Genomic DNA, 72,089 nt, shown 5'->3' with positions numbered 1-72,089 from the left:
TTTGAGTGTTCCATCGTCATTAGGAGGCCCTGAATGTTACAATTCACTATCAGTTTTTCGTCCGATTCGAAACTCTTTGACTCACAGCAGAACGGCCATAAGGTGCCCGAGGCAGCAATAGACCCATGGAGACAAGTCTGGTGGAGGGCGATGTATTGAATCGGGACGCAATTTGAGTGTTCCATCGTCATTAGGAGGCCCTGAACGTTACAATTCACTATCAGTTTTTCGTCCGATTCGAAAATCTTTGACTCACAGCAGAACGGCCATAAGGTGCCCGAGGCAGCAATAGACCCATGGAGACAAGTCTGCTGGAGGACGATGTATTGAATCGGGACGCAATTTGAGTGTTCCATCGTCATTAGGAGGCCCTGAACATTACAATTCACTATCAGTTTTTCGTCCGATTCGAAAATCTTTGACTCACAGCAGAACGGCCGTAAGGTGCCCGAGGCAGCAATAGACCCATGGAGACAAGTCGGCTGGAGGACGATGTATTGAATAGGGACGCAATTTGAGTGATCCATCGTCATTACGTGGCCCTGAATGTTACAATTCACTATCAGTTTTTCGTCAGATTCAAAAATCTTTGACTCACAGCAGAACGGCCATAAGGTGACCGAGGCAGCAATAGACCCATGGAGACAAGTCTGCTGGAGGACGATGTATTGAATCGGGACGCAATTTGAGTGATCCATCGTCATTAGGAGGCCCTGAACGTTACAATTCACTATCAGTTTTTCGTCCGATTCGAAAATCTTTGACTCACAGCAGAACGGACATAAGGTGCCCGAGGCAGCAATAGACCCATGGAGACAAGTCTGCTGGAGGACGATGTATTGAATCGGGACGCAATTTGAGTGTTCCATCGTCATTAGGAGGCCCTGAACGTTACAATTCACTATCAGTTTTTCGTCCGATTCGAAAATCTTTGACTCACAGCAGAACGGCCATAAGGTGCCCGAGGCAGCAATAGATCCATGGGGACAAGTCGGCTGGAAGACGATGTATTGAATCGGGACGCAATTTGAGTGATCCATCGTCATTAGGTGGCCCTGAAAGTTACAATTCACTATCAGTTTTTCGTCCGATATGGAAATCATTGACTCACAGCAGAACGGCCATAAGGTGCTCGAGGCAGCAATAGACCCACGGAGACAAGTCTGCTGGAGGTCGATGTATTGAATCGGGACGCAATTTGAGTGATCCATCGTCATTAGGTGGCCATGAACGTCACAATTCACTATCAGTTTTTCGTCCGATTCGAAAATCTTTGACTCACAACAGAACGGCCATAAGGTGCCCGAGGCAGCAATAGACCCATGGAGACAAGTCTGCCGGAGGACGATGTATTGAATCGGGACGCAATTTGAGTGTTCCATCGTCATTAGGAGGCCCTGAATGTTACAATTCACTATCAGTTTATCGTTCGATTCGAAAATCCTTGACTCACAGCAGAACGGCCATAAGGTGCCCGAGGCAGCAATAGACCCATGGAGACAAGTCGGCTGCAGGACGATGTATTGAATAGGGACGCAATTTGAGTGATCCATCGTCATCACGTGGCTCTGAATGTTACAATTCACTATCAGTTTTTCGTCAGATTCGAAAATCTTTGACTCACAGCAGAACGGCCATAAGGTGCCCGAGGCAGCAATAGACCCATGGAGACAAGTCTGCTGGAGGACGATGTATTGAATCGAGACGCAATTTGAGTGTTCCATCGTCATTAGGAGGCCCTGAACGTTACAATTCACTATCAGTTTTTCGTCCGATTCGAAAATCTTTGACTCACAGCAGAACGGACATAAGGTGCCCGAGGCAGCAATAGACCCATGGAGACAAGTCTGCTGGAGGACGATGTATTGAATCGGGACGCAATTTGAGTGTTCCATCGTCATTGGGACTCCCTGAACGTTACAATTCACTATCAGTTTTTCGTCCGATTCGAAAATCTTTGACTCACAGCAGAACGGCCATAAGCCGTCCGAGGTAGCAATAGACCCATGGAGACAAGTTGGCTGGAGGACGATGTAATGAATCGGGACGCAATTTGAGTGATCCATCGTCATTAGGTGGCCCTGAACGTTACAATTCACTATCAGTTTTTCGTCCCATTCGATAATCTAGACTCACAGCAGAACGGCCATAAGGTGCCCGAGGCAGCAATAGACCCATGGAGTCAAGTCTGCTGGAGGACGATGTATTGAATCGGGACGCAATTTGAGTGTTCCATCGTCATTAGGAGGCCCTGAACGTTACAATTCACTATCAGTTTTTCGTCCGATTCGAAAATCTTTGACCCACAGCAGAATGGCCATAAGGTGCCCGAGGCAGCAATAGACCCATGGAGACAAGTCGGCTGCAGAACGATGTATTGAATCGGGACGCAATTTGAGTGATCCATCGTCATTACGTGGCCCTGAATGTTACAATTCACTATCAGTTTTTCGTCAGATTCGAAAATCTTTGACTCACAGCAGAACGGCCATAAGGTGCTGAGGCAGCAATAAACCCATGGAGACAAGTCGGCTGGAAGACGATGTATTGAATCGGGACGCAATTTGAGTGATCCATCGTCATTAGGTGGCCCTGAAAGTTACAATTCACTGTCAGTTTTTCGTCCGATTCGAAAATCTTTGACTCTCAGCAGAACGGCAATAAGGTGCCCGAGGCAGCAATAGACCGAAGAAGACGAGTCTGCTGGAGGACGATGTATTGAATCGGGACGCAATTTGAGTGATCCATCGTCATTAGGTGGCCATGAACGTTACAATTCACTATCAGTTTTTCGTCCCATTCGATAATTTACACTCACAGCTTAACTGACATGGAGACAAGTCGGCTGGAGGACGATGAATTGAATCGGGACGCAATTTGAGTGTTCCATCGTCATTAGGAGGCCCTGAACGTTACAATTCACTATCAGTTTTTCGTCCGATTCGAAAATCTTTGAGTCACAGCAGAACGGCCAGAAGGTGCCCGAGGCAGCAATAGACCCATGGAGACAAGTCTGCTGGAGGACGATGTATTGAATCGGGACGCAATTTGAGTGATCCATCGTCAGTAGGTGGCCCTGAACGTTACAATTCACTATCAGTTTTTCGTCCGATTCGAAAATCTTTGACTCACAGCAGAACGGCCATGAGGTGCCCGAGGCAGCAATAGACCCATGAAGCCAAGTCTGCTGGAGGACGATGTATTGAATCGGGACGCAATTTGAGTGATCCATCGTCATTAGGAGGGCCTGAACGTTACAAATCACTACCAGTTTTTCGTCCGATTGGAAAATCTTGGACTCACAGCAGAACGGCCATAAGGTGCTCGAGGCAGCAATAGACCCATGGAGACAAGTCGGCTGGAGGAGGATGTATTGAATCGGGACGCAATTTGAGTGATCCATCGTCATTACGTGGCCCTGAATGTTACAATTCACTATCAGTTTTTCGTCAGATTCGAAAATCTTTGACTCACAGCAGAACGGCCATAAGGTGCCCGAGGCAGCAATAGACCCATGGAGACAAGTCTGCTGGAGGACGATGTATTGAATCGGGACGCAATTTGAGTGATCCATCGTCATTACGTGGCCCTGAACGTTACAATTCACTATCAGTTTTTCGTCCGATTCGAAAATCTTTGACTCACAGCAGAACGGCCATAAGCCGTCGGAGGCAGCAATAGACCCATGGAGACAAGTTGGCTGGAGGACGATGTATTGAATCGGGACGCAATTTGAGTGATCCATCGTCATTAGGTGGCCCTGAATGTTACAATTCGCTATCAGTTTTTCGTCCGATTCGAAAATCTATGACTCACAGCAGAACGGCCATAAGGTGCCCGAGGCAGCAATAGACCCTTGGAGACAAGTCTGCTGGAGGACGATGTATTGAATCGGGACGTAATTTGAGTGATCCATCGTCATTAGGAGGCCCTGCACGTTACAATTCACTTTCAGTTTTTCGTCCGATTCGAAAATCTTTGACTCACAGCAGAACGGCCATAAGGTGCCCGAGGCGGCAATAGACCCATGGAGACAAGTCTGCTGGAAGACGATGTTTTGAATCGGGACGCAATTTGAGTGTTCCATCGTCATTAGGAGGCCCAGAACGTTACAATTCACTATCAGTTTTTCGTCCATTCGAAAATCTTTGACTCACAGCAGAACGGCCATAAGGTGTCCGAGGCAGCTATAGACCCATGGAGACAAGTCTGCTGGAGGACGATGTATTGAATCGGGACGCAATTTGAGTGATCCATCGTCATTAGGAGGCCCTGAACGTTACAATTCACTATCAGTATTTCGTCCCATTCGATAATTTAGACTCACAGCGTAACGGACATGGAGACAAGTCGGCCGGAGGACGATGTATTGAATCGGGACGCAATTTGAGTGTTCCATCGTCATTAGGTGGCCCTGAATGTTACAATTCACTATCAGTTTTTCGTCCGATTCGAAAATCTTTGACTCACAGCAGAACGGCAATAAGGTGCCCGAGGCAGCAATAGACCCATGGAAACAAGTCTGCTGGAGGACGATGTATTGAATCGGGACGCAATTTGAGTGATCCATCGTCATTAGATGGCCCTGAACGTTACAATTCACTATCAGTTTTTCGTCCGATTCGAAAATCTTTGACTCACAGCAGAAGGGCAATAAGGTGCCCGAGGCAGCAATAGACCGATGGAGACGAGTCTGCTGGAGGACGATGTATTGAATCGGGACGCAATTTGAGTGATCCATCGTCATTAGGTGGCCATGAACGTTACAATTCACTATCAGTTTTTCGTCCCATTCGATAATTTACACTCGCAGCATAACGGACATGGAGACAAGTCGGCTGGAGGACGATGTATTGAATCGGGACGCAATTTGAGTGTTCCATCGTCATTAGGAGGCCCTGAACGTTACAATTCACTATCAGTTTTTCGTCCGATTCGAAAATCTTTGAGTCACAGCAGAACGGCCAGAAGGTGCCCGAGGCAGCAATAGACCCATGGGGACAAGTCTGCTGGAGGACGATGTATTGAATCGGGACGCAATTTGAGTGATCCATCGTCATTAGGTGGCCCTGAACGTTACAATTCACTATCAGTTTTTCGTCCGATTCGAAAATCTTTGACTCACAGCAGAACGGCCATAAGGTGCCCGAGGCAGCAATAGACCCATGAAGACAAGTCTGCTGGAGGACGATGTATTGAATCGGGACGCAATTTGAGTGATCCATCGTCATTAGGAGGCCCTGAACGTTACAAATCACTACCAGTTTTTCGTCCGATTCGAAAATCTTGGACTCACAGCAGAACGGCCATAAGGTGCTCGAGGCAGCAATAGACCCATGGAGACAAGTCGGCTGGAGGAGGACGTATTGAATCGGGACGCAATTTGAGTGATCCATCGTCATTACGTGTCCCTGAATGTTACAATTCACTATCAGTTTTTCGTCAGATTCGAATATCGTTGACTCACAGCAGAACGGCCATAAGGTGCCCGAGGCGGCAAAAGACCCATGGAGACAAGTCTGCTGGAGGACGATGGATTGAATCGGGACGCAATTTGAGTGTTCCATCGTCATTAGGAGGCCCAGAACGTTACAATTCACTATCAGTTTTTCGTCCGATTCGAAAATCTTTGACTCACAGCAGAACGGCCATAAGGTGTCCGAGGCAGCAATAGACCCATGGAGACAAGTCTGCTGGAGGACGATGTATTGAATCGGGACGCAATTTGAGTGATCCATCGTCATTAGGTGGCCCTGAACGTTACAATTCACTATCAGTATTTCGTCCCATTCGATAATTTAGACTCACAGCATAACGGACATGGAGACAAGTCGGCCGGAGGACGATGTATTGAATCGGGACCCAATTTGAGTGTTCCATCGTCATTAGGTGGCCCTGAATGTTACAATTCACTATCAGTTTTTCGTCCGATTCGAAAATCTTTGACTCACAGCAGAACGGCCATAAGGTGCCCGAGGCAGTAATAGACCCATGGAGACAAGTCTGCTGGAGGACGATGTATTGAATCGGGACGCAATTTGAGTGATCCATCGTCATTAGATGGCCCTGAACGTTACAATTCACTATCAGTTTTTCGTCCGATTCGAAAATCTTTGACTCACAGCAGAACGGCCATAAGGTGCCCGAGCAGGCAATAGACCCATGGAGACAAGTCTGCTGGAGGACGATGTATTGAATCGGGACGCAATTTGAGTGTTCCATCGTCATTAGGTGGCCCTGAAAGTTACAATTCACTATCAGTTTTTCGTCCGATTCGAAAATCTTTGACTCACAGCAGAACGGCCATAAGGTGTCCGAGGCAGCTATAGACCCATGGAGACAAACCTGCTGGAGGACGATGTATTGAATCGGGACGCAATTTGAGTGATCCATCGTCATTAGGTGGCCCTGAACGTTACAATTCACTATCAGTTTTTCGTCCCATTCGATAATTTAGACTCACAGCATAACGGACATGGAGACAAGTCGGCTGGAGGACGATGTATTCAATCGGGACGCAATTTGAGTGTTCCATCGTCATTAGGTGGCCCTGAATGTTACAATTCACTATCAGTTTTTCGTCAGATTCGAAAATCTTTGACTCACAGCAGAACGGCCATAAGGTGCCCGAGGCAGCAATAGACCCATGGAGACAAGTCTGCTGGAGGACGATGTATTGAATCGGGACGCAATTTGAGTGATCCATCGTCATTAGGTGGCCCTGAACGTTACAATTCACTATCAGTTTTTCGTCCGATTCGAAAATCTTTGACTCACAGCAGAACGGCCATAAGGTGCCCCAGCAGGCAATAGACCCATGGAGACAAGTCTGCTGGAGGACGATGTATTGAATCGGGACGCAATTTGAGTGTTCCATCGTCATTAGGAGGCCCTGAACGTTACAATTCACTATCAGTTTTTCGTCCGATTCGAAAATCTTTGACTCACAGCAGAACGGCCATAAGGTGCCAGAGGCAGCAATAGACCCATGAAGACAAGTCTGCTGGAGGACGATGTATTGAATCGGGACGCAATTAGAGTGATCCATCGTCATTAGGAGGCCCTGAACGTTACAAATCACTACCAGTTATTCGTCCTATTCGAAAATCTTTGACTCACAGCAGAACGGCCATAAGGTGCACGACGCAGCAATAGACCCATGGAGGCAAGTCTGCTGGAGGACGAAGTATTGAATCGGGACGCAATTTGAGTGATCCATCGTCAGTAGGTGACCCTGAACGTTACAATTCACTATCAGTTTTTCGTCCGATTCGAAAATTTTTTAATCACAGCAGAACGGCCAAAAGGTGCCCGAGGCAGCAATAGACCCATGGAGACAAGTCTGCTGAAGGACGATGTATTGGATCGGAACGCAATTTGAGTGTTCCATCGTCATTAGGAGGCCCTGAACGTTACAATTCACTATCAGTTTTTCGTCCGATTCGAAAATCTTTGACACAGCAGAACGGCCATAAGGTGCCCCATTTAGCAATAGACCCATGGAGACAAGTCGGCTGGAGGACGATGTACTGAATCGGGACGCAATTTGAGTGATACATCGTCATTAGGTGGCCCTGAACGTTACAATTCACTATCAGTTTTTCGTCCGATTCGAAAGTCTTTGACTCGCAGCAGAACGGCCATAAGGTGCCCGAGGCCGCATCAGACCCATGGAGACAAGTCGGCTGGAAGACGATGTATTGAATCGGGACGCAATTTGAGTGATCCATCGTCATTAGGTGGCCCTGAATGTTACAATTCACTATCAGTTTTTCGTCCGATTCGAAAATCTTTGACTCACAGCAGAACGGCCATAAGGTGCCCGAGGCAGCCATAGACCCATGGAGACAAGTCTGCTGGAGGACGATGTATTGAATCGGGACGCAATTTGAGTGATCCATCGTCATTAGGTGGCCCTGAACGTTACAATTCACTATCAGTTTTTCGTCCCATTCGATAATTTAGACTCACAGCATAACGGACATGGAGACGAGTCGGCTGGAGGACGATGTATTCAATCGGGACGCAATTTGAGTGTTCCATCGTCATTAGGTGGCCCTGAATGTTACAATTCACTATCAGTTTTTCGTCAGATTCGAAAATCTTTGACTCACAGCAGAACGGCCATAAGGTGCCCGAGGCAGCAATAGTCCCATGGAGACAAGTCTGCTGGAGGACGATGTATTGAATCGGGACGCAATTTGAGTGATCCATCGTCTTTAGGTGGCCCTGAACGTTACAATTCACTATCAGTTTTTCGTCCGATTCGAAAATCTTTGACTCACAGCAGAACGGCCATAAGGTGCCCCAGCAGGCAATAGACCCATGGAGACAAGTCTGCTGGAGGACGATGTATTGAATCGGGACGCAATTTGAGTGATCCATCGTCATTAGGTGGCCCTGAACGTTACAATTCACTATCAGTTTTTCGTCCGATTCGAAAATCTTTGACTCACAGCAGAACGGCCATAAGGTGCCCGAGGCAGCAATAGACCCATGAAGACAAGTCTGCTGGAGGACGATGTATTGAATCGGGACGCAATTTGAGTGATCCATCGTCATTAGGAGGCCCTGAACGTTACAAATCACTACCAGTTTTTCGTCCGATTCGAAAATCTTGGACTCACAGCAGAACGGCCATAAGGTGCTCGAGGCAGCAATAGACCCATGGAGACAAGTCGGCTGGAGGAGGACGTATTGAATCGGGACGCAATTTGAGTGATCCATCGTCATTACGTGGCCCTGAATGTTACAATTCACTATCAGTTTTTCGTCAGATTCGAAAATCGTTGACTCACAGCAGAACGGCCATAAGGTGCCCGAGGCAGCAATAGACCCATGGAGACAAGTCTGCTGGAGGACGATGTATTGAATCGGGACGCAATTTGAGTGATCCATCGTCATTAGGTGGCCCTGAACGTTACAATTCACTATCAGTTTTTCGTCCGGTTCGAAAATCTTTGACTCACAGCAGAACGGCCATAAGCCGTCCGAGGCAGCAATAGACCCTTGGAGACAAGTCTGCTGGAGGACGATGTATTGAATCGGGCCGCAATTTGAGTGATCCATCGTCATTAGGAGGCCCTCAACGTTACAATTCACTTTCAGTTTTTCGTCCGATTCGAAAATCTGTGACTCACAGCAGAACGGCCATAAGGTGCCCGAGGCGGCAATAGACCCATGGAGACAAATCTGCTGGAGGACGATGGATTGAATCGGGACGCAATTTGAGTGTTCCATCGTCATTAGGAGGCCCAGAACGTTACAATTCACTATCAGTTTTTCGTCCGATTCGAAAATCTTTGACTCACAGCAGAACGGCCATAAGGTGTCCGAGGCAGCTATAGACCCATGGAGACAAGTCTGCTGGAGGACGATGTATTGAATCGGGACGCAATTTGAGTGATCCATCGTCATTAGGTGGCCCTGAACGTTACAATTCACTATCAGTATTTCGTCCCATTCGATAATTTAGACTCACAGCATAACGGACATGGAGACAAGTCGGCCGGAGGACGATGTATTGAATCGGGACCCAATTTGAGTGTTCCATCGTCATTAGGTGGCCCTGAATGTTACAATTCACTATCAGTTTTTCGTCAGATTCGAAAATCTTTGACTCACAGCAGAACGGCCATAAGGTGCCCGAGGCAGCAATAGACCCATGGAGACAAGTCTGCTGGAGGACGATGTATTGAATCGGGACGCAATTTGAGTGATCCATCGTCATTAGATGGCCCTGAACGTTACAATTCACTATCAGTTTTTCGTCCGATTCGAAAATCTTTGACTCACAGCTGAACGGCCATAAGGTGCCCGAGCAGGCAATAGACCCATGGAGACAAGTCTGCTGGAGGACGATGTATTGAATCGGGACGCAATTTGAGTGTTCATCGTCATTAGGTGGCCCTGAAAGTTACAATTCACTATCAGTTTTTCGTCCGATTCGAAAATCTTTGACTCACAGCAGAACGGCCATTAGGTGTCCGAGGCAGCTATAGACCCATGGAGACAAACCTGCTGGAGGACGATGTATTGAATCGGGACGCAATTTGAGTGATCCATCGTCATTAGGTGGCCCTGAACGTTACAATTCACTATCAGTTTTTCGTCCCATTCGATAATTTAGACTCACAGCGTAACGGACATGGAGACAAGTCGGCTGGAGGACGATGTATTCAATCGGGACGCAATTTGAGTGTTCCATCGTCATTAGGTGGCCCTGAATGTTACAATTCACTATCAGTTTTTCGTCAGATTCGAAAATCTTTGACTCACAGCAGAACGGCCATAAGGTGCCCGAGGCAGCAATAGACCCATGGAGACAAGTCTGCTGGAGGACGATGTATTGAATCGGGACGCAATTAGAGTGATCCATCGTCATTAGGAGGCCCTGAACGTTACAAATCACTACCAGTTATTCGTCCTATTCGAAAATCTTTGACTCACAGCAGAACGGCCATAAGGTGCACGACGCAGCAATAGACCCATGGAGGCAAGTATGCTGGAGGACGAAGTATTGAATCGGGACGCAATTTGAGTGATCCATCGTCAGTAGGTGACCCTGAACGTTACAATTCACTATCAGTTTTTCGTCCGATTCGAAAATTTTTTAATCACAGCAGAACGGCCAAAAGGTGCCCGAGGCAGCAATAGACCCATGGAGACAAGTCTGCTGAAGGACGATGTATTGAATCGGAACGCAATTTGAGTGTTCCATCGTCATTAGGAGGCCCTGAACGTTACAATTCACTATCAGTTTTTCGTCCGATTCGAAAATCTTTGACACAGCAGAACGGCCATAAGGTGCCCCATTTTGCAATAGACCCATGGAGACAAGTCGGCTGGAGGACGATGTACTGAATCGGGACGCAATTTGAGTGATACATCGTCATTAGGTGGCCCTGAACGTTACAATTCACTATCAGTTTTTCGTCCGATTCGAAAGTCTTTGACTCGCAGCAGAACGGCCATAAGGTGCCCGAGGCCGCATCAGACCCATGGAGACAAGTCGGCTGGAAGACGATGTATTGAATCGGGACGCAATTTGAGTGATCCATCGTCATTAGGTGGCCCTGAATGTTACAATTCACTATCAGTTTTTCGTCCGATTCGAAAATCTTTGACTCACAGCAGAACGGCCATAAGGTGCCCGAGGCAGCCATAGACCCATGGAGACAAGTCTGCTGGAGGACGATGTATTGAATCGGGACGCAATTTGAGTGATCCATCGTCATTAGGTGGCCCTGAACGTTACAATTCACTATCAGTTTTTCGTCCCATTCGATAATTTAGACTCACAGCATAACGGACATGGAGACGAGTCGGCTGGAGGACGATGTATTCAATCGGGACGCAATTTGAGTGTTCCATCGTCATTAGGTGGCCCTGAATGTTACAATTCACTATCAGTTTTTCGTCAGATTCGAAAATCTTTGACTCACAGCAGAACGGCCATAAGGTGCCCGAGGCAGCAATAGTCCCATGGAGACAAGTCTGCTGGAGGACGATGTATTGAATCGGGACGCAATTTGAGTGATCCATCGTCTTTAGGTGGCCCTGAACGTTACAATTCACTATCAGTTTTTCGTCCGATTCGAAAATCTTTGACTCACAGCAGAACGGCCATAAGGTGCCCCAGCAGGCAATAGACCCATGGAGACAAGTCTGCTGGAGGACGATGTATTGAATCGGGACGCAATTTGAGTGATCCATCGTCATTAGGTGGCCCTGAACGTTACAATTCACTATCAGTTTTTCGTCCGATTCGAAAATCTTTGACTCACAGCAGAACGGCCATAAGGTGCCCGAGGCAGCAATAGACCCATGAAGACAAGTCTGCTGGAGGACGATGTATTGAATCGGGACGCAATTTGAGTGATCCATCGTCATTAGGAGGCCCTGAACGTTACAAATCACTACCAGTTTTTCGTCCGATTCGAAAATCTTGGACTCACAGCAGAACGGCCATAAGGTGCTCGAGGCAGCAATAGACCCATGGAGACAAGTCGGCTGGAGGAGGACGTATTGAATCGGGACGCAATTTGAGTGATCCATCGTCATTACGTGGCCCTGAATGTTACAATTCACTATCAGTTTTTCGTCAGATTCGAAAATCGTTGACTCACAGCAGAACGGCCATAAGGTGCCCGAGGCAGCAATAGACCCATGGAGACAAGTCTGCTGGAGGACGATGTATTGAATCGGGACGCAATTTGAGTGATCCATCGTCATTAGGTGGCCCTGAACGTTACAATTCACTATCAGTTTTTCGTCCGATTCGAAAATCTTTGACTCACAGCAGAACGGCCATAAGCCGTCCGAGGCAGCAATAGACCCTTGGAGACAAGTCTGCTGGAGGACGATGTATTGAATCGGGACGCAATTTGAGTGATCCATCGTCATTAGGAGGCCCTCAACGTTACAATTCACTTTCAGTTTTTCGTCCGATTCGAAAATCTGTGACTCACAGCAGAACGGCCATAAGGTGCCCGAGGCGGCAATAGACCCATGGAGACAAATCTGCTGGAGGACGATGGATTGAATCGGGACGCAATTTGAGTGTTCCATCGTCATTAGGAGGCCCAGAACGTTACAATTCACTATCAGTTTTTCGTCCGATTCGAAAATCTTTGACTCACAGCAGAACGGCCATAAGGTGTCCGAGGCAGCTATAGACCCATGGAGACAAGTCTGCTGGAGGACGATGTATTGAATCGGGACGCAATTTGAGTGATCCATCGTCATTAGGTAGCCCTGAACGTTACAATTCACTATCAGTATTTCGTCCCATTCGATAATTTAGACTCACAGCATAACGGACATGGAGACAAGTCGGCCGGAGGACGATGTATTGAATCGGGACCCAATTTGAGTGTTCCATCGTCATTAGGTGGCCCTGAATGTTACAATTCACTATCAGTTTTTCGTCAGATTCGAAAATCTTTGACTCACAGCAGAACGGCCATAAGGTGCCCGAGGCAGCAATAGACCCATGGAGACAAGTCTGCTGGAGGACGATGTATTGAATCGGGACGCAATTTGAGTGTTCCATCGTCATTAGGTGGCCCTGAAAGTTACAATTCACTATCAGTTTTTCGTCCGATTCGAAAATCTTTGACTCACAGCAGAACGGCCATTAGGTGTCCGAGGCAGCTATAGACCCATGGAGACAAACCTGCTGGAGGACGATGTATTGAATCGGGACGCAATTTGAGTGATCCATCGTCATTAGGTGGCCCTGAACGTTACAATTCACTATCAGTTTTTCGTCCCATTCGATAATTTAGACTCACAGCATAACGGACATGGAGACAAGTCGGCTGGAGGACGATGTATTCAATCGGGACGCAATTTGAGTGTTCCATCGTCATTAGGTGGCCCTGAATGTTACAATTCACTATCAGTTTTTCGTCAGATTCGAAAATCTTTGACTCACAGCAGAACGGCCATAAGGTGCCCGAGGCAGCAATAGACCCATGGAGACAAGTCTGCTGGAGGACGATGTATTGAATCGGGACGCAATTTGAGTGTTCCATCGTCATTAGGTGGCCCTGAACGTTACAATTCACTATCAGTTTTTCGTCCGATTCGAAAATCTTTGACTCACAGCAGAACGGCCATAAGGTGCCCCAGCAGGCAATAGACCCATGGAGACAAGTCTGCTGGAGGACGATGTATTGAATCGGGACGCAATTTGAGTGTTCCATCGTCATTAGGAGGCCCTGAACGTTACAATTCACTATCAGTTTTTCGTCCGATTCGAAAATCTTTGACTCACAGCAGAACGGCCATAAGGTGCCAGAGGCAGCATTAGACCCATGAAGACAAGTCTGCTGGAGGACGATGTATTGAATCGGGACGCAATTAGAGTGATCCATCGTCATTAGGAGGCCCTGAACGTTACAAATCACTACCAGTTATTCGTCCTATTCGAAAATCTTTGACTCACAGCAGAACGGCCATAAGGTGCACGACGCAGCAATAGACCCATGGAGGCAAGTCTGCTGGAGGACGAAGTATTGAATCGGGACGCAATTTGAGTGATCCATCGTCAGTAGGTGGCCCTGAACGTTACAATTCACTATCAGTTTTTCGTCCGATTCGAAAATTTTTTAATCACAGCAGAACGGCCAAAAGGTGCCCGAGGCAGCAATAGACCCATGGAGACAAGTCTGCTGAAGGACGATGTATTGAATCGGAACGCAATTTGAGTGTTCCATCGTCATTAGGAGGCCCTGAACGTTACAATTCACTATCAGTTTTTCGTCCGATTCGAAAATCTTTGACACAGCAGAACGGCCATAAGGTGCCCCATTTAGCAATAGACCCATGGAGACAAGTCGGCTGGAGGACGATGTACTGAATCGGGACGCAATTTGAGTGATACATCGTCATTAGGTGGCCCTGAACGTTACAATTCACTATCAGTTTTTCGTCCGATTCGAAAGTCTTTGACTCGCAGCAGAACGGCCATAAGGTGCCCGAGGCCGCATCAGACCCATGGAGACAAGTCGGCTGGAAGACGATGTATTGAATCGGGACGCAATTTGAGTGATCCATCGTCATTAGGTGGCCCTGAATGTTACAATTCACTATCAGTTTTTCGTCCGATTCGAAAATCTTTGACTCACAGCAGAACGGCCATAAGGTGCCCGAGGCAGCCATAGACCCATGGAGACAAGTCTGCTGGAGGACGATGTATTGAATCGGGACGCAATTTGAGTGATCCATCGTCATTAGGTGGCCCTGAACGTTACAAATCACTATCAGTTTTTCGTCCCATTCGATAATTTAGACTCACAGCATAACGGACATGGAGACAAGTCGGCTGGAGGACGATGTATTCAATCGGGACGCAATTTGAGTGTTCCATCGTCATTAGGTGGCCCTGAATGTTACAATTCACTATCAGTTTTTCGTCAGATTCGAAAATCTTTGACTCACAGCAGAACGGCCATAAGGTGCCCGAGGCAGCAATAGACCCATGGAGACAAGTCTGCTGGAGGACGATGTATTGAATCGGGACGCAATTTGAGTGATCCATCGTCATTAGATGGCCCTGAACGTTAGAATTCACTATCCGTTTTTCGTCCGATTCGAAAATCTTTGACTCACAGCAGAACGGCCATAAGGTGCCCGAGCAGGCAATAGACCCATGGAGACAAGTCTGCTGGAGGACGATGTATTGAATCGGGACGCAATTTGAGTGTTCCATCGTCATTAGGTGGCCCTGAAAGTTACAATTCACTATCAGTTTTTCGTCCGATTCGAAAATCTTTGACTCACAGCAGAACGGCCATTAGGTGTCCGAGGCAGCTATAGACCCATGGAGACAAACCTGCTGGAGGACGATGTATTGAATCGGGACGCAATTTGAGTGATCCATCGTCATTAGGTGGCCCTGAACGTTACAATTCACTATCAGTTTTTCGTCCCATTCGATAATTTAGACTCACAGCATAACGGACATGGAGACAAGTCGGCTGGAGGACGATGTATTCAATCGGGACGCAATTTGAGTGTTCCATCGTCATTAGGTGGCCCTGAATGTTACAATTCACTATCAGTTTTTCGTCAGATTCGAAAATCTTTGACTCACAGCAGAACGGCCATAAGGTGCCCGAGGCAGCAATAGACCCATGGAGTCAAGTCTGCTGGAGGTCGATGTATTGAATCGGGACGCAATTTGAGTGATCCATCGTCATTAGGTGGCCCTGAACGTTACAATTCACTATCAGTTTTTCGTCCGATTCGAAAATCTTTGACTCACAGCAGAACGGCCATAAGGTGCCCCAGCAGGCAATAGACCCATGGAGACAAGTCTGCTGGAGGACGATGTATTGAATCGGGACGCAATTTGAGTGTTCCATCGTCATTAGGAGGCCCTGAACGTTACAATTCACTATCAGTTTTTCGTCCGATTCGAAAATCTTTGACTCACAGCAGAACGGCCATAAGGTGCCAGAGGCAGCAATAGACCCATGAAGACAAGTCTGCTGGAGGACGATGTATTGAATCGGGACGCAATTAGAGTGATCCATCGTCATTAGGAGGCCCTGAACGTTACAAATCACTACCAGTTATTCGTCCTATTCGAAAATCTTTGACTCACAGCAGAACGGCCATAAGGTGCACGACGCAGCAATAGACCCATGGAGGCAAGTCTGCTGGAGGACGAAGTATTGAATCGGGACGCAATTTGAGTGATCCATCGTCAGTAGGTGGCCCTGAACGTTACAATTCACTATCAGTTTTTCGTCCGATTCGAAAATTTTTTAATCACAGCAGAACGGCCAAAAGGTGCCCGAGGCAGCAATAGACCCATGGAGACAAGTCTGCTGAAGGACGATGTATTGAATCGGAACGCAATTTGAGTGTTCCATCGTCATTAGGAGGCCCTGAACGTTACAATTCACTATCAGTTTTTCGTCCGATTCGAAAATCTTTGACACAGCAGAACGGCCATAAGGTGCCCCATTTAGCAATAGACCCATGGAGACAAGTCGGCTGGAGGACGATGTACTGAATCGGGACGCAATTTGAGTGATACATCGTCATTAGGTGGCCCTGAACGTTACAATTCACTATCAGTTTTTCGTCCGATTCGAAAGTCTTTGACTCGCAGCAGAACGGCCATAAGGTGCCCGAGGCCGCATCAGACCCATGGAGACAAGTCGGCTGGAAGACGATGTATTGAATCGGGACGCAATTTGAGTGATCCATCGTCATTAGGTGGCCCTGAATGTTACAATTCACTATCAGTTTTTCGTCCGATTCGAAAATCTTTGACTCACAGCAGAACGGCCATAAGGTGCCCGAGGCAGCCATAGACCCATGGAGACAAGTCTGCTGGAGGACGATGTATTGAATCGGGACGCAATTTGAGTGATCCATCGTCATTAGGTGGCCCTGAACGTTACAAATCACTATCAGTTTTTCGTCCCATTCGATAATTTAGACTCACAGCATAACGGACATGGAGACAAGTCGGCTGGAGGACGATGTATTCAATCGGGACGCAATTTGAGTGTTCCATCGTCATTAGGTGGCCCTGAATGTTACAATTCACTATCAGTTTTTCGTCAGATTCGAAAATCTTTGACTCACAGCAGAACGGCCATAAGGTGCCCGAGGCAGCAATAGTCCCATGGAGACAAGTCTGCTGGAGGACGATGTATTGAATCGGGACGCAATTTGAGTGATCCATCGTCATTAGGTGGCCCTGAACGTTACAATTCACTATCAGTTTTTCGTCCGATTCGAAAATCTTTGACTCACAGCAGAACGGCCATAAGGAGCCCCAGCAGGCAATAGACCCATGGAGACAAGTCTGCTGGAGGACGATGTATTGAATCGGGACGCAATTTGAGTGATCCATCGTCATTAGGTGGCCCTGAACGTTACAATTCACTATCAGTTTTTCGTCCGATTCGAAAATCTTTGACTCACAGCAGAACGGCCATAAGGTGCCCGAGGCAGCAATAGAACCATGGAGACAAGTCTGCTGCAGGACGATGTATTGAATCGGGACGCAATTTGAGTGTTCCATCGTCATTAGGAGGCCCTGAACGTTACAATTCACTATCAGTTTTTCGTCCGATTCGAAAATTTTTGATTCACAGCAGAACGGCCATAAGGTGCCCGAGCAGGCAATAGACCCATGGAGACAAGTCTGCTGAAGGACGATGTATTGAATCGGGACGCAATTTGAGTGATCCATCGACATTAGGTGGCCCTGAATGTTACAATTCACTATCAGTTTTTCGTCCGATTCGAAAATCTTTGACTCACAGCAGAACGGCCATAAGGTGCCCGAGGCAGCCATAGACCCATGGAGACAAGTCTGCTGGAGGACGATGTATTGAATCGGGACGCAATTTGAGTGATCCATCGTCATTAGGTGGCCCTGAACGTTACAATTCACTATCAGTTTTTCGTCCCATTCGATAATTTAGACTCACAGCATAACGGCCATGGAAACAAGTGGGCTGGAGGACGATGTATTGAATCGGGACGCAATTTGTGTGTTACATCGTCATTAGGTGGCCCTGAATGTTAGAATTCACTATCAGTTTTTCGTCAGCTTCGAAAATCTTTGACTCACAGCAGAACGGCCATAAGGTGCCCGAGGCAGCAATAGACCCATGGAGACAAGTCTGCTGGAGGACGATGTATTAAATCGGGACGCAATTTGAGTGATCCATCGTCATTAGGAGGCCCTGAATGTTACAATTCACTATCAGTTTTTCGTCCGATTCGAAAATCTTTGACTCACAGCAGAACGGCCATAAGGTGTCCGAGGCAGCTATAGACCCATGGAGACAAACCTGCTGGAGGACGATGTATTGAATCGGGACGCAATTTGAGTGATCCATCGTCATTAGGTGGCCCTGAACGTTACAATTCACTATCAGTTTTTCGTCCCATTCGATAATTTAGACTCACAGCATAACGGACATGGAGACAAGTCGGCTGGAGGACGATGTATTCAATCGGGACGCAATTTGAGTGTTCCATCGTCATTAGGTGGCCCTGAATGTTTCAATTCACTATCAGTTTTTCGTCAGATTCGAAAATCTTTGACTCACAGCAGAACGGCCATAAGGTGCCCGAGGCAGCAATAGACCCATGGAGACAAGTCTGCTGGAGGACGATGTATTGAATCGGGACGCAATTTGAGTGATCCATCGTCATTAGGTGGCCCTGAACGTTACAATTCACTATCAGTTTTTCGTCCGATTCGAAAATCTTTGACTCACAGCAGAACGGCCATAAGGTGCCCCAGCAGGCAATAGACCCATGGAGACAAGTCTGCTGGAGGACGATGTATTGAATCGGGACGCAATTTGAGTGTTCCATCGTCATTAGGAGGCCCTGAACGTTACAATTCACTATCAGTTTTTCGTCCGATTCGAAAATCTTTGACTCACAGCAGAACGGCCATAAGGTGCCAGAGGCAGCAATAGACCCATGAAGACAAGTCTGCTGGAGGACGATGTATTGAATCGGGACGCAATTAGAGTGATCCATCGTCATTAGGAGGCTCTGAACGTTACAAATCACTACCAGTTATTCGTCCTATTCGAAAATCTTTGACTCACAGCAGAACGGCCATAAGGTGCACGACGCAGCAATAGACCCATGGAGACAAGTCTGCTGGAGGACGAAGTATTGAATCGGGACGCAATTTGAGTGATCCATCGTCAGTAGGTGGCCCTGAACGTTACAATTCACTATCAGTTTTTCGTCCGATTCGAAAATTTTTTAATCACAGCAGAACGGCCAAAAGGTGCCCGAGGCAGCAATAGACCCATGGAGACAAGTCTGCTGAAGGACGATGTATTGAATCGGAACGCGATTTGAGTGTTCCATCGTCATTAGGAGGCCCTGAACGTTACAATTCACTATCAGTTTTTCGTCCGATTCGAAAATCTTTGACACAGCAGAACGGCCATAAGGTGCCCCATTTAGCAATAGACCCATGGAGACAAGTCGGCTGGAGGACGATGTACTGAATCGGGACGCAATTTGAGTGATACATCGTCATTAGGTGGCCCTGAACGTTACAATTCACTATCAGTTTTTCGTCCGATTCGAAAGTCTTTGACTCGCAGCAGAACGGCCATAAGGTGCCCGAGGCCGCATCAGACCCATGGAGACAAGTCGGCTGGAAGACGATGTATTGAATCGGGACGCAATTTGAGTGATCCATCGTCATTAGGTGGCCCTGAATGTTACAATTCACTATCAGTTTTTCGTCCGATTCGAAAATCTTTGACTCACAGCAGAACGGCCATAAGGTGCCCGAGGCAGCCATAGACCCATGGAGACAAGTCTGCTGGAGGACGATGTATTGAATCGGGACGCAATTTGAGTGATCCATCGTCATTAGGTGGCCCTGAACGTTACAATTCACTATCAGTTTTTCGTCCCATTCGATAATTTAGACTCACAGCATAACGGACATGGAGACAAGTCGGCTGGAGGACGATGTATTCAATCGGGACGCAATTTGAGTGTTCCATCGTCATTAGGTGGCCCTGAATGTTACAATTCACTATCAGTTTTTCGTCAGATTCAAAAATCTTTGACTCACAGCAGAACGGCCATAAGGTGCCCGAGGCAGCAGTAGTCCCATGGAGACAAGTCTGCTGGAGGACGATGTATTGAATCGGGACGCAATTTGAGTGATCCATCGTCATTAGGTGGCCCTGAACGTTACAATTCACTATCAGTTTTTCGTCCGATTCGAAAATCTTTGACTCACAGCAGAACGGCCATAAGGTGCCCCAGCAGGCAATAGACCCATGGAGACATGTCTGCTGGAGGACGATGTATTGAATCGGGACGCAATTTGAGTGATCCATCGTCATTAGGTGGCCCTGAACGTTACAATTCACTATCAGTTTTTCGTCCGATTCGAAAATCTTTGACTCACAGCAGAACGGCCATAAGGTGCCCGAGGCAGCAATAGAACCATGGAGAAAAGTCTGCTGCAGGACGATGTATTGAATCGGGACGCAATTTGAGTGTTCCATCGTCATTAGGAGGCCCTGAACGTTACAATTCACTATCAGTTTTTCGTCCGATTCGAAAATTTTTGATTCACAGCAGAACGGCCATAAGGTGCCCGAGCAGGCAATAGACCCATGGAGACAAGTCTGCTGAAGGACGATGTATTGAATCGGAACGCAATTTGAGTGTTCCATCGTCATTAGGAGGCCCTGAACGTTAAATTCACTATCAGTTTTTCGTCCGATTCGAAAATCTTTGACACAGCAGAACGGCCATAAGGTGCCCCAGGCAGCAATAGACCCATGGAGACAAGTCGGCTGGAGGACGATGTACTGAATCGGGACGCAATTTGAGTGATACATCGTCATTAGGTGGCCCTGAACGTTACAATTCACTATCAGTTTTTCGTCCCATTCGATAATTTAGACTCACAGCATAACGGCCATGGAAACAAGTGGGCTGGAGGACGATGTATTGAATCGGGACGCAATTTGTGTGTTACATCGTCATTAGGTGGCCCTGAATGTTAGAATTCACTATCAGTTTTTCGTCAGATTCGAAAATCTTTGACTCACAGCAGAACGGCCATAAGGTGCCCGAGGCAGCAATAGACCCATGGAGACAAGTCTGCTGGAGGACGATGTATTAAATCGGGACGCAATTTGAGTGATCCATCGTCATTAGGAGGCCCTGAATGTTACAATTCACTATCAGTTTTTCGTCCGATTCGAAAATCTTTGACTCACAGCAGAACGGCCATAAGGTGCCCGAGGCAGCAATAGACCCATGGAGCCAAGTCTGCTGGAAGACGATGTATTGATTCGGGACGCAATTTGAGTGATCCATAGTCATTAGGAGGCCCTGAACGTTACAATTCTCTATCAGTTTTTCGTCCGATTCGAAAATCTTTGACTCACAGCAGAATGCCATAAGGTGCCCGAGGCAGCAATAGACCCATGGAGACAAGTCTGCTGGAGGACGATGTATTGAATCGGGACGCTATTTGAGTGATCCATCGTCATTAGGTGGCCCTGAACGTTACAATTCACTATCAGTTTTTCGTCTCATTCGATAATTTAGACTCACAGCATAACGGCCATGGAGGCAAGTCGGCTGGAGGACGATGTATTGAATCGGGACGCAATTTGAGTGTTCCATCGTCATTAGGTGGCCCTGAATGTTACAATTCACTATCAGTTTATCGTCAGATTCAAAAATCTTTGACTCACAGCAGAACGGCCATAAGGTGCCCGAGGCAGCAATAGAGCCATGGAGACAAGTCGGCTGGAGGACGTTGTATTGAATCGGGACGCAATTTGAGTGATCCATCGTCATTAGGTGGCCCTGAACGTTACAATTCACTATCAGTTTTTCGTCCGATTCGAAAATCTTTGAGTCACAGCTGAACGACCAGAAGGTGCCCGAGGCAGCAATAGACCCATGGAGACAAGTCTGCTGGAGGACGATGTATTGAATCGGGACGCAATTTGAGTGATCCATCGTCATTAGGTGGCCCTGAACGTTACACTTCACTATCAGTTTTTCGTCCCATTCGATAATTTAGACTCACAGCATAACGGCCATGGAGACAAGTCGGCTCTAGGACGATGCATTGAATCGGGACGCAATTTGAGTGATCCATCGTCATTAGGAGGCCCTGAACGTTACAATTCACTATCAGTTTTTCGTCCGATTCGAAAATCTTTGACCCACAGCAGAACGGCCATAAGGTGCCCCAGGCAGCAATAGACCCATGGAGACAAGTCGGCTTTAGGACGATGTACTGAATCGGGACGCAATTTGAGTGATACATCGTCATTAGGTGGCCCTGAACGTTACAATTCACTATCAGTTTTTCGTCCGATTCGAAAGTCTTTGACTCACAGCAGAACGGCCATAAGGTGCCCGAGGCAGCAATAGACCCATGGAGACAAGTCTGCTGGAAGACGATGTATTGATTCGGGACGCAATTTGAGTGATCCATAGTCATTAGGAGGCCCTGAACGTTACAATTCTCTATCAGTTTTTCGTCCGATTCGAAAATCTTTGACTCACAGCAGAACGGCCATAAGGTGCCCGGGGCAGCAATAGACCCATGGAGACAAGTCTGCTGGAGGACGATGTATTGAATCGGGACGCAATTTGAGTGATCCATCGTCATTAGGTGGCCCTGAACGTTACAATTCACTATCAGTTTTTCGTCCCATTCGATAATTTAGACTCACAGCATAACGGCCATGGAAACAAGTGGGCTGGAGGACGATGTATTGAATCGGGACGCAATTTGAGTGTTCCATCGTCATTAGGTGGCCCTGAATGTTACAATTCACTATCAGTTTTTCGTCAGATTCGAAAATCTTTGACTCAGATCAGAACGGCCATAAGGTGCCCGAGGCAACAATAGACCCATGGAGACAAGTCTGCTGGAGGACGATGTATTGATTCGGGTCGCAATTTGAGTGATCCATAGTCATTAGGAGGCCCTGAACGTTACAATTCTCTATCAGTTTTTCGTCCGATTCGAAAATCTTTGACTCACAGCAGAACGGCCATAAGGTGCCCGAGGCAGCAATAGACCCATGGAGACAAGTCTGCTGGAGGACGATGTATTGAATCGGGACGCTATTTGAGTGTTCCATCGTCATTAGGAGGCCCTGAACGTTACAATTCACTATCAGTATTTCGTCCGATTCGAAAATCTTTGAGTCACAGCAGAACGGCCAGAAGGTGCCCGAGGCAGCAATAGACCCATGGAGACAAATCTGCTGGAGGACGATGTATTGAATCGGGACGTAATTTGAGTGTTCCATCGTCATTAGGTGGCCCTGAACGTTACAATTCACTATCAGTTTTTCGTCCGATTCGAAAATCTTTGACCCACAGCAGAACGGCCATAAGATGCCCGAGGCAGCAATAGACCCATGGAGACAAGTCGTCTGGAGGACGATGTATTGAATCGGGACGCAATTTGAGTGATCCATCGTTATTAGGTGGCCCTGAATGTTACAATTCACTATCAGTTTTCGTCCGATTCGAAAATCTTTGACTCACAGCAGAACTGCCATAAGGTGCCCGCGGCAGCAATAGACCCATGGAGACAAGTCTGCTGGAGAACGATGTATTGAATCGGGACGCAATTTGAGTGATCCATCGTCATTAGGTGGCCCTGAACGTTACAATTCACTATCAGTTTTTCGTCTCATTCGATAATTTAGACTCACAGCATAACGGCCATGGAGGCAAGTCGGCTGGAGGACGATGTATTGAATCGGGACACAATTTGAGTGTTCCATCGTCATTAGGTGGCCCTGAATGTTGCAATTCACTATCAGTTTTTCGTCAGATTCAAAAATCTTTGACTCACAGCAGAACGGCCATAAGGTGCCCGAGGCAGCAATAGACCCATGGAGACAAGTCGGCTGGAGGACGTTGTATTGAATCGGGACGCAATTTGAGTGATCCATCGTCATTAGGTGGCCCTGAACGTTACAATTCACTATCAGTTTTTCGTCCGATTCGAAAATCTTTGAGTCACAGCTGAACGACCAGAAGGTGCCCGAGGCAGCAATAGACCCATGGAGACAAGTCTGCTGGAGGACGATGTATTGAATCGGCACGCAATTTGAGTGATCCATCGTCATTAGGTGGCCCTGAACGTTACAATTCACTATCAGTTTTTCGTCCGATTCGAAAATCTTTGACCCACAGCAGAACGGCCATAAGATGCCCGAGGCAGCAATAGACCCATGGAGACAAGTCGTCTGGAGGACGATGTATTGAATCGGGACGCAATTTGAGTGATCCATCGTCATTAGGTGGCCCTGAATGTTACAATTCACTATCAGTTTTCGTCCGATTCGAAAATCTTTGACTCACAGCAGAACTGCCATAAGGTGCCCGCGGCAGCAATAGACCCATGGAGCCAAGTCTGCTGGAAGACGATGTATTGATTCGGGACGCAATTTGAGTGATCCATAGTCATTAGGAGGCCCTGAACGTTACAATTCTCTATCAGTTTTTCGTCCGATTCGAAAATCTTTGACTCACAGCAGAATGCCATAAGGTGCCCGAGGCAGCAATAGACCCATGGAGACAAGTCTGCTGGAGGACGATGTATTGAATCGGGACGCTATTTGAGTGATCCATCGTCATTAGGTGGCCCTGAACGTTACAATTCACTATCAGTTTTTCGTCTCATTCGATAATTTAGACTCACAGCATAACGGCCATGGAGGCAAGTCGGCTGGAGGACGATGTATTGAATCGGGACGCAATTTGAGTGTTCCATCGTCATTAGGTGGCCCTGAATGTTACAATTCACTATCAGTTTATCGTCAGATTCAAAAATCTTTGACTCACAGCAGAACGGCCATAAGGTGCCCGAGGCAGCAATAGAGCCATGGAGACAAGTCGGCTGGAGGACGTTGTATTGAATCGGGACGCAATTTGAGTGATCCATCGTCATTAGGTGGCCCTGAACGTTACAATTCACTATCAGTTTTTCGTCCGATTCGAAAATCTTTGAGTCACAGCTGAACGACCAGAAGGTGCCCGAGGCAGCAATAGACCCATGGAGACAAGTCTGCTGGAGGACGATGTATTGAATCGGGACGCAATTTGAGTGATCCATCGTCATTAGGTGGCCCTGAACGTTACACTTCACTATCAGTTTTTCGTCCCATTCGATAATTTAGACTCACAGCATAACGGCCATGGAGACAAGTCGGCTCTAGGACGATGCATTGAATCGGGACGCAATTTGAGTGATCCATCGTCATTAGGAGGCCCTGAACGTTACAATTCACTATCAGTTTTTCGTCCGATTCGAAAATCTTTGACCCACAGCAGAACGGCCATAAGGTGCCCCAGGCAGCAATAGACCCATGGAGACAAGTCGGCTTTAGGACGATGTACTGAATCGGGACGCAATTTGAGTGATACATCGTCATTAGGTGGCCCTGAACGTTACAATTCACTATCAGTTTTTCGTCCGATTCGAAAGTCTTTGACTCACAGCAGAACGGCCATAAGGTGCCCGAGGCAGCAATAGACCCATGGAGACAAGTCTGCTGGAAGACGATGTATTGATTCGGGACGCAATTTGAGTGATCCATAGTCATTAGGAGGCCCTGAACGTTACAATTCTCTATCAGTTTTTCGTCCGATTCGAAAATCTTTGACTCACAGCAGAACGGCCATAAGGTGCCCGGGGCAGCAATAGACCCATGGAGACAAGTCTGCTGGAGGACGATGTATTGAATCGGGACGCAATTTGAGTGATCCATCGTCATTAGGTGGCCCTGAACGTTACAATTCACTATCAGTTTTTCGTCCCATTCGATAATTTAGACTCACAGCATAACGGCCATGGAAACAAGTGGGCTGGAGGACGATGTATTGAATCGGGACGCAATTTGAGTGTTCCATCGTCATTAGGTGGCACTGAATGTTACAATTCACTATCAGTTTTTCGTCAGATTCGAAAATCTTTGACTCAGATCAGAACGGCCATAAGGTGCCCGAGGCAACAATAGACCCATGGAGACAAGTCTGCTGGAGGACGATGTATTGATTCGGGTCGCAATTTGAGTGATCCATAGTCATTAGGAGGCCCTGAACGTTACAATTCTCTATCAGTTTTTCGTCCGATTCGAAAATCTTTGACTCACAGCAGAACGGCCATAAGGTGCCCGAGGCAGCAATAGACCCATGGAGACAAGTCTGCTGGAGGACGATGTATTGAATCGGGACGCTATTTGAGTGTTCCATCGTCATTAGGAGGCCCTGAACGTTACAATTCACTATCAGTATTTCGTCCGATTCGAAAATCTTTGAGTCACAGCAGAACGGCCAGAAGGTGCCCGAGGCAGCAATAGACCCATGGAGACAAATCTGCTGGAGGACGATGTATTGAATCGGGACGTAATTTGAGTGTTCCATCGTCATTAGGTGGCCCTGAACGTTACAATTCACTATCAGTTTTTCGTCCGATTCGAAAATCTTTGACCCACAGCAGAACGGCCATAAGATGCCCGAGGCAGCAATAGACCCATGGAGACAAGTCGTCTGGAGGACGATGTATTGAATCGGGACGCAATTTGAGTGATCCATCGTCATTAGGTGGCCCTGAATGTTACAATTCACTATCAGTTTTCGTCCGATTCGAAAATCTTTGACTCACAGCAGAACTGCCATAAGGTGCCCGCGGCAGCAATAGACCCATGGAGACAAGTCTGCTGGAGAACGATGTATTGAATCGGGACGCAATTTGAGTGATCCATCGTCATTAGGTGGCCCTGAACGTTACAATTCACTATCAGTTTTTCGTCTCATTCGATAATTTAGACTCACAGCATAACGGCCATGGAGGCAAGTCGGCTGGAGGACGATGTATTGAATCGGGACACAATTTGAGTGTTCCATCGTCATTAGGTGGCCCTGAATGTTGCAATTCACTATCAGTTTTTCGTCAGATTCAAAAATCTTTGACTCACAGCAGAACGGCCATAAGGTGCCCGAGGCAGCAATAGACCCATGGAGACAAGTCTGCTGGAGGACGATGTATTGAATCGGGACGCAATTTGAGTGATCCATCGTCATTAGGAGGCCCTGAACGTTACAATTCACTATCAGTTTTTCGTCCGATTCGAAAATCTTTGACTCACAGCAGAACGGCCATAAGGTGCCCGAGGCAGCAATAGAGCCATGGAGACAAGTCGGCTGGAGGACGTTGTATTGAATCGGGACGCAATTTGAGTGATCCATCGTCATTAGGTGGCCCTGAACGTTACAATTCACTATCAGTTTTTCGTCCGATTCGAAAATCTTTGAGTCACAGCTGAACGACCAGAAGGTGCCCGAGGCAGCAATAGACCCATGGAGACAAGTCTGCTGGAGGACGATGTATTGAATCGGCACGCAATTTGAGTGATCCATCGTCATTAGGTGGCCCTGAACGTTACAATTCACTATCAGTTTTTCGTCCGATTCGAAAATCTTAGACCCACAGCAGAACGGCCATAAGATGCCCGAGGCAGCAATAGACCCATGGAGACAAGTCGTCTGGAGGACGATGTATTGAATCGGGACGCAATTTGAGTGATCCATCGTCATTAGGTGGCCCTGAATGTTACAATTCACTATCAGTTTTCGTCCGATTCGAAAATCTTTGACTCACAGCAGAACTGCCATAAGGTGCCCGCGGCAGCAATAGACCCATGGAGACAAGTCTGCTGGAGAACGATGTATTGAATCGGGACGCAATTTGAGTGATCCATCGTCATTAGGTGGCCCTGAACGTTACAATTCACTATCAGTTTTTCGTCTCATTCGATAATTTAGACTCACAGCATAACGGCCATGGAGGCAAGTCGGCTGGAGGACGATGTATTGAATCGGGACACAATTTGAGTGTTCCATCGTCATTAGGTGGCCCTGAATGTTGCAATTCACTATCAGTTTTTCGTCAGATTCAAAAATCTTTGACTCACAGCAGAACGGCCATAAGGTGCCCGAGGCAGCAATAGACCCATGGAGACAAGTCTGCTGGAGGACGATGTATTGAATCGGGACGCAATTTGAGTGATCCATCGTCATTAGGAGGCCCTGAACGTTACAATTCACTATCAGTTTTTCGTCCGATTCGAAAATCTTTGACTCACAGCAGAACGGCCATAAGGTGCCCGAGGCAGCAATAGAGCCATGGAGACAAGTCGGCTGGAGGACGTTGTATTGAATCGGGACGCAATTTGAGTGATCCATCGTCATTAGGTGGCCCTGAACGTTACAATTCACTATCAGTTTTTCGTCCGATACGAAAATCTTTGAGTCACAGCTGAACGACCAGAAGGTGCCCGAGGCAGCAATAGACCCATGGAGACAAGTCTGCTGGAGGACGATGTATTGAATCGGCACGCAATTTGAGTGATCCATCGTCATTAGGTGGCCCTGAACGTTACACTTCACTATCAGTTTTTCGTCCCATTCGATAATTTAGACTCACAGCATAACGGCCATGGAGACAAGTCGGCTCTAGGACGATGTATTGAATCGGGACGCAATTTGAGTGATCCATCGTCATTAGGAGGCCCTGAACGTTACAATTCACTATCAGTTTTTCGTCCGATTCGAAAATCTTTGACCCACAGCAGAACGGCCATAAGGTGCCCCAGGCAGCAATAGACCCATGGAGACAAGTCGGCTTTAGGACGATGTACTGAATCGGGACGCAATTTGAGTGATACATCGTCATTAGGTGGCCCTGAATGTTACAATTCACTATCAGTTTTTCGTCCCATTCGATAATTTAGACTCACAGCATAACGGCCATGGAGACAAGTCGGCTTTAGGACGATGTATTGAATCGGGACGCTATTTGAGTGATCCATCGTCATTAGGTGGCCCTGAACGTTACAATTCACTATCAGTTTTTCGTCCCATTCGATAATTTAGACTCACAGCATAACGGCCATGGAGACAAGTCGGCTGGAGGACGATGTATTGAATCGGGACGCAATTTGAGTGTTCCATCGTCATTAGGTGGCCCTGAATGTTACAATTCACTATCAGTTTTTCGTCAGATTCGAAAATCTTTGACTCAGATCAGAACGGCCATAAGGTGCCCGAGGCAACAATAGACCCATGGAGACAAGTCTGCTGGAGAACGATGTATTGATTCGGGACGCAATTTGAGCGATCCATAGTCATTAGGAGGCCCTGAACGTTACAAATCTCTATCAGTTTTTCGTCCGATTCGAAAATCTTTGACTCACAGCAGAACGGCCATAAGGTGCCCGAGGCAGCAATAGACCCATGGAGACAAGTCTGCTGGAGGACGATGTATTGAATCGGGACGCTATTTGAGTGTTCCATCGTCATTAGGAGGCCCTGAACGTTACAATTCACTATCAGTTTTTCGTCCGATTCGAAAATCTTTGAGTCACAGCAGAACGGCCATAAGGTGCCCGAGGCAGCAATAGACCCATGGAGACAAGTCTGCTGGAGGACGATGTATTGAATCGGGACGTAATTTGAGTGTTCCATCGTCATTAGGTGGCCCTGAACGTAACAATTCACTATCAGTTTTTCGTCCGATTCGAAAATCTTTGACCCACAGCAGAACGGATATAAGGTGCCCGAGGCAGCAATAGACCCATGGAGACAAGTCGTCTGGAGGACGATGTATTGAATCGGGACGCAATTTGAGTGATCCATCGTCATTAGGTGGCCCTGAATGTTACAATTCACTATCAGTTTTCGTCCGATTCGAAAATCTTTGACTCACAGCAGAACTGCCATAAGGTGCCCGCGGCAGCAATAGACCCATGGAGGCAAGTCGGCTGGAGGACGATGTATTGAATCGGGACGCAATTTGAGTGTTCCATCGTCATTAGGTGGCCCTGAATGTTACAATTCACTATCAGTTTTTCGTCAGATTCAAAAATCTTTGACTCACAGCAGAACGGCCATAAGGTGCCCGAGGCAGCAATAGACCCATGGAGACAAGTCTGCTGGAGGACGATGTATTGAATCGGGACGCAATTTGAGTGATCCATCGTCATTAGGAGGCCCTGAACGTTACAATTCACTATCAGTTTTTCGTCCGATTCGAAAATCTTTGACTCACAGCAGAACGGCCATAAGGTGCCCGAGGCAGCAATAGAGCCATGGAGACAAGTCGGCTGGAGGACGATGTATTGAATCGGGACGCAATTTGAGTGATCCATCGTCATTAGGTGGCCCTGAACGTTACAATTCACTATCAGTTTTTCGTCCGATTCGAAAATCTTTGAGTCACAGCTGAACGACCAGAAGGTGCCCGAGGCAGCAATAGACCCATGGAGACAAGTCTGCTGGAGGACGATGTATTGAATCGGGACGCAATTTGAGTGATCCATCGTCATTAGGTGGCCCTGAACGTTACACTTCACTATCAGTTTTTCGTCCCATTCGATAATTTAGACTCACAGCATAACGGCCATGGAGACAAGTCGGCTCTAGGACGATGTATTGAATCGGGACGCAATATGAGTGATCCATCGTCGTTAGGAGGCCCTGAACGTTACAATTCACTATCAGTTTTTCGTCCGATTCGAAAATCTTTGACCCACAGCAGAACGGCCATAAGGTGCCCGAGGCAGCAGTAGACCCATGGAGACAAGTTTGCTGGAGGACGATGTATTGAATCGGGACGCAATTTGAGTGATCCATCGTCATTAGGTGGCCCTGAACGTTACAATTCACTATCAGTTTTTCGTCCGATTCGAAAATCTTTGAGTCACAGCTGAACGACCAGAAGGTGCCCGAGGCAGCAATAGGCCCATGGAGACAAGTCAGCTGGAGGATGATGTATTGAATCGGGACGCAATTTGAGTGATCCATCGTCATTAGGTGGCCCTGAACGTTACAATTCACTATCAGTTTATCGTCCGATTCGAAAATCTTTGACTCACAGCAGAACGGCCATAAGGTGCCCGAGGCAGCAATAGACCCATGAAGACGAGTCTGCTGGAGGACGATGTATTGAATCGGGACGCAATTTGAGTGATCCATCGTCATTCGGAGGCCCTGAACGTTACAAATCACTACCAGTTTTTCGTCCGATTCGAAAATATTTGACTCACAGCAGAACGGCCATAAGGTGCTCGAGGCAGCAATACACCCATGGAGACAAGTCTGCTGGAGGAGGATGTATTGAATCGGGACGCAATTTGAGTGATCCATCGTCACTAGGTGGCCCTGAACGTTACAATTCACTATCAGTTTTTCGTCAGATTCGAAAATCTTTGACTCACAGCAGAACGGCCATAAGGTGCCCGAGGCAGCAATAGACCCATGGAGACAAGTCTGCTGGAGGACGATGTATTGAATCGGGACGCAATTTGAGTGTTCCATCGTCATTAGGAGGCCCTGAACGTTGCAATTCACTATCAGTTTTTCGTCCGATTCGAAAATCTTTGACTCACAGCAGAACGGCCATAAGGTGCCCGAGGCAGCAATAGACCCATGAAGACGAGTCTGCTGGAGGACGATGTATTGAATCGGGACGCAATTTGAGTGATCCATCGTCATTCGGAGGCCCTGAACGTTACAAATCACTACCAGTTTTTCGTCCGATTCGAAAATATTTGACTCACAGCAGAACGGCCATAAGGTGCTCGAGGCAGCAATACACCCATGGAGACAAGTCTGCTGGAGGAGGATGTATTGAATCGGGACGCAATTTGAGTGATCCATCGTCACTAGGTGGCCCTGAACGTTACAATTCACTATCAGTTTTTCGTCCGATTCGAAAATCTTTGACTCACAGCAGAACGGCCATAAGGTGCCCGAGGCAGCAATAGACCCATGGAGACAAGTCTGCTGGAGGACGATGTATTGAAATGGGACGCAATTTGAGTGTTCCATCGTCATTAGGAGGCCCTGAACGTTGCAATTCACTATCAGTTTTTCGTCCGATTCGAAAATCTTTGACTCACAGCAGAACGGCCATAAGGTGCCCGAGGCAGCAATAGACCCATGGAGACAAGTCGGCTGGAGGACGATGTATTGAATCGGGACGCAATTTGAGTGATCCATCGTCATTACGTGGCACTGAATGTACAATTCACTATCAGTTTTTCGTCAGATTCGAAAAACTTTGACTCACAGCAGAACAGCCATAAGGTGCCCGAGGCAGCAATAGACCCATGGAGACAAGTCTGCTGCAGGACGATGTATTGAATCGGGACGCAATTTGAGTGATCCATCGTCATTAGGTGGCCCTGAACGTTACAATTCACTATCAGTTTTTCGTCCGATTCGAAAATCTTTGACTCACAGCAGAACGGCCATAAGGTGCCCGAGGCAGCAATAGACCCAAGGAGACAAGTCTGCTGGAGGACGATGTATTGAATCGGGCCGCAATTTGAGTGTTCCATCGTCATTAGGAGGCCCTGAACGTTACAATTCACTATCAGTTTTTCGTCCGATTAGATAATCTTTGACTCACAGCAGAACGGCCATAAGGTGCCCGAGGCAGCAATAGACGCATGGAGACAAGTCGGCTGGAAGACGATGTATTCAATCGGGACGCAATTTGAGTTATCCATCGTCATTAAGTGGCCCTGAAAGTTACAATTCACTATCAGTTTTTCGTCCGATTCGAAAATCTTTGACTCACAGCAGAACGGCCATAAGGTGCCCGAGGCTGCAATAGACCCATGGAGACAAGTCGGCTGCAGGACGATGTATTGAATCGGGACGCAATTTGAGTGATCCATCGTCATTACGTGGCCCTGAATGTACAATTCACTATCAGTTTTTCGTCAGATTCGAAAAACTTTGACTCACAGCAGAACAGCCATAAGGTGCCCGAGGCAGCAATAGACCCATGGGGACAAGTCTGCTGGAGGACGATGTATTGAATCGGGACGCAATTTGAGTGATCCATCGTCATTAGGTGGCCCTGAAAATTACAATTCACTATCAGTTTTTCGTCCGATTCGAAAATCTTTGACTCACAGCAGAACGGCCATAAGGTGCCCGAGGCAGCAATAGACCCATGGAGTTAAGTCTGCTGGAGGACGATGTATTGAATCGGGACGCAATTTGAGTGATCCATCGTCATTAGGTGGCCCTGAACGTTACAATTCACTATCAGTTTTTCGTCCGATTCGAAAATCTTTGACACAGCAGAACGGCCATAAGGTGCCCGAGGCAGCAATAGACCCATGGAGACAAGTCGGCTGGAGGACGATGTACTGAATCGAGACGCAATTTGAGAGATCCATCGTCATTAGGTGGCCCTGAATGTTACATTTCACTATCAGTTTTTCGTCAGATTCGAAAAACTTTGACTCACAGCAGAACGGCCATAAGGTGCCCGAGGCAGCAATAGACCAATTGAGACAAGTCTGCTGGAGGACGATGTATTGAATCGGGACGCAATTTGAGTGATCCATCGTCATTAGGTGGCCCTGAACGTTTTCACTATCAGTTTTTCGCCCGATTCGAAAATCTTTGACTCACTGCAGAACGGCCATAAGGTGCCCGAGGCAGCAATAGACCCATGGAGACAAGTCTGCTGGAGGAGGATGTATTGAATCGGGACGCAATTTGAGTGATCCATCGTCATTAGGTGGCCCTGAACGTTACAATTCACTATCAGTTTTTCGTCCGATTCGAAAATCTTTGACTCACAGCAGAACGGCCATAAGGTGCCCGAGGCAGCAATAGACCCATGGAGACGAGTCTGCTGGAGGACGATGTATTGAATCGGGACGCAATTTGAGTGTTCCATCGTCATTAGGAGGCCCTGAACGTTTTTCGTCCGATTCGAAAATCTTTGACTCACAGCAGAACGGCCATAAGGTGCCCGAGGCAGCAATAGACCCATGGAGACAAGTCGGCTGGAGGACGATGTATTGAATCGGGACGCAATTTGAGTGATCCATCGTCATTACGTGGCCCTGAATGTACAATTCACTATCAGTTTTTCGTCCGATTCGAAAAACTTTGACTCACAGCAGAACGGCCATAAGGTGCCCGAGGCAGCAATAGACCCATGGAGACAAGTCTGCTGGAGGACGATGTATTGAATCGGGACGCAATTTGAGTGTTCCATCGTCATTAGGAGGCCCTGAACGTTACAATTCACTATCAATTTTTCGTCCGATTCGAAAATCTTTGACTCACAGCAGAACGGCCATAAGGTGCCCGAGGCAGCAATAGACTCATGGAGACAAGTCGGCTGGAAGACGATGTATTCAATCGGGACGCAATTTGAGTTATCCATCGTCATTGGGTGGCCCTGAAAATTTCAATTCACTATCAGTTTTTCGTCCGATTCGAAAATCTTTGACTCACAGCAGAACGGCCATAAGGTGCCCGAGGCAGCAATAGACCCATTAAGACAAGTCTGCTGGAGGACGATGTATTGAATCGGGACGCAATTTGAGTGATCCATCGTCATTAGGTGGCCCTGAACGTTACAATTCACAAACAGTTTTTCGTCCCATTCGATAATTTAGACTCACAGCATAACGGACATGGAGACAAGTCGGCTGGAGGACGATGTATTGAATCGGGACGCAATTTGAGTGTTCCATCGTCATTAGGAGGCCCTGAACGTTACAATTCACTATCAGTTTTTCGTCCGATTCGAAAATCTTTGACACAGCAGAACGGCCATAAGGTGCCCGAGGCAGCAATAGACCCATGGAGACAAGTCGGCTGGAGGACGATGTACTGAATCGAGACGCAATTTGAGAGATCCATCGTCATTAGGTGGCCCTGAATGTTACAATTCACTATCAGATTTTCGTCAGATTCGAAAATCTATAACTCACAGCAGAATGGCCATAAGGTGCCCGAGGCAGCAATAGACCCATGGAGCCAAGTCTGCAGGAGGAGGATGTATTGAATCGGGACAAAATTTGAGTGATCCATCGTCATTAGGTGGCCCTGAACGTTACAATTCACTATCAGTTTTTCGTCCGATTCGAAAATCTTTGACTCCCAGCAGAACGGCCATAAGGTGCCCGAGGCAGGAATAGACCCATGGAGACAAGTCGGCTGGAGGACGATGTATTGAATCGGGACGCAATTTGAGTGATCCATCGTCATTACGTGGCCCTGAATGTTACAATTCACTATCAGTTTTTCGTGAGATTCGAAAAACTTTGACTCACAGCAGAACGGCCATAAGGTGCCCGAGGCAGCAATAGACCCATGGAGACAAGTCTGCTGGAGGACGATGTATTGAATCGGGACGCAATTTGAGTGATCCATCGTTATTGGGTGGCCCTGAACGTTACAATTCACTATCAGTTTTTCGTCCGATTCGAAAATCTTTGACTCACAGCAGAACGGCCATAAGGTGCCCGAGGCAGCAATAGACCAATGGAGACAAGTCGGATGGAGGACGATGTATTGAATCGGGACGCAATTTGAGTGATCCATCGTCATTAGGTGGCCCTGAACGTTACAATTCACTATCAGTTTTTCGTCCGATTCCAAAATCTTTGACTCACCGCAGAACGGCCATAAGGTGCCCGAGGCAGCAATAGACCCATGAAGACAAGTCTGCTGCAGGACAATGTATTGAATCGGGACGCAATTTGAGTGTTCCATCATCATTAGGAGGCCCTGAACGTTACAATTCACTATCAGTTTTTCGTCCGATTCGAAAATTTTTGACTCACAGCAGAACGGCCATAAGGTGCCCGAGGCAGCAATAGACCCATGGAGACAAGTCGGCTGGAGGACGATGTACTGAATCGAGACGCAATTTGAGAGATCCATCGTCATTAGGTGGCCCTGAATGTTACAATTCACTATCAGTTTTTCGTCAGATTCGAAAATCTTTGACTCACAGCAGAACGGCCATAAGGTGCCCGAGGCAGCAATAGACCCATGGAGACAAGTCTGCTGGAGGACGATGTATTGAATCGGGACGCAATTTGAGTGATCCATCGTCATTAGGTGGCCCTGAACGTTACAATTCACTATCAGTTTTTCGTCCGATTCGAAAATCTTTGACTCCCAGCAGAACGGCCATAAGGTGCCCGAGGCAGCATTAGACCCATGGAGACAAGTCGGCTGGAGGACGATGTATTGAATCGGGACGCAATTTGAGTGATCCATCGTCATTACGAGGCCCTGAAAGTTACAATTCACTATCAGTTTTTCGTCCGATTCGAAAATCTTTGACTCACAGCAGGACGGCCATAAGGTGCCCGAGGCAGCAATAGACTCATGGAGACAAGTCGGCTGGAAGACGATGTATTGAATCGGGACGCAATTTGAGTGATCCATCGTCATTAGGTGGCCCTGAAAGTTACAATTCACTATCAGTTTTTCGTCCGATTCGAAAATCTTTGACTCACAGCAGAACGGCCATAAGGTGCCCGAGGCAGCAATAGACCCATGGAGACAAGTCTGCTGGAGGACGATGTATTGAATCGGGACGCAATTTGAGTGAACCATCGTCATTAGGTGGCCCTGAACGTTACAATTCACTAACAGTTTTTCGTCCCATTCGATAATTTAGACTCACAGCATAACGGACATGGAGCCTAGTCGGCTGGAGGACGATGTATTGAATCGGGACGCAATTTGAGTGTTCCATCGTCATTAGGAGGCCCTGAACGTTACAATTCACTATCAGTTTTTCGTCCGATTCAAAGATTTTTGACACAGCAGAACGGCCATAAGGTGCCCGAGGCAGCAATAGACCCATGGAGACAAGGCGGCTGGAGGAAGATGTATTGAATCGGGACGCAATTTGAGTGATCCATCGTCATTAGGTGGCCCTGAACGTTACAATTTACTATCAGTTTTTCGTCCGATTCGAAAATCTTTGACTCACAGCAGAACGGCCATAAGGTGCCGGAGGCAGCAATAGACCCATGGAGACAAGTCGGCTGGAAGACGATGTATTGAATCGGGACGCAATTTGAGTGATCCATCGTCATTAGGTGGCCCTGAAAGTTACAATTCACTATCAGTTCTTCGTCCGATTCGACAATCTTTGACTCACAGCAGAACGGCCATAAGGTGCCCGAGGCAGCAATAGACCCATGGAGACAAGTCTGCTGAAGGACGATGTATTCAATCGGGTCGCAATTTTAGTGATCCATCGTCATTAGGTGGCCCTGAACGTTACAATTCACTATCAGTTTTTCGTCCCATTCGATAATTTAGACTCACAGCATAACGTCCATGGAGACAAGTCGGCTGGAGGACGATGTATTGAATCGGGACGCAATTTGAGTGTTCCATCGTCATTAGGTGGCCCTGAACGTTACAATTCACTATCAGTTTTTCGTCAGATTCGAAAATCTTTGACTCACAGCAGAACGGCCATAAGGTGCCCGAGGCAGCAATAGACCCATAGAGACAAGTCTGCTGGAGGACGATGTATTGAATCGGGACGCAATTTGAGTGATCCATCGTCATTAGGTGGCCCTGAACGTTACAATTCACTATCAGTTTTTCGTCCGATTCGAAAATCTTTGACTCACAGCAGAACGGCCATAAGGTGCCCGAGGCAGCAATAGACCCACGGAGACAAGTCTGCTGGAGGACGATGTATTGAATCGGGACGCAATTTGAGTGATCCATCGTTATTAGGTGGCCCTGAACGTTACAATTCACTATCAGTTTTTCGTCCGATTCGAAAATCTTTGACTCACAGCAGAACGGCCATAAGGTGCCCGAGGCAGCAATAGACCCATGGTGACAAGTCTGCTGGAAGAGGATGTATTGAATCGGGACGCAATTTGAGTGATCCATCGTCATTAGGTGGCCCTGAACGTTACAATTCACTATCAGTTTTTCGTCCGATTCCAAAATCTTTGACTCACAGCAGAACGGCCATAAGGTGCCCGAGGCTGCAATAGACCCATGAAGACAAGTCGGCTGGAGGACGATGTATTGAATCGGGACGCAATTTGAGTGATCCATCGTCATTAGGTGGCCCTGAAAGTTACAATTCACTATCAGTTCTTCGTCCGATTCGAAAATCTTTGACTCACAGCAGAACGGCCATAAGGTGCCCGAGGCAGCAATAGACCCATGGAGACAAGTCTGCTGAAGGACGATGTATTCAATCGGGTCGTTATTTTAGTGATCCATCGTCATTAGGTGGCCCTGAACGTTACAATTCACTATCAGTTTTTCGTCCCATTCGATAATTTAGACTCACAGCATAACGTCCATGGAGACAAGTCGGCTGGAGGACGATGTATTGAATCGGGACGCAATTTGAGTGTTCCATCGTCATTAGGTGGCCCTGAACGTTACAATTCACTATCAGTTTTTCGTCAGATTCGAAAATCTTTGACTCACAGCAGAACGGCCATAAGGTGCCCGAGGCAGCAATAGACCCATAGAGACAAGTCTGCTGGAGGACGATGTATTGAATCGGGACGCAATTTGAGTGATCCATCGTCATTAGGTGGCCCTGAACGTTACAATTCACTATCAGTTTTTCGTCCGATTCGAAAATCTTTGACTCACAGCAGAACGGCCATAAGGTGCCCGAGGCAGCAATAGACCCATGGAGACAAGTCTGCTGGAGGACGATGTATTGAATCGGGACGCAATTTGAGTGATCCATCGTTATTAGGTGGCCCTGAACGTTACAATTCACTATCAGTTTTTCGTCCGATTCGAAAATCTTTGACTCACAGCAGAACGGCCATAAGGTGCCCGAGGCAGCAATAGACCCATGGAGACAAGTCTGCTGGAAGAGGATGTATTGAATCGGGACGCAATTTGAGTGATCCATCGTCATTAGGTGGCCCTGAACGTGACAATTCACTATCAGTTTTTCGTCCGATTCCAAAATCTTTGACTCACAGCAGAACGGCCATAAGGTGCCCGAGGCAGCAATAGACCCATGGCGACAAGTCTGCTGGAGGACGATGTATTGAATCGGTACGCAATTTGAGTGATCCATCGTCATTAGGTGGCCCCTGAACGTTACAATTCACTAACAGTTTTTCGTCCCATTCGATAATCTAGACACTCAGCAGAACGGCCATAAGGTGCCCGAGGCAGCAATAGACCCATGGCGACAAGTCTGCTGGAGGACGATGTATTGAATCGGTACGCAATTTGAGTGATCCATCGTCATTAGGTGGCCCTGAACGTTACAATTCACAAACAGTTTTTCGTCCCATTCGATAATTTAGACTCACAGCATAACGGCCATGGAGACAAGTCGGCTGGAGGACGATGTATTGAATGGGGACGCAATTTGAGTGTTCCATCGTCATTAGGAGGCCCTGATTGTTACAATTCACTATCAGTTTTTTGTCCGATTCGAAAATCTTTGACACAGCAGAACGGCCATAAGGTGCCCGAGGCAGCAATAGACCCATGGAGACAAGTCGGCTGGAGGACGATGTACTGAATCGAGACGCAATTTGAGAGATCCATCGTCATTAGGTGGCCCTGAATGTTACAATTCACTATCAGTTTTTCGTCAGATTCGAAAATCTTTGACTCACAGCAGAACGGCCATAAGGTGCCCGAGGCAGCAATAGACCCATGGAGACAAGTCTGCTGGAGGAGGATGTATTGAATCGGGACGCAATTTGAGTGGTCCATCGTCATTAGGTGGCCCTGAACGTTACAATTCACTATCAGTTTTTCGTCCGATTCGAAAATCTTTGACTCCCAGCAGAACGGCCATAAGGTGCCCGAGGCAGCAATAGACCCATGGAGACAAGTCGGCTGGAGGACGATGTATTGAATCGGGACGCAATTTGAGTGATCTATCGTCATTACGTGGCCCTGAATGTTACAATTCACTATCAGTTTTTCGTGAGATTCGAAAAACTTTGACTCAAAGCAGAACGGCCATAAGGTGCCCGAGGCAGCAATAGACCCATGGAGACAAGTCTGCTGGAGGACGATGTATTGAATCGGGACGCAATTTGAGTGATCCATCGTCATTATGTGGCCCTGAACGTTACAATTCACTATCAGTTTTTCGTCCGATTCGAAAATCTTTGACTCACAGCAGAACGGCCATAAGGTGCCCGAGGCAGCAATAGACCCATGGAGACAAGTCGGCTGGAGGACGATGTACTGAATCGAGACGCAATTTGAGAGATCCATCGTCATTAGGTGGCCCTGAATGTTACAATTCACTATCAGTTTTTCGTCAGATTCGAAAATCTTTGACTCACTGCAGAACGGCCATAAGGTGCCCGAGGCAGCAATAGACCCATGGAGACAAGTCTGCTGGAGGACGATGTATTGAATCGGGACGCAATTTGAGTGATCCATCGTCATTAGGTGGCCCTGAACGTTACAATTCACTATCAGTTTTTCGTCCGATTCGAAAATCTTTGACTCCCAGCAGAACGGCCATAAGGTGCCCGAGGCAGCAATAGACCCATGGAGACAAGTCGGCTGGAGGACGATGTATTGAATCGGGGCGCAATTTGAGTGATCCATCGTCATTACGTGGCCCTGAAAGTTACAATTCACTATCAGTTTTTCGTCCGATTCGAAAATCTTTGACTCACAGCAGAACGGCCATAAGGTGCCCAAGGCAGCAATAGACCCATGGAGACAAGTCTGCTGGAGGACGATGTATTGAATCGGGACGCAATTTGAGTGATCCATCGTCATTAGGTGGCCCTGAACGTTACAATTCACTAACAGTTTTTCGTCCCATTCGATAATTTAGACTCACAGCATAACGGACATGGAGACAAGTCGGCTGGAGGACGATGTATTGAATCGGGACGTAATTTGAGTGTTCCATCGTCATTAGGAGGCCCTGAACGTTACAATTCACTATCAGTTTTTCGTCCGATTCGAAAATCTTTGACTCACAGCAGCACGGCCATAAGGTGCCCGAGGCAGCAATAGACTCATGGAGACAAGTCGGCTGGAAGACGATGTATTGAATCGGGGCGCAATTTGAGTGATCCATCGTCATTACGTGGCCCTGAAAGTTACAATTCACTATCAGTTCTTCGTCCGATTCGAAAATCTTTGACTCGCAGCAGAACGGCCATAAGGTGCCCGAGGCAGCAATAGACCCATGGAGACAAGTCTGCTGAAGGACGATGTATTGAATCGGGATTCAATTTGAGTGATCCATCGTCATTAGGTGGCCCTGAACGTTACAATTCACTATCAGCTTTACGTCCGATTCGAAAATCTTTGACTCCCAGCAGAACGGCCATAAGGTGCCCGAGGCAGCAATTGACCCATGGAGACAAGTCGGCTGGAGGACGATGTATTGAATCGGGACGCAATTTGAGTGATCCATCGTCATTACGTGGCCCTGAAAGTTACAATTCACTATCAGTTTTTCGTCCGATTCGAAAATCTTTGACTCACAGCAGAACGGCCATAAGGTGCCCGAGGCAGCAATAGACCCATGGAGACAAGTCTGCTGGAGGACGATGTATTGAATCGGGACGCAATTTGAGTGATCCATCGTCATTACGTGGCCCTGAAAGTTACAATTCACTATCAGTTTTTCGTCCGATTCGAAAATCTTTGACTCACAGCAGAACGGCCATAAGGTGCCCGAGGCAGCAATAGACCCATGGAGACAAGTCTGCTGGAGGACGATGTATTGAATCGGGACTCAATTTGAGTGATCCATCGTCATTAGGTGGCCCTGAACGTTACAATTCACTAACAGTTTTTCGTCCCATTCGATAATTTAGACTCACAGCATAACGGACATGGAGACAAGTCGGCTGGAGGACGATGTATTGAATCGGGACGCAATTTGAGTGTTCCATCGTCATTAGGAGGCCCTGAACGTTACAATACACTAACAGTTTTTCGTCCGATTCGAAAATTTTTGACACAGCAGAACGGCCATAAGGTACCCGAGGCAGCAATAGACCCACGGAGACAAGTCTGCTGAAGGACGATGTATTGAATCGGGACGCAATTTGAGTGATCCATCGTCATTAGGTGGCCCTGAACGTTACAATTCACTATCAGTTTTTCGTCCGATTCGAAAATCTTTGACTCCCAGCAGAACGGCCATAAGGTGCCCGAGGCAGCAATAGACCCATGGAGACAAGTCGGCTGGAGGACGATGTATTGAATCGGGACGCAATTTGAGTGATCCATCGTCATTACGTGGCCCTGAAAGTTACAATTCACTATCAGTTTTTCGTCCGATTCGAAAATCTTTGACTCACAGCAGAACGGCCATAAGGTGCCCGAGGCAGCAATAGACCCATGGAGACAAGTCTGCTGGAGGACGATGTATTGAATCGGGACGCAATTTGAGTGATCCATCGTCATTAGGTGGCCCTGAACGTTACAATTCACTAACAGTTTTTCGTCCCATTCGATAATTTAGACTCACAGCATAACGGACATGGAGACAAGTCGGCTGGAGGACGATGTATTGAATCGGGACGTAATTTGAGTGTTCCATCGTCATTAGGTGGTCCTGAACGTTACAATTCACTATCAGTTTTTCGTCCAATTCGAAAATCTTTGACTCCCAGCAGAACGGCCATAAGGTGCCCGAGGCAGCAATAGACCCATGGAGACAAGTCGGCTGGAGGACGATGTATTGAATCGGGACGCAATTTGAGTGATCCATCGTCATTAGGTGGCCCTGAATGTTACAATTCCCTATCAGTTTTTCGTCCGATTCGTAAATCTTTGACTCACAGCAGAACGACCATAAGGTGCCCGAGGCAGCAATAGACCCATGGAGACAAGTCTGCTGGAGGACGATGTATTGAATCGGGACGCAATTTGAGTGATCCATCGTCATTAGGTGGCCCTGAAAGTTACAATTCCCTATCAGTTTTTCGTCCGATTCGAAAATCTTTGACTCACAGCAGAACGGCCATAAGGTGCCCGAAGCAGCAATAGACCCATGGAGACAAGTCGGCTGGAAGACGATGTATTCAATCGGGACGCAATTTGAGTTATCCATCGTCATTAGGTGGCCCTGAACGTTACAATTCACTATCAGTTTTTCGTCAGATTCGAAAATCTTTGACTCACAGCAGAACGGCCATAAGGTGCCCGAGGCAGCAATAGACCCATGGAGACAAGTCTGCTGGAGGAGGATGTATTGAATCGGGACGCAATTTGAGTGAACCATCGTCATTAGGTGGCCCTGAACGTTACAATTCACTATCAGTTTTTCGTCCGAATCGAAAATCTTTGACTCCCAGCAGAACGGCCATAAGGTGCCCGAGGCAGCAATAGACCCACGGAGACAAGTCGGCTGGAGGACGATGTATTGAATCGGGACGCAATTTGAGTGATCCATCGTCATTACGTGGACCTGAATGTTACAATTCACTATCAGTTTTTCGTCCGATTCGAAAATCTTTGACTCACAGCAGAACGGCCATAAAGTGCCCGAGGCAGCAATGACCCATTAAGACAAGTCTGCTGGAGGACGATGTATTGAATCGGGACGCAATTTGAGTGATCCATCGTCATTAGGTGGCCCTGAACGTTACAATTCACAAACAGTTTTTCGTCCCATTCGATAATTTAGACTCACAGCATAACGGCCATGGAGACAAGTCGGCTGGAGGACGATGTATTGAATGGGGACGCAATTTGAGTGTTCCATCGTCATTAGGAGGCCCTGATTGTTACAATTCACTATCAGTTTTTTGTCCGATTCGAAAATCTTTGACACAGCAGAACGGCCATAAGGTGCCCGAGGCAGCAATAGACCCATGGAGACAAGTCGGCTGGAGGACGATGTACTGAATCGAGACGCAATTTGAGAGATCCATCGTCATTAGGTGGCCCTGAATGTTACAATTCACTATCAGTTTTTCGTCAGATTCGAAAATCTTTGACTCACAGCAGAACGGCCATAAGGTGCCCGAGGCAGCAATAGACCCATGGAGACAAGTCTGCTGGAGGAGGATGTATTGAATCGGGACGCAATTTGAGTGGTCCATCGTCATTAGGTGGCCCTGAACGTTACAATTCACTATCAGTTTTTCGTCCGATTCGAAAATCTTTGACTCCCAGCAGAACGGCCATAAGGTGCCCGAGGCAGCAATAGACCCATGGAGACAAGTCGGCTGGAGGACGATGTATTGAATCGGGACGCAATTTGAGTGATCTATCGTCATTACGTGGCCCTGAATGTTACAATTCACTATCAGTTTTTCGTGAGATTCGAAAAACTTTGACTCAAAGCAGAACGGCCATAAGGTGCCCGAGGCAGCAATAGACCCATGGAGACAAGTCTGCTGGAGGACGATGTATTGAATCGGGACGCAATTTGAGTGATCCATCGTCATTATGTGGCCCTGAACGTTACAATTCACTATCAGTTTTTCGTCCGATTCGAAAATCTTTGACTCACAGCAGAACGGCCATAAGGTGCCCGAGGCAGCAATAGACCCATGGAGACAAGTCGGCTGGAGGACGATGTACTGAATCGAGACGCAATTTGAGAGATCCATCGTCATTAGGTGGCCCTGAATGTTACAATTCACTATCAGTTTTTCGTCAGATTCGAAAATCTTTGACTCACTGCAGAACGGCCATAAGGTGCCCGAGGCAGCAATAGACCCATGGAGACAAGTCTGCTGGAGGACGATGTATTGAATCGGGACGCAATTTGAGTGATCCATCGTCATTAGGTGGCCCTGAACGTTACAATTCACTATCAGTTTTTCGTCCGATTCGAAAATCTTTGACTCACAGCAGAACGGCCATAAGGTGCCCGAGGCAGCAATAGACCCATGGAGACAAGTCTGCTGGAGGAGGATGTATTGAATCGGGACGCAATTTGAGTGAACCATCGTCATTAGGTGGCCCTGAACGTTACAATTCACTATCAGTTTTTCGTCCGAATCGAAAATCTTTGACTCCCAGCAGAACGGCCATAAGGTGCCCGAGGCAGCAATAGACCCACGGAGACAAGTCGGCTGGAGGACGATGTATTGAATCGGGACGCAATTTGAGTGATCCATCGTCATTACGTGGACCTGAATGTTACAATTCACTATCAGTTTTTCGTCCGATTCGAAAATCTTTGACTCACAGCAGAACGGCCATAAAGTGCCCGAGGCAGCAATGACCCATTAAGACAAGTCTGCTGGAGGACGATGTATTGAATCGGGACGCAATTTGAGTGATCCATCGTCATTAGGTGGCCCTGAACGTTACAATTCACAAACAGTTTTTCGTCCCATTCGATAATTTAGACTCACAGCATAACGGCCATGGAGACAAGTCGGCTGGAGGACGATGTATTGAATGGGGACGCAATTTGAGTGTTCCATCGTCATTAGGAGGCCCTGATTGTTACAATTCACTATCAGTTTTTTGTCCGATTCGAAAATCTTTGACACAGCAGAACGGCCATAAGGTGCCCGAGGCAGCAATAGACCCATGGAGACAAGTCGGCTGGAGGACGATGTACTGAATCGAGACGCAATTTGAGAGATCCATCGTCATTAGGTGGCCCTGAATGTTACAATTCACTATCAGTTTTTCGTCAGATTCGAAAATCTTTGACTCACAGCAGAACGGCCATAAGGTGCCCGAGGCAGCAATAGACCCATGGAGACAAGTCTGCTGGAGGAGGATGTATTGAATCGGGACGCAATTTGAGTGGTCCATCGTCATTAGGTGGCCCTGAACGTTACAATTCACTATCAGTTTTTCGTCCGATTCGAAAATCTTTGACTCCCAGCAGAACGGCCATAAGGTGCCCGAGGCAGCAATAGACCCATGGAGACAAGTCGGCTGGAGGACGATGTATTGAATCGGGACGCAATTTGAGTGATCTATCGTCATTACGTGGCCCTGAATGTTACAATTCACTATCAGTTTTTCGTGAGATTCGAAAAACTTTGACTCAAAGCAGAACGGCCATAAGGTGCCCGAGGCAGCAATAGACACATGGAGACAAGTCTGCTGGAGGACGATGTATTGAATCGGGACGCAATTTGAGTGATCCATCGTCATTAGGTGGCCCTGAACGTTACAATTCACTATCAGTTTTTCGTCCGATTCGAAAATCTTTGACTCACAGCAGAACGGCCATAAGGTGCCCGAGGCAGCAATAGACCCATGGAGACAAGTCTGCTGGAGGAGGATGTATTGAATCGGGACGCAATTTGAGTGAACCATCGTCATTAGGTGGCCCTGAACGTTACAATTCACTATCAGTTTTTCGTCCGAATCGAAAATCTTTGACTCCCAGCAGAACGGCCATAAGGTGCCCGAGGCAGCAATAGACCCACGGAGACAAGTCGGCTGAAGGACGATGTATTGAATCGGGACGCAATTTGAGTGATCCATCGTCATTACGTGGACCTGAATGTTACAATTCACTATCAGTTTTTCGTCCGATTCGAAAATCTTTGACTCACAGCAGAACGGCCATAAAGTGCCCGAGGCAGCAATGACCCATTAAGACAAGTCTGCTGGAGGACGATGTATTGAATCGGGACGCAATTTGAGTGATCCATCGTCATTAGGTGGCCCTGAACGTTACAATTCACAAACAGTTTTTCGTCCCATTCGATAATTTAGACTCACAGCATAACGGCCATGGAGACAAGTCGGCTGGAGGACGATGTATTGAATGGGGACGCAATTTGAGTGTTCCATCGTCATTAGGAGGCCCTGATTGTTACAATTCACTATCAGTTTTTTGTCCGATTCGAAAATCTTTGACACAGCAGAACGGCCATAAGGTGCCCGAGGCAGCAATAGACCCATGGAGACAAGTCGGCTGGAGGACGAAGTACTGAATCGAGACGCAATTTGAGAGATCCATCGTCATTAGGTGGCCCTGAATGTTACAATTCACTATCAGTTTTTCGTCAGATTCGAAAATCTTTGACTCACAGCAGAACGGCCATAAGGTGCCCGAGGCAGCAATAGACCCATGGAGACAAGTCTGCTGGAGGAGGATGTATTGAATCGGGACGCAATTTGAGTGGTCCATCGTCATTAGGTGGCCCTGAACGTTACAATTCACTATCAGTTTTTCGTCCGATTCGAAAATCTTTGACTCCCAGCAGAACGGCCATAAGGTGCCCGAGGCAGCAATAGACCCATGGAGACAAGTCGGCTGGAGGACGATGTATTGAATCGGGACGCAATTTGAGTGATCTATCGTCATTACGTGGCCCTGAATGTTACAATTCACTATCAGTTTTTCGTGAGATTCGAAAAACTTTGACTCAAAGCAGAACGGCCATAAGGTGCCCGAGGCAGCAATAGACCCATGGAGACAAGTCTGCTGGAGGACGATGTATTGAATCGGGACGCAATTTGAGTGATCCATCGTCATTATGTGGCCCTGAACGTTACAATTCACTATCAGTTTTTCGTCCGATTCGAAAATCTTTGACTCACAGCAGAACGGCCATAAGGTGCCCGAGGCAGCAATAGACCCATGGAGACAAGTCGGCTGGAGGACGATGTACTGAATCGAGACGCAATTTGAGAGATCCATCGTCATTAGGTGGCCCTGAATGTTACAATTCACTATCAGTTTTTCGTCAGATTCGAAAATCTTTGACTCACTGCAGAACGGCCATAAGGTGCCCGAGGCAGCAATAGACCCATGGAGACAAGTCTGCTGGAGGACGATGTATTGAATCGGGACGCAATTTGAGTGATCCATCGTCATTAGGTGGCCCTGAACGTTACAATTCACTATCAGTTTTTCGTCCGATTCGAAAATCTTTGACTCCCAGCAGAACGGCCATAAGGTGCCCGAGGCAGCAATAGACCCATGGAGACAAGTCGGCTGGAGGACGATGTATTGAATCGGGGCGCAATTTGAGTGATCCATCGTCATTACGTGGCCCTGAAAGTTACAATTCACTATCAGTTTTTCGTCCGATTCGAAAATCTTTGACTCACAGCAGAACGGCCATAAGGTGCCCAAGGCAGCAATAGACCCATGGAGACAAGTCTGCTGGAGGACGATGTATTGAATCGGGACGCAATTTGAGTGATCCATCGTCATTAGGTGGCCCTGAACGTTACAATTCACTAACAGTTTTTCGTCCCATTCGATAATTTAGACTCACAGCATAACGGACATGGAGAAAGTCGGCTGGAGGACGATGTATTGAATCGGGACGTAATTTGAGTGTTCCATCGTCATTAGGAGGCCCTGAACGTTACAATTCACTATCAGTTTTTCGTCCGATTCGAAAATCTTTGACTCACAGCAGCACGGCCATAAGGTGCCAGAGGCAGCAATAGACTCATGGAGACAAGTCGGCTGGAAGACGATGTATTGAATCGGGGCGCAATTTGAGTGATCCATCGTCATTACGTGGCCCTGAAAGTTACAATTCACTATCAGTTCTTCGTCCGATTCGAAAATCTTTGACTCGCAGCAGAACGGCCATAAGGTGCCCGAGGCAGCAATAGACCCATTGAGACAAGTCTGCTGAAGGACGATGTATTGAATCGGGATTCAATTTGAGTGATCCATCGTCATTAGGTGGCCCTGAACGTTACAATTCACTATCAGCCTTACGTCCGATTCGAAAATCTTTGACTCCCAGCAGAACGGCCATAAGGTGCCCGAGGCAGCAATTGACCCATGGAGACAAGTCGGCTGGAGGACGATGTATTGAATCGGGACGCAATTTGAGTGATCCATCGTCATTACGTGGCCCTGAAAGTTACAATTCACTATCAGTTTTTCGTCCGATTCGAAAATCTTTGACTCACAGCAGAACGGCCATAAGGTGCCCGAGGCAGCAATAGACCCATGGAGACAAGTCTGCTGGAGGACGATGTATTGAATCGGGACGCAATTTGAGTGATCCATCGTCATTACGTGGCCCTGAAAGTTACAATTCACTATCAGTTTTTCGTCCGATTCGAAAATCTTTGACTCACAGCAGAACGGCCATAAGGTGCCCGAGGCAGCAATAGACCCATGGAGACAAGTCTGCTGGAGGACGATGTATTGAATCGGGACTCAATTTGAGTGATCCATCGTCATTAGGTGGCCCTGAACGTTACAATTCACTAACAGTTTTTCGTCCCATTCGATAATTTAGACTCACAGCATAACGGACATGGAGACAAGTCGGCTGGAGGACGATGTATTGAATCGGGACGCAATTTGAGTGTTCCATCGTCATTAGGAGGCCCTGAACGTTACAATACACTAACAGTTTTTCGTCCGATTCGAAAATTTTTGACACAGCAGAACGGCCATAAGGTGCCCGAGGCAGCAATAGACCCACGGAGACAAGTCTGCTGAAGGACGATGTATTGAATCGGGACGCAATTTGAGTGATCCATCGTCATTAGGTGGCCCTGAACGTTACAATTCACTATCAGTTTTTCGTCCGATTCGAAAATCTTTGACTCCCAGCAGAACGGCCATAAGGTGCCCGAGGCAGCAATAGACCCATGGAGACAAGTCGGCTGGAGGACGATGTATTGAATCGGGACGCAATTTGAGTGATCCATCGTCATTACGTGGCCCTGAAAGTTACAATTCACTATCAGTTTTTCGTCCGATTCGAAAATCTTTGACTCACAGCAGAACGGCCATAAGGTGCCCGAGGCAGCAATAGACCCATGGAGACAAGTCTGCTGGAGGACGATGTATTGAATCGGGACGCAATTTGAGTGATCCATCGTCATTAGGTGGCCCTGAACGTTACAATTCACTAACAGTTTTTCGTCCCATTCGATAATTTAGACTCACAGCATAACGGACATGGAGACAAGTCGGCTGGAGGACGATGTATTGAATCGGGACGTAATTTGAGTGTTCCATCGTCATTAGGAGGCCCTGAACGTTACAATTCACTATCAGTTTTTCGTCCGATTCGAAAATTTTTGACACAGCAGAACGGCCATAAGGTGCCCGAGGCAGCAATAGACCCATGGCGACAAGTCGGCTGGAGGACGATGTTTTGAATCGGGACGCAATTTGAGTGATCCATCGTCATTAGGTGGCCCTGAAAGTTACAATTCACTGTCAGTACTTCGTCCGATTCGAAAATCTTTGACTCACAGCAGAACGGCCATAAGGTGCCCGAGGCTGCAATAGACCCATGGAGACAAGTCTGCTGAAGGACGATGTATTGAATCGGGACGCAATTTGAGTGATCCATCGTCATTAGGTGGTCCTGAACGTTACAATTCACTATCAGTTTTTCGTCCAATTCGAAAATCTTTGACTCCCAGCAGAACGGCCATAAGGTGCCCGAGGCAGCAATAGACCCATGGAGACAAGTCGGCTGGAGGACGATGTATTGAATCGGGACGCAATTTGAGTGATCCATCGTCAATACGTGGCCCTGAAAGTTACAATTCACTATCAGTTTTTCGTCCGATTCGAAAATCTTTGACTCACAGCAGAACGGCCATAAGGTGCCCGAGGCAGCAATAGACCCATGGAGACAAGTCTGCTGGAGGACGATGTATTGAATCGGGACGCAATTTGAGTGATCCATCGTCATTAGGTGGCCCTGAACGTTACAATTCACTAACAGTTTTTCGTCCCATTCGATAATTTAGACTCACAGCATAACGGACATGGAGACAAGTCGGCTGGAGGACGATGTATTGAATCGGGACGCAATTTGAGTGTTCCATCGTCATTAGGAGGCCCTGAACGTTACAATTAACTATCAGTTTTTCGTCCGATTCGAAAATCTTTGCTCACAGCAGAACGGCCATAAGGTGCCCGAGGCAGCAATAGACTCATGGAGACAAGTCGGCTGGAAGACGACGTATTGAATCGGGACGAAATTTGAGTGATCCATCGTCATTAGGTGGCCCTGAAAGTTACAATTCACTATCAGTTTTTCGTCCGATTCGAAAATCTTTGACTCACAGCAGAACGGCCATAAGGTGCCCGAGGCAGCAATAGACCCATGGAGACAAGTCTGCTGGAGGACGAAGTATTGAATCGGGACGCAATTTGAGTGATCCATCGTCATTAGGTGGCCCTGAACGTTACAATTCACTATCAGTTTTTCGTCCCATTCGATAATTTAGACTCACAGCATAACGTCCATGGAGACAAGTCGGCTGGAGGACGATGTATAGAATCGGGACGCAATTTGAGTGTTCCATCGTCATTAGGTGGCCCCGAACGTTACAATTCACTATCAGTTTTTCGTCAGATTCGAAAATCTTTGACTCACAGCAGAACGGCCATAAGGTGCCCGAGGCAGCAATAGACCCATAGAGACAAGTCTGCTGGAGGACGATGTATTGAATCGGGACGCAATTTGAGTGATCCATCGTCCTTAGGTGGCCCTGAACGTTACAATTCACTATCAGTTTTTCGTCCGATTCGAAAATCTTTGACTCACAGCAGAACGGCCATAAGGTGCCCGAGGCAGCAATAGACCCATGGAGACAAGTCTGCTGGAGGAGGATGTATTGAATCGGGACGCAATTTGAGTGATCCATCGTCATTAGGTGACCCTGAACGTTACAATTCACTATCAGTTTTTCGTCCGATTCGAAAATCTTTGACTCACAGCAGAACGGCCATAAGGTGCCCGAGGCAGCAATAGACCCATGGAGACAAGTCTGCTGGAAGAGGATGTATTGAATCGGGACGCAATTTGAGTGATCCATCGTCATTAGGTGGCCCTGAACGTTACAATTCACTAACAGTTTTTCGTCCCATTCGATAATTTAGACTCACAGCATAACGGACATGGAGACAAGTCGGCTGGAGGACGATGTATTGAATCGGGACGTAATTTGAGTGTTCCATCGTCATTAGGAGGCCCTGAACGTTACAATTCACTATCAGTTTTTCGTCCGATTCGAAAATCTTTGACTCACAGCAGCACGGCCATAAGGTGCCCGAGGCAGCAATAGACTCATGGAGACAAGTCGGCTGGAAGACGATGTATTGAATCGGGGCGCAATTTGAGTGATCCATCGTCATTACGTGGCCCTGAAAGTTACAATTCACTATCAGTTCTTCGTCCGATTCGAAAATCTTTGACTCACAGCAGAACGGCCATAAGGTGCCCGAGGCAGCAATAGACCCATGGAGACAAGTCTGCTGAAGGACGATGTATTGAATCGGGACGCAATTTGAGTGATCCATCGTCATTAGGTGGCCCTGAACGTTACAATTCACTATCAGCTTTACGTCCGATTCGAAAATCTTTGACTCCCAGCAGAACGGCCATAAGGTGCCCGAGGCAGCAATTGACCCATGGAGACAAGTCGGCTGGAGGACGATGTATTGAATCGGGACGCAATTTGAGTGATCCATCGTCATTACGTGGCCCTGAAAGTTACAATTCACTATCAGTTTTTCGTCCGATTCGAAAATCTTTGACTCACAGCAGAACGGCCATAAGGTGCCCGAGGCAGCAATAGACCCATGGAGACAAGTCTGCTGGAGGACGATGTATTGAATCGGGACGCAATTTGAGTGATCCATCGTCATTACGTGGCCCTGAAAGTTACAATTCACTATCAGTTTTTCGTCCGATTCGAAAATCTTTGACTCACAGCAGAACGGCCATAAGGTGCCCGAGGCAGCAATAGACCCATGGAGACAAGTCTGCTGGAGGACGATGTATTGAATCGGGACTCAATTTGAGTGATCCATCGTCATTAGGTGGCCCTGAACGTTACAATTCACTAACAGTTTTTCGTCCCATTCGATAATTTAGACTCACAGCATAACGGACATGGAGACAAGTCGGCTGGAGGACGATGTATTGAATCGGGACGCAATTTGAGTGTTCCATCGTCATTAGGAGGCCCTGAACCTTACAATTCACTAACTGTTTTTCGTCCGATTCGAAAATTTTTGACACAGCAGAACGGCCATAAGGTGCCCGAGGCTGCAATAGACCCACGGAGACAAGTCTGCTGAAGGACGATGTATTGAATCGGGACGCAATTTGAGTGATCCATCGTCATTAGGTGGTCCTGAACGTTACAATTCACTATCAGTTTTTCGTCCAATTCGAAAATCTTTGACTCACAGCAGAACGGCCATAAGGTGCCCGAGGCTGCAATAGACCCATGGAGACAAGTCTGCTGAAGGACGATGTATTGAATAGGGACGCAATTTGAGTGATCCATCGTCATTAGGTGGTCCTGAAAGTTACAATTCACTATCAGTTTTTCGTCCGATTCGAAAATCTTTGACTCACAGCAGAACGGCCATAAGGTGCCCGAGGCAGCAATAGACCCATGGAGACAAGTCTGCTGGAGGACGATGTATTGAATCGGGACGCAATTTGAGTGATCCATCGTCATTAGGTGGCCCTGAACGTTACAATTCACTAACAGTTTTTCGTCCCATTCGATAATTTAGACTCACAGCATAACGGACGTGGAGACAAGTCGGCTGGAGGACGATGTATTGAATCGGGACGCAATTTGAGTGTTCCATCGTCATTAGGAGGCCCTGAACGTTACAATTAACTATCAGTTTTTCGTCCGATTCGAAAATCTTTGCTCACAGCAGAACGGCCATAAGGTGCCCGAGGCAGCAATAGACTCATGGAGACAAGTCTGCTGGAAGACGATGTATTGAATCGGGACGCAATTTGAGTGATCCATCGTCATTAGGTGGCCCTGAAAGTTACAATTCACTATCAGTTTTTCGTCCGTTTCGAAAATCTTTGACTCACTGCAGAACGGCCATAAGGTGCCCGAGGCAGCAATAGACCCATGGAGACAAGTCTGCTGGAGGACGATGTATTGAATCGGGACGCAATTTGAGTGATCCATCGTCATTAGGTGGCCCTGAACGTTACAATTCACTATCAGTTTTTCGTCCCATTCGATAATTTAGACTCACAGCATAACGGACATGGAGACAAGTCGGCTGGAGGACGATGTATTGAATCGGGACGCAATTTGAGTGTTCCATCGTCATTAGGAGGCCCTGAACCTTACAATTCACTAACTGTTTTTCGTCCGATTCGAAAATTTTTGACACAGCAGAACGGCCATAAGGTGCCCGAGGCAGCAATAGACTCATGGAGACAAGTCGGCTGGAAGACGATGTATTGAATCGGGGCGCAATTTGAGTGATCCATCGTCATTACGTGGCCCTGAAAGTTACAATTCACTATCAGTTCTTCGTCCGATTCGAAAATCTTTGACTCACAGCAGAACGGCCATAAGGTGCCCGAGGCAGCAATAGACCCATGGAGACAAGTCTGCTGAAGGACGATGTATTGAATCGGGACGCAATTTGAGTGATCCATCGTCATTAGGTGGCCCTGAACGTTACAATTCACTATCAGCTTTACGTCCGATTCGAAAATCTTTGACTCCCAGCAGAACGGCCATAAGGTGCCCGAGGCAGCAATTGACCCATGGAGACAAGTCGGCTGGAGGACGATGTATTGAATCGGGACGCAATTTGAGTGATCCATCGTCATTACGTGGCCCTGAAAGTTACAATTCACTATCAGTTTTTCGTCCGATTCGAAAATCTTTGACTCACAGCAGAACGGCCATAAGGTGCCCGAGGCAGCAATAGACCCATGGAGACAAGTCTGCTGGAGGACGATGTATTGAATCGGGACGCAATTTGAGTGATCCATCGTCATTAGGTGGCCCTGAACGTTACAATTCACTAACAGTTTTTCGTCCCATTCGATAATTTAGACTCACAGCATAACGGACGTGGAGACAAGTCGGCTGGAGGACGATGTATTGAATCGGGACGCAATTTGAGTGTTCCATCGTCATTAGGAGGCCCTGAACGTTACAATTAACTATCAGTTTTTCGTCCGATTCGAAAATCTTTGCTCACAGCAGAACGGCCATAAGGTGCCCGAGGCAGCAATAGACTCATGGAGACAAGTCTGCTGGAAGACGATGTATTGAATCGGGACGCAATTTGAGTGATCCATCGTCATTAGGTGGCCCTGAAAGTTACAATTCACTATCAGTTTTTCGTCCGATTCGAAAATCTTTGACTCACAGCAGAACGGCCATAAGGTGCCCGAGGCAGCAATAGACCCATGGAGACAAGTCTGCTGGAGGACGATGTATTGAATCGGGACGCAATTTGAGTGATCCATCGTCATTAGGTGACCCTGAACGTTACAATTCACTATCAGTTTTTCGTCCGATTCGAAAATCTTTGACTCACAGCAGAACGGCCATAAGGTGCCCGAGGCAGCAATAGACCCATGGAGACAAGTCTGCTGGAAGAGGATGTATTGAATCGGGACGCAATTTGAGTGATCCATCGTCATTAGGTGGCCCTGAACGTTACAATTCACTATCAGTTTTTCGTCCGATTCCAAAATCTTTGACTCGGAGCAGAACGGCCATAAGGTGCCCGAGGCAGCAATAGACCCATGAAGACAAGTCGGCTGGAGGACGATGTATTGAATCGGGACGCAATTTGAGTGATTCATCGTCATTAGGTGGCCCTGAATGTTAGAATTCCCTATCAGTTTTTCGTCCGATTCGAAAATCTTTGACTCACAGCAGAACGACCATAAGGTGCCCGAGGCAGCAATAGACCCATGGAGACAAGTCGGCTGGACGACGATGTATTAAATCGGGACGCAATTTGAGTGATCCATCGTCATTAGGTGGCCCTGAAAGTTACAGTTCCCTATCAGTTTTTCGTCCGATTCGAAAATCTTTGACTCACAGCAGAACGGCCATAAGGTGCCCGAGGCAGCAATAGACCCATGGAGACAAGTCTGCTGGAGGACGATGTATTGAATCGGTACGCAATTTGAGTGATCCATCGTCATTAGGTGGCCCCTGAACGTTACAATTCACTATCAGTTTTTCGTCCCATTCGATAATCTAGACTCACAGCAGAACGGCCATAAGGTGCCCGAGGCAGCAATAGACCCATGGAGACAAGTCGGCTGGAGAACGATGTATTGAATCGGGACGCAATTTGAATGTTCCATCGTCATTAGGAGGCCCTGAATGTTACAATTAACTATCAGTTTTCCGTCCCATTCGATAACCTATACTCACGGCAGAACGACCATAAGGTGCCCGAGGCAGCAATAGACCCATGGAGACAAGTCTGCTCTAGGACGAGGTATTTAATCGGGACGCAATTTGAGTGTTCCATCGGCATTAGGTGGCCCTGAATGTTACAATTCACTACCAGTTTTTCGTCCGATTCGAAAATCTTTACTCACAGCAGAACGGCCATAAGGTGCCCGAGGCAGCAATAGACCCATGGAGACAAGTCTGCCGGAGGACGAAGTATTGAATCGGGACGCAATTTGAGTGATCCATCGTCATTAGGTGGCCCTGAACGTTACAATTCACTATCAGTTTTTCGTCCGATTCGAAAATCTTTGACTCACAGCAGAACGGCCATAAGGTGCCCGAGGCAGTAATAGATCCATGGAGACAAGTCTGCTGGAGGACGATGTATTGAATCGGGACGCAATTTGAGTGTTCCATCGTCATTAGGAGGCCCTGAATGTTACAATTAACTATCAGTTTTTCGTCCCATTCGATAATCTGGACTCACAGCAGAATGGCCGTAAGGTGCCCGAGGCAGAAAAAGACCCATGGAGTCCAGTCTGCTGGAGGACGATGTATAGAATCGGGACGCAATTTGTGTGGTCCATCGTCATTAGGAGGCCCTGAATGTACAATTAACTATGAGTATTTCGTCCCATTCGATAATCTAGACTCACAGCAGAACGGCCATAAGGTGCCCGAGGCAGCAATAGACCCATGGAGTCAAGTCGGCTGGAGGACGATGTATTGAATCGGGACGCAATTTGTGTGGTCCATCGTCATTAGGTGGCACTGAATGTTACAATTCACTATCATTTTTTCGTCCGATTCGAAAATCTTAGACACAGCATATCGGCCATAAGGTGACCGAGGGAGCAATAGACCCATGGAGACAAGTCGGCTGGAAGACGATGTATTGAATCGGGACGCAATTTGAGTGATCCATCGTCATTAGGTGGCCCTGAAAGTTACAATTCACTATCAGTTTTTCGTCCGATTCGAAAATCTTTGACTCACAGCAGAACGGCCATAAGGTGCCCGAGGCAGCAATAGACCCATGGAGACAAGTCTGCTGGAGGACGATTTATTGAATCGGGACGCAATTTGAGTGTTCCATCTTCATTAGGGGGCCCTGAACGTTACAATTCACTATCAGTTTTTCGTCCGATTCGAAAATCTTTGACTCACAGCAGAACGGCCATAAGGTGCCCGAGGCAGCAATAGACCCATGGAGACAAGTCTGCTGGAGGACGATGTATTGAATCGGTACGCAATTTGAGTGTTCCATCGTCATTAGGAGGCCCTGAACGTTACAATTCACTATCAGTTTTCCGTCCGATTCGAAAATCTTTGACTCTGAGCAGAACGGCCATAAGGTGCCCGAGGCAGCAATCGACTCATTGAGACAAGTCGGCTGGAAGACGATGTATTGAATCGGGACGCAATTTGAGTTATCCATCGTCATTAGGTGGCCCTGAAAGTTACAATTCACTATCAGTTTTTCGTCCGATTCGAAAATCTTTGACTCACAGTAGAACGGCCATAAGGTGCCCGAGGCAGCAATAGACCCATGGAGACAAGTCTGCTGGAGGACGATGTATTGAATCGGGACGCAATTTGAGTGATCCATCGTCATTAGGTGGCCCTGAACGTTACAATTCACTAACAGTTTTCCGTCCCATTCGATAATTTAGACTCACAGCATAACGGACATGGAGACAAGTCGGCTGGAGGACGATGTATTGAGTCGGGACGCAATTTGAGAGTTTCATCGTCATTTGGAGTTCCTGAACGTTACAATTCACTATCAGTTTTTCGTCCGATTCGAAAATCTTTGACTCACAGCAGAACGGCCATAAGGTGCCCGAGGCAGCAATAAACTCATGGAAACAAGTCGGCTGGAGGACGATGTACTGAATCGAGACGCAATTTGAGAGATCCATCGTCATTAGGTGGCCCTGAATGTTACAATTCACTATCAGTTTTTCGTCCGATTCGAAAATCTTTGACTCACAGCAGAACGGCCATAAGGTGCCCGAGGCAGCAATAGACCCATGGAGACAAGTCTGCTGGAGGACGATGTATTGAATCGGGACGCAATTTGAGTGATCCATCGTCATTGGGTGGCTCTGAACGTTACAATTCACTATCAGTTTTTCGTCCCATTCGAAAATCTTTGACTCACAGCAGAACAGCCATAAGGTGCCCGAGGCAGCAATAGACCCATGGAGACAAGTCTGCTGGAGGACGATGTATTGAATCGGGACGCAATTTGAGTGTTCCATCGTCATTAGGAGGCCCTGAGCGTTACAATTCACTATCAGTTATTCGTCCGATTCGAAAATCTTTGACTCACAGCAGAACGACCATAAGGTGCCCGAGGCAGCAATAGACCCATTTAGACAAGTCGGCTGGAGGACGATGTATTCAATCGGGACGCAATTTGAGTGATCCATCGTCATTAGGTGGCCCTGAAAGTTACAATTCCCTATCAGTTTTTCGTCCGATTCGAAAATCTTTGACTCACAGCAGAACGGCCATAAGGTGCCCGAGGCAGCAATAGACCCATGGAGACAAGTCTGCTGGAGGACGATGTATTGAATCGGTACGCAATTTGAGTGATCCATCGTCATTAGTTGGCCCCTGAACGTTACAATTCACTATCAGTTTTTCGTCCCATTCGATAATCTAGACTCACAGCAGAACGGCCATAAGGTGCCCGAGGCAGCAATAGACCCATGGAGACAAGTCGTCTGGAGAACGATGTATTGAATCGGGACGCAATTTGAGTGTTCCATCGTCATTAGGAGGCCCTGAATGTTACAATTAACTATCAGTTTTCCGTCCCATTCGATAATCTATACTCACGGCAGAACGACCATAAGGTGCCCGAGGCAGCAATAGACCCATGGAGACAAGTCTGCCGGAGGACGATGTATTGAATCGGGACGCAATTTGAGTGATCCATCGTCATTAGGTGGCCCTGAACGTTACAATTCACTATCAGTTTTTCGTCCGACTCGAAAATCTTTGACTCACAGCAGAACGGCCATAAGCTGCCCCAGGCAGCAATAGACCCATGGAGACAAGTCTGCTGGAGGACGATGTATTGAATCGGGACGCAATTTGAGTGTTCCATCGTCATTAGGAGGCCCTGAATGTTTCAATTAACTATCAGTTTTTCGTCCCATTCGATAATCTAGACTCACAGCAGAATGGCCGTAAGGTGCCCGAGGCAGAAATAGACCCATGGAGTCCAGTCGGCTGGAGGACGATGTATAGAATCGGGACGCAATTTGTGTGGTCCATCGTCATTAGGAGGCCCTGAATGTACAATAAACTATCAGTTTTTCGTCCCATTCGATAATCTAGACTCACAGCAGAACGGCCATAAGGTGCCCGAGGCAGCAATAGACCCATGGAGTCAAGTCGGCTGGAGGACGATGTATTGAATCGGGACGCAATTTGTGTGGTCCATCGTCATTAGGTGGCACTGAATGTTACAATTCACTATCATTTTTTCGTCCGATTCGAAAATCTTAGACACAGCATATCGGCCATAAGGTGACCGAGGGAGCAATAGACCCATGGAGACAATTCTGCTGGAGGAGGATGTATTGAATCGGGACGCAATTTGAGTGATCCATCGTCATTAGGTGGCCCTGAAAGTTACAATTCACTATCAGTTTTTCGTCCGATTCGAAAATCTTTGACTCACAGCGGAACGGCCATAAGGTGCCCGAGGCAGCAATAGACCTATGGAGACAAGTCTGCTGGAGGACGATGTATTGAATCGGGATGCAATTTGAGTGTTCCATCGTCATTAGAAGGCCCTGAACGTTACAATTCACTATCAGTTTTTCGTCCGATTCGAAAATCTTTGACTCACAGCAGAACGGCCATAAGGTGCCCGAGGCAGCAATAGACCCATGGAGACAAGTCTGCAGGAGGACGATGTATTGAATCGGGACGCAATTTGCGTGTTCCATCGTCATTAGGAGGCCCTGAACGTTACAATTCACTATCAGTTTTTCGTCCGATTCGAAAATCTTTGACTCTGAGCAGAACGGCCATAAGGTGCCCGAGGCAGCAATAGACCCATGGAGACAAGTCTGCTGGAGGACGATGTATTGAATCGGGACGCAATTTGAGTGATCCATCGTCATTAGGTGGCCCTGAACGTTACAATTCACTATCAGTTTTTCGTCCGATTCGAAAATCTTTGACTCACAGCAGAACGGCCATAAGGTGCCCGAGGCAGCAATAGACCCATGGAGACAAGTCTGCTGGAGGACGATGTATTGAATCGGGACGCAATTTGAGTGATCCATCGTCATTAGGTGGCCCTGAACGTTACAATTCACTAACAGTTTTCCGTCCCATTCGATAATTTAGACTCACAGCATAACGGACATGGAGACAAGTCTGCTGGAGGACGATGTATTGAATCGGGACGCAATTAGAGTGATCCATCGTCATTAGGTGGCCCTGAACGTTACAATTCACTATCAGTTTTTCGTCCGATTCGAAAATCTTTGACTCACAGCAGAACGGCCATAAGGTGCCCGAGGCAGCAATAGACCCATGGAGACAAGTCTGCTGGAAGAGGATGTATTGAATCGGGACGCAATTTGAGTGATCCATCGTCATTAGGTGGCCCTGAACGTTACAATTCACTATCAGTTTTTCGTCAGATTCCAAAATCTTTGACTCACAGCAGAACGGCCATAAGGTGCCCGAGGCATCAATAGACCCATGGAGACAAGTCTGCTGGAGGACGAGGTATTGAATCGGGACGCAATTTGAGTGTTCCATCGGCATTAGGAGGCCCTGAACGTTACAATTCACTACCAGTTTTTCGTCCGATTCGAAAATCTTTACTCACAGCAGAACGGCCATAAGGTGCCCGAGGCAGCAATAGACCCATGGAGACAAGTCTGCTGGAGGACGATGTATGGAATCGGGACGCAATTTGAGTGATCCATCGTCATTAGGTGGCCCTGAACGTTACAATTCACTATCAGTTCTTCGTCCGATTCGAAAATCTTTGACTCACAGCAGAACGGCCATAAGGTGCCCGAGGCAGCAATAGACCCATGGAGACAAGTCTGCTGGAGGACGATGTATAGAATCGGGACGCAATTTGTGTGGTCCATCGTCATTAGGAGGCCCTGAATGTACAATTAACTATCAGTTTTTCGTCCCATTCGATAATCTAGACTCACAGCAGAACGGCCATAAGGTGCCCGAGGCAGCAATAGACCCATGGAGTCAAGTCGGCTGGAGGACGATGTATTGAATCGGGACGCAATTTGTGTGGTCCATCGTCATTAGGTGGCACTGAATGTTACAATTCACTATTATTTTTTCGTCCGATTCGAAAATCTTAGACACAGCATATCGGCAATAAGGTGACAGAGGGAGCAATAGACCCATGGAGACAAGTCGGCTGGAAGAAGATGTATTGAATCGGGACGCAATTTGAGTGATCCGTCGTCATTAGGTGGTCCTGAAAGTTACAATTCACTATCAGTTTTTCGTCCGATTCGAAAATCTTTGACTCACAGCAGAACGGCCATAAGGTGCCCGAGGCAGCAATAGACCCATGGAGACAAGTCTGCTGGAGGACGATGTATTGAATCGGGACGCAATTTGAGTGTTCCATCGTCATTTCGAGGCCCTGAACGTTACAATTCACTATCAGTTTTTCGTCCGATTCGAAAATCTTTGACTCACAGCAGAACGGCCATAAGGTGCCCGAGGCAGCAATAGACCCATGGAGACAAGTCTGCTGGAGGACGATGTATTGAATCGGGACGCAATTTGAGTGTTCCATCGTCATTAGGAGGCCCTGAACGTTACAATTCACTATCAGTTTTTCGTCCGATTCGAAAATCCTTGACTCTGAGCAGAACGGCCATAAGGTGCCCGAGGCAGCAATCGACTCATTGAGACAAGTCGGCTGGAAGACGATGTATTGAATCGGGACGCAATTTGAGTTATCCATCGTCATTAGGTGGCCCTGAAAGTTACAATTCACTATCAGTTTTTCGTCCGATTCGAAAATCTTTTACTCACAGCAGAACGGCCATAAGGTGCCCGAGGCAGCAATAGACCCATGGAGACAAGTCTGCTGGAGGACGATGTATTGAATCGGGACGCAATTTGAGTGATCCATCGTCATTAGGTGGCCCTGAACGTTACAATTCACTAACAGTTTTCCGTCCCATTCGATAATTTAGACTCACAGCATAACGGACATGGAGACAAGTCGGCTGGAGGACGATGTATTGAATCGGGACGCAATTTGAGTGTTCCATCAACATTAGGAGGCCCTGAACGTTACAATTCACTATCAGTTTTTCGTCCGATTCGAAAATCTTTGACTCACAGCAGAACGGCCATAAGGTGCCCGAGGCAGCAATAAACTCATGGAGACAAGTCGGCTGGAGGACGATGTACTGAATCGAGACGCAATTTGAGAGATCCATCGTCATTAGGTGGCCCTGAATGTTACAATTCACTATCAGTTTTTCGTCCGATTCGAAAATCTTTGACTCACAGCAGAACGGCCATAAGCTGCCCGAGGCAGCAATAGACCCATGGAGACAAGTCTGCTGGAGGACGATGTATTGAATCGGGACGCAATTTGAGTGATCCATCGTCATTAGGTGGCTCTGAACGTTACAATTCACTATCAGTTTTTCGTCCCATTCGAAAATCTTTGACTCACAGCAGAACAGCCATAAGGTGCCCGAGGCAGCAATAGACCCATGGAGACAAGTCTGCTGGAGGACAAAGTATTGAATCGGGACGCAATTTGAGTGTTCCATCGTCATTAGGAGGCCCTGAATGTTACAATTAACTATCAGTTTTCCGTCCCATTCGATAATCTATACTCACGGCAGAACGACCATAAGGTGCCCGAGGCAGCAATAGACCCATGGAGACAAGTCTGCTCTAGGAGGAGGTATTGAATCGGGACGCAATTTGAGTGTTCCATCGGCATTAGGAGGCCCTGAATGTTACAATTCACTACCAGTTTTTGGTCCGATTCGAAAATCTTTACTCACAGCAGAACGGCCATAAGGTGCCCGAGGCAGCAATAGACCCATGGAGACAAGTCTGCCGGAGGACGATGTATTGAATCGGGACGCAATTTGAGTGATCCATCGTCATTAGGTGGCCCTGAACGTTACAATTCACTATCAGTTTTTCGTCCGACTCGAAAATCTTTGACTCACAGCAGAACGGCCATAAGCTGCCCCAGGCAGCAATAGACCCATGGAGACAAGTCTGCTGGAGGACGATGTATTGAATCGGGACGCAATTTGAGTGTTCCATCGTCATTAGGAGGCCCTGAATGTTTCAATTAACTATCAGTTTTTCGTCCCATTCGATAATCTAGACTCACAGCAGAATGGCCGTAAGGTGCCCGAGGCAGAAATAGACCCATGGAGTCCAGTCGGCTGGAGGACGATGTATAGAATCGGGACGCAATTTGTGTGGTCCATCGTCATTAGGAGGCCCTGAATGTACAATAAACTATCAGTTTTTCGTCCCATTCGATAATCTAGACTCACAGCAGAACGGCCATAAGGTGCCCGAGGCAGCAATAGACCCATGGAGTCAAGTCGGCTGGAGGACGATGTATTGAATCGGGACGCAATTTGTGTGGTCCATCGTCATTAGGTGGCACTGAATGTTACAATTCACTATCATTTTTTCGTCCGATTCGAAAATCTTAGACACAGCATATCGGCCATAAGGTGACCGAGGGAGCAATAGACCCATGGAGACAAGTCGGCTGGAAGACGATGTATTGAATCGGGACGCAATTTGAGTGATCCATCGTCATTAGGTGGCCCTGAAAGTTACAATTCACTATCAGTTTTTCGTCCGATTCGAAAATCTTTGACTCACAGCGGAACGGCCATAAGGTGCCCGAGGCAGCAATAGACCTATGGAGACAAGTCTGCTGGAGGACGATGTATTGAATCGGGATGCAATTTGAGTGATCCATCGTCATTAGGTGGCCCTGAAAGTTACAATTCACTATCAGTTTTTCGTCCGATTCGAAAATCTTTGACTCTGAGCAGAACGGCCATAAGGTGCCCGAGGCAGCAATCGACTCATTGAGACAAGTCGGCTGGAAGACGATGCATTGATTCGGGACGCAATTTGAGTTATCCATCGTCATTAGGTGGCCCTGAAAGTTACAATTCACTATCAGTTTTTCGTCCGATTCGAAAATCTTTGACTCACAGCAGAACGGCCATAAGGTGCCCGAGGCAGCAATAGACCCATTGAGACAAGTCTGCTGGAGGACGATGTATTGAATCGGGACGCAATTTGAGTGATCCATCGTCATTAGGTGGCCCTGAACGTTACAATTCACTAACAGTTTTCCGTCCCATTCGATAATTTAGACTCACAGCATAACGGACATGGAGACAAGTCTGCTGGAGGACGATGTATTGAATCGGGACGCAATTAGAGTGATCCATCGTCATTAGGTGGCCCTGAACGTTACAATTCACTATCAGTTTTTCGTCCGATTCGAAAATCTTTGACTCACAGCAGAACGGCCATAAGGTGCCCGAGGCAGCAATAGACCCATGGAGACAAGTCTGCTGGAAAAGGATGTATTGAATCGGGACGCAATTTGAGTGATCCATCGTCATTAGGTGGCCCTGAACGTTACAATTCACTATCAGTTTTTCGTCCGATTCCAAAATCTTTGACTCACAGCAGAACGGCCATAAGGTGCCCGAGGCAGCAATAGACCCATGGAGACAAGTCTGCTGGAGGACGAGGTATTGAATCGGGACGCAATTTGAGTGTTCCATCGGCATTAGGAGGCCCTGAACGTTACAATTCACTACCAGTTTTTCGTCCGATTCGAAAATCTTTACTCACGGCAGAACGGCCATAAGGTGCCCGAGGCAGCAATAGACCCATGGAGACAAGTCTGCTGGAAGACGATGTATGGAATCGGGACGCAATTTGAGTGATCCATCGTCATTAGGTGGCCCTGAACGTTACAATTCACTATCAGTTCTTCGTCCGATTCGAAAATCTTTGACTCACAGCAGAACGGCCATAAGGTGCCCGAGGCAGCAATAGACCCATGGAGACAAGTCTGCTGGAGGACGATGTATAGAATCGGGACGCAATTTGTGTGGTCCATCGTCATTAGGAGGCCCTGAATGTACAATTAACTATCAGTTTTTCGTCCCATTCGATAATCTAGACTCACAGCAGAACGGCCATAAGGTGCCCGAGGCAGCAATAGACCCATGGAGTCAAGTCGGCTGGAGGCCGATGTATTGAATCGGGACGCAATTTGTGTGGTCCATCGTCATTAGGTGGCACTGAATGTTACAATTCACTATTATTTTTTCGTCCGATTCGAAAATCTTAGACACAGCATATCGGCCATAAGGTGACAGAGGGAGCAATAGACCCATGGAGACAAGTCGGCTGGAAGACGATGTATTGAATCGGGACGCAATTTGAGTGATCCATCGTCATTAGGTGGCCCTGAAAGTTACAATTCACTATCAGTTTTTCGTCCGATTCGAAAATCTTTGACTCACAGCAGAACGGCCATAAGGTGCCCGAGGCAGCAATAGACCCATGGAGACAAGTCTGCTGGAGGACGATGTATTGAATCGGGACGCAATTTGAGTGTTCCATCGTCATTAGGAGGCCCTGAACGTTACAATTCACTATCAGTTTTTCGTCCGATTCGAAAATCTTTGACTCACAGCAGAACGGCCATAAGGTGCCCGAGGCAGCAATAGACCCATGGAGACAAGTCTGCTGGAGGACGATGTATTGTATCGGGACGCAATTTGAGTGTTCCATCGTCATTAGGAGGCCCTGAACGTTACAATTCACTATCAGTTTTTCGTCCGATTCGAAAATCTTTGACTCTGAGTAGAACGGCCATAAGGTGCCCGAGGCAGCAATCGACTCATTGAGACAAGTCGGCTGGAAGACGATGTATTGAATCGGTACGCAATTTGAGTTATCCATCGTCATTAGGTGGCCCTGAAAGTTACAATTCACTATCAGTTTTTCGTCCGATTCGAAAATCTTTGACTCACAGCAGAACGGCCATAAGGTGCCCGAGGCAGCAATAGACCCATGGAGACAAGTCTGCTGGAGGACGATGTATTGAATCGGGACGCAATTTGAGTGATCCATCGTCATTAGGTGGCCCTGAACGTTACAATTCACTAACAGTTTTCCATCCCATTCGATAATTTAGACTCACAGCATAACGGACATGGTGACAAGTCGGCTGGAGGACGATGTATTGAATCGGGACGCAATTTGAGTGTTCCATCAACATTGGGAGGCCCTGAACGTTACAATTCACTATCAGTTTTTCGTCCGATTCGAAAATCTTTGACTCACAGCAGAACAGCCATAAGGTGCCCGAGGCAGCAATAAACTCATGGAGACAAGTCGGCTGGAGGACGATGTACTGAATCGAGACGCAATTTGAGAGATCCATCGTCACTAGGTGGCCCTGAATGTTACAATTCACTATCAGTTTTTCGTCCGATTCGAAAATCTTTGACTCACAGCAGAATGGCCATAAGGTGCCCGAGGCAGCAATAGACCCATGGAGACAAGTCTGCTGGAGGACGATGTATTGCATCGGGACGCAATTAGAGTGATCCATCGTCATTAGGTGGCCCTGAACGTTACAATTCACTATCAGTTTTTCGTCCGATTCGAAAATCTTTGACTCACAGCAGAACGGCCATAAGGTGCCCGAGGCAGCAATAGACCCATGGAGACAAGTCTGCTGGAGGAGGATGTATTGAATCGGGACGCAATTTGAGTGATCCATCGTCATTAGGTGGCCCTGAAGTTTAGAATTCACTCTCAGTTTTTCGTCCGATTCCAAAATCTTTGACTCACAGCAGAACGGCCATAAGGTGCCCGAGGCAGCAATAGACCCATGGAGACAAGTCTGCTGGAGGACGAGGTATTGAATCGGGACGCAATTTGAGTGATCCATCGTCATTAGGTGGCCCTGAACGTTACAATTCACTAATAGTTTTCCGTCCCATTCGATAATTTAGACTCACAGCATAACGGACATGGAGACAAGTCGGCTGGAGGACGATGTATTGAATCGGGACGCAATTTGGGAATTTCATCGTCATTAGGAGGCCCTGAACGTTACAATTCACTATCAGTTTTTCGTCCGATTCGATAATCTATACTCACGGCAGAACGACCATAAGGTGCCCGAGGCAGCAATAGACCCATGGAGACAAGTCTGCTCTAGGACGAGGTATTGAATCGGGACGCAATTTGAGTGTTCCATCGTCATTAGGAGGCCCTGAATGTTACAATTCACTACCAGTTTTTCGTCCGATTCGAAAATGTTTACTCACAGCAGAACGGCCATAAGGTGCCCGAGGCAGCAATAGACCCATGGAGACAAGTCTGCCGGAGGACGATGTATTGAATCGGGACGCAATTTGAGTGATCCATCGTCATTAGGTGGCCCTGAATGTTACAATTAACTATCAGTTTTTCGTCCCATTCGATAATCTAGACTCACAGCAGAATGGCCGTAAGGTGCTCGAGGCAGAAATAGACCCATGGAGTCCAGTCGGCTGGAGGACGATGTATAGAATCGGGACGCAATTTGTGTGGTCCATCGTCATTAGGAGGCCCTGAATGTACAATTAACTATCAGTTTTTCGTCCCATTCGATAATCTAGACTCACAGCAGAACGGCCATAAGGTGTCCGAGGCAGCAATAGACCCATGGAGTCAAGTCGGCTGGAGGACGATGTATTGAATCGGGACGCAATTTGTGTGGTCCATCGTCATTAGGTGGCACTGAATGTTACAATTCCTTATCATTTTTTCGTCCGATTCGAAAATCTTAGACACAGCATATCGGCCATAAGGTGACCGAGGGGGCAATAGACCCATGGAGACAAGTCGGCTGGAATACGATGTATTGAATCGGGACGCAATTTGAGTGATCCATCGTCATTAGGTGGCCCTGAAAGTTACAATTCACTATCAGTTTTTCGTCCGATTCGAAAATCTTTGACTCACAGCAGAACGGCCATAAGGTGCCCGAGGCAGCAATAGACCCATGGAGACAAGTCTGCTGGAGGACGATGTATTGAATCGGGACGCAATTTGAGTGTTCCATCGTCATTAGGAGGCCCTGAACGTTACAATTCACTATCAGTTTTTCGTCCGATTCGAAAATCTTTGACTCACAGCAGAACGGCCATAAGGTGCCCGAGGCAGCAATCGACTCATTGAGACAAGTCGGCTGGAAGACGATGTATTGAATCGGGACGCAATTTGAGTTATCCATCGTCATTAGGTGGCCCTGAAAGTTACAATTCACTATCAGTTTTTCGTCCGATTCGAAAATCTTTGACTCACAGCAGAACGGCCATAAGGTGCCCGAGGCAGCAATAGACCCATGGAGACAAGTCTGCTGGAGGACGATGTATTGAATCGGGACGCAATTTGAGTGATCCATCGTCATTAGGTGGCCCTGAACGTTACAATTCACTAACAGTTTTCCGTCCCATTCGATAATTTAGACTCATAGCATAACGGACATGGAGACAAGTCGGCTGGAGGACGATGTATTGAATCGGGACGCAATTTGAGTGTTCCATCGTCATTAGGAGGCCCTGAACGTTACAATTCACTATCAGTTTTTCGTCCGATTCGAAAATCTTTGACTCACAGCAGAACGGCCATAAGGTGCCCGAGGCAGCAATAAACTCATGGAGACAAGTCGGCTGGAGGACGATGTACTGAATCGAGACGCAATTTGAGAGATCCATCGTCATTAGGTGGCCCTGAATGTTACAATTCACTATCAGTTTTTCGTCCGATTCGAAAATCTTTGACTCACAGCAGAACGGCCATAATGTGCCCGAGGCAGCAATAGACCCATGGAGACAAGTCTGCTGGAGGACGATGTATTGAATCGGGACGCAATTAGAGTGATCCATCGTCATTAGGTGGCCCTGAACGTTACAATTCACTATCAGTTTTTCGTCCGATTCGAAAATCTTTGACTCACAGCAGAACGGCCATAAGGTGCCCGAGGCAGCAATAGACCCATGGAGACAAGTCTGCTGGAGGAGGATGTATTGAATCGGGACGCAATTTCAGTGATCCATCGTCATTAGGTGGCCCTGAACGTTAGAATTCACTATCAGTTTTTCGTCCGATTCCAAAATCTTTGACTCACAGCAGAACGGCCATAAGGTGCCCGAGGCAGCAATAGACCCATGGAGACAAGTCTGCTGGAGGACGAGGTATTGAATCGGGACGCAATTTGAGTGTTCCATCGGCATTAGGAGGCCCTGAACGTTACAATTCACTACCAGTTTTTCGTCCGATTCGAAAATCTTTACTCACAGCAGAACGGCCATAAGGTGCCCGAGGCAGCAATAGACCCATGGAGACAAGTCTGCTGGAGGACGATGTATGGAATCGGGACGCAATTTGAGTGATCCATCGTCATTAGGTGGCCCTGAAAGTTACAATTCACTATCAGTTTTTCGTCCGATTCGAAAATCTTTGACTCACAGCAGAACGGCCATAAGGTGCCCGAGGCAGCAATAGACCCATGGAGACAAGTCTGCTGGAGGACGATGTATTGAATCGGGACGCAATTTGAGTGTTCCATCGTCATTACGAGGCCCTGAATGTTACAATTAACTATCAGTTTTTCGTCCCATTCGATAATCTAGACTCACAGCAGAATTGCCATAAGGTGCCCGAGGCAGAAATAGACCCATAGAGTCCAGTCGGCTGGAGGACGATGTATTGAATCGGGACGCAATTTGTGTGGTCCATCGTCATTAGGAGGCCCTGAATGTTACAATTAACTATCAGTTTTTCGTCCCATTCGATAATCTAGACTGACAGCAGAACGGCCATAAGGTGCCCGAGGCAGCAATAGACCCATGGAGACAAGTCTGCTGGAGGACGATGTATTGAATCGGGACGCAATTTGAGTGATCCACCGGCATTAGGTGGCCCTGAAAGTTACAATTCACTATCAGTTTTTCGTCCGATTCGAAAATCTTTGACTCACAGCAGTATGGCCATAAGGTGCCCGAGGCAGCAATAGACCCATGGAGACAAGTCGGCTGGAGGACGATGTATTGAATCGGGACGCAATTTGAGTGTTCCATCGTCATTAGGAGGCCCTGAACGTTACAATTCACTATCAGTTTTTCGTCCGATTCGAAAATCTTTGACTCACAGCAGAACGGCCTTAAGGTGCCCGAGGCGGCAACAGACCCATGGAGACAAGTCTGCTGGAGGACGATGTATTGAATCGGGACGCAATTTGAGTGTTCCATCGTCATTAGGAGGCCCTGAACGTTACAATTCACTATCAGTTTTTCGTCCGATTCGAAAATCTTTGACTCTGAGCAGAACGGTCATAAGGTGCCCGAGGCACCAATCGACTCATTGAGACAAGTCGGCTGGAAGACGGTGTATTGAATCGGGACGCAATTTGAGTTATCCATCGTCATTAGGTGGCCCTGAAAGTTACAATTCACTATCAGTTTTTCGTCCGATTCGAAAATCTTTGACTCATACCAGAACGGCCATAAGGTGCCCGAGGCAGCAATAGACCCATGGAGACAAGTCTGCTGGAGGACGATGTATTGAATCGGGACGCAATTTGAGTGATCCATCGTCATTAGGTGGCCCTGAACGTTACAATTCACTAACAGTTTTCCGTCCCATTCGATAATTTAGACTCACAGCATAACGGACATGGAGACAAGTCGGCTGGAGGACGATGTATTGAATCGGGACGCAATTTGAGTGTTCCATCGTCATTAGGAGGCCCTGAACGTTACAATTCACTATCAGTTTTTCGTCCCATTCGATAATCTAGACTCACAGCAGAATTGCCATAAGGTGCCCGAGGCAGAAATAGACCCATGGAGTCCAGTCGGCTGGAGGACGATGTATTGAATCGGGACGCAATTTGTGTGGTCCATCGTCATTAGGAGGCCCTGAATGTTACAATTAACTATCAGTTTTTCGTCCCATTCGATAATCTAGACTGACAGCAGAACGGCCATAAGGTGCCCGAGGCAGCAATAGACCCATGGAGACAAGTCTGCTGGAGGACGATGTATTGAATCGGGACGCAATTTGAGTGATCCACCGGCATTAGGTGGCCCTGAAAGTTACAATTCACTATCAGTTTTTCGTCCGATTCGAAAATCTTTGACTCACAGCAGTATGGCCATAAGGTGCCCGAGGCAGCAATAGACCCATGGAGACAAGTCGGCTGGAGGACGATGTATTGAATCGGGACGCAATTTGAGTGTTCCATCGTCATTAGGAGGCCCTGAACGTTACAATTCACTATCAGTTTTTCGTCCGATTCGAAAATCTTTGACTCACAGCAGAACGGCCTTAAGGTGCCCGAGGCGGCAACAGACCCATGGAGACAAGTCTGCTGGAGGACGATGTATTGAATCGGGACGCAATTTGAGTGTTCCATCGTCATTAGGAGGCCCTGAACGTTACAATTCACTATCAGTTTTTCGTCCGATTCGAAAATCTTTGACTCTGAGCAGAACGGTCATAAGGTGCCCGAGGCACCAATCGACTCATTGAGACAAGTCGGCTGGAAGACGGTGTATTGAATCGGGACGCAATTTGAGTTATCCATCGTCATTAGGTGGCCCTGAAAGTTACAATTCACTATCAGTTTTTCGTCCGATTCGAAAATCTTTGACTCATACCAGAACGGCCATAAGGTGCCCGAGGCAGCAATAGACCCATGGAGACAAGTCTGCTGGAGGACGATGTATTGAATCGGGACGCAATTTGAGTGATCCATCGTCATTAGGTGGCCCTGAACGTTACAATTCACTAACAGTTTTCCGTCCCATTCGATAATTTAGACTCACAGCATAACGGACATGGAGACAAGTCGGCTGGAGGACGATGTATTGAATCGGGACGCAATTTGAGTGTTCCATCGTCATTAGGAGGCCCTGAACGTTACAATTCACTATCAGTTTTTCGTCCCATTCGATAATCTAGACTCACAGCAGAATTGCCATAAGGTGCCC

Source organism: Schistocerca cancellata, chromosome 2 (assembly GCF_023864275.1).
Source record: "Schistocerca cancellata isolate TAMUIC-IGC-003103 chromosome 2, iqSchCanc2.1, whole genome shotgun sequence".
NCBI classification, from domain to species: domain Eukaryota; kingdom Metazoa; phylum Arthropoda; class Insecta; order Orthoptera; family Acrididae; genus Schistocerca; species Schistocerca cancellata.
This window is presented reverse-complemented; position numbering follows the sequence as displayed.